Below are 59,486 nucleotides of genomic sequence, written 5' to 3'. Positions count from 1 at the left end.
AACCAGAAATTTGAGCACGGCTACGACAGAAACCCGGGCGCCTCATCCCAGACGTTCGGCAAACGGGCCTTGGGTATGACGCGATAAATACGACCAAGCACTAGTCTGATGGCCCGGGTCGTCCTCTTTCAGTTGGTAGTGCCAGCTTCTCCACGACTCTATATGTTGACGCTGGAGAGGTTAACGACAAACTGCCAGCTGAGAACGGCGAGCCCGAGGCGGTGATGGGGGATGATCCTCGTCTCATTTCAGGCAGCCGCGTTGCCCGCCTACTGGAGCACTTAAGAAACCAGGAATTTGAGCACGGCTACGACATAAACCCGGGCACCTCATCCCAGACGTTCGGCAAACGGACCTTGGGTATGACGCGATAAATACGACCAAGCACTCGTCTGATGGCCCGGGTCGTCCTCTTTCACTTGGTAGTGCCAGCTTCTCCACGACTTTATATGTTGACGCTGGAGAGGTTAACGACAAACTGCCAGCTGAGAACGGCGAGCCCGAGGCGGTGATGGGGGATGATCCTCGTCTCATTTCAGGCAGCCGCGTTGCCCGCCTACTGGAGCACTTAAGAAACCAGGAATTTGAGCACGGCTACGACATAAACCCGGGCGCCTCATCCCAGACGTTCGGCAAACGGGCCTTGGGTATGACGCGATAAATACGACCAAGCACTCGTCTGATGGCCCGGGTCGTCCTCTTTCAGTTGGTAGTGCCAGCTTCTCCACGACTTTATATGTTGACGCTGGAGAGGTTAACGACAAACTGCCAGCTGAGAACGGCGAGCCCGAGGCGGTGATGGGGGATGATCCTCGTCTCATTTCAGGCAGCCGCGTTGCCCGCCTACTGGAGCACTTAAGAAACCAGGAATTTGAGCACGGCTACGACATAAACCCGGGCGCCTCATCCCAGACGTTCGGCAAACGGGCCTCTGGTATGACGCGATATATACGACCAAGCACTCGTCTGATGGCCCGGGTCGTCCCCTTTCACTTGGTAGTGCCAGCTTCTCCACGACTTTATATGGTGACGCTGGAGAGGTTAACGACAAACTGCCAGCTGAGAACGGCGAGCCCGAGGCGGTGATGGGGGATGATCCTCGTCTCATTTCAGGCAGCCGCGTTGCCCGCCTACTGGAGCACTTAAGAAACCAGGAATTTGAGCACGGCTACGACATAAACCCGGGCACCTCATCCCAGACGTTCGGCAAACGGACCTTGGGTATGACGCGATAAATACGACCAAGCACTCGTCTGATGGCCCGGGTCGTCCTCTTTCACTTGGTAGTGCCAGCTTCTCCACGACTTTATATGTTGACGCTGGAGATCACACTTATACGGCTTGTCGCCTGTGACGCACCAGGCTTGTGTTCTGGCTGAATTGCTTAGGACAGAGATCGCACTTGTATGGCCTTTCCCTCATGTTTGTACACTTGCGAACCCACAGCTTTGTGCTCCCTCCGAATTCTGCGGAACAAAGATCGCACTTATACGGCTTTGCGCCTGTGACGCACCAGGCTTGTGTTCTGGCTCAATTGCTTAGGACAGAGATCGCACTTCTATGGCCTTTCCCCCATGTGTGTACGCTTCTGAACCCACAGCTTTGTGCTCTCTCCGAATTCTGCAGGACAAAGATCACACTTATACGGCTTGTCGCCTGTGACGCACCAGGCTTGTGTTCTGGCTGAATGGCTTAGGAGAGATCGCACTTGTATGGCCTTTCCCCCATGTGTGTACGCTTCTGAACCCACAGCTTTGTGCTCTCTCCGAATTCTGCGGGACAAAGATCGCACTTATACGGCTTCTCGCCTGTGACGCACCAAGCTTGTGTTCTGGCTGAATTGCTTAGGACAGAGATCGCACTTCTATGGCCTTTCCCCCATGTGTGTACGCTTGTGAACCCACAGCTTTGTGCTCTCTCCGAATTCTGCGGGACAAAGATCGCACTTATATGGCTTCTCGCCTGTGACGCACCAAGCTTGTGTTCTGGCTGAATTGCTTAGGACAGAGATCGCACTTCTATGGCCTTTCCCCCATGTGTGTACGCTTGTGAACCCACAGCTTTGTGCTCTCTCTTGAATTCTGCTGGCAAAGATCGCACTTATACGGCTTCTCGCCTGTGACGCACCAGGCTCGTGTTCTGGCTGAATTGCTTAGGACAGAGATCGCATTTGTATGGCCTTTCCCCCATGTGTGTACGCTTGTGAAGCCACAGCTTTGTGCTCTCTCTTGAATTCTGCTGGCAAAGATCGCACTTATACGCTGTGAGAGGCACTACAACAGAATGTGTTCAAATTTACTTTTAGTGTGTACATTTATTTAGTTTGGTCGTGAGACAAAAGGAAATTCTCGGGATTTTGGTATCAAGTTGGCATATGTAAGTGGTTGGAAATCTTTTTTTTATTTCTTTCCGTCGATTTCTTTGTTCACTTCACAAACAGACGAGACGTACGGCATAAGACAATGGATGCCTCAAGAGAAGCACAATGGTAGATAGCTGGGCTAGTTTGATGACTATCCCTGGTTTGATTAACGAAGTGCCAAAGGAGTATGAACAAGAGATGTAAGACAAGCACAAGCGCTTGTGTTTCCCTTAGCTCTCGTGTCCATGTTCCTTCCGCGCTTCAGTAGTCAACGATAAAGAAGATACCCATTCATCATGAGAGGAAGAAAAAGAGGGAAGGGAGCAATGTAAGAGCATGTTGCTCATGGAAATGAACCGTTCTCTGCAGTTCAGAGCCTGTGAGAGGATGGCGTTTTCATGTCTGTTTGTCTCCCCGGCACTGGGTTTGTGACACTTCAATGCATCACCACCAAATCCAGCTCCAATCCAACTATTTTTGAACCTCAGTTTGTTCATGCGTGCAAGTTTGGAAACATTCCACCAGAAAAAAAAGCAGAAATAAAATGGGATAGGATATAGACAGCTTCTGCATAGCCTTTTCTCCCTGCACATCATCATGTGTTCATGAAGGACATACAACAGCACAGAAGTGACACTTAATTGGACGGATTCTTTCGCATGTACATGGCATCTGTACTTGCACAGTTTCAAATCTCAAGTGTCTTGTGGAGACATGTGAAGCCACAGGTTCCTGCTCTGGCTGAACTAGCTCGTGCTCAGCCAGCAGCTATTTGGTTCGCTGGCTGGTGCCTGCTGGTCCTGTGACTGATCCCTGCATAACAGAAGTAGCATTTGTAGGGCTTCACACCCATGTACCTGCATGCAGTTGTAACGCTGGAGGTTTGGCACTACCTCAAGTTTGCAGAACAGGGAATGCTCCTGTATGGCTTCGAGTCTGTCTGTCTTGTGACTCTGTAGGTGTCTGCTCTGACTGAACTCCGCAGGACAGACATCGTACTTTTATGGCTTCTCGCCCGTGTATGCCCGCTTGTGCTGCCGTAGGTTCCTGCTCAGGCTGAAATTACCAGGGCAGACATCACACATGTATAGCATCTCGCCCGTGTGTGTCCGCTTACGCTGCCGTAGGTTCCTCCTCAGGCAGAGGTCAGCACGGCGGGCATCGCACTTGTATGGCTTCACACCCATGTGTGTCCGCTTGTGCTGCTGCAGGCTCCTTCTCTCACTGAACTCCGCTGGGCAAGCACCACACCTGTATGGTTTCTCGCCGGTGTGCGTTCGCTTGTGACGCTGGAGCTGTCCGTTCTGGCTGAACTCCGCCGGGCATGCATCGCACTGGTATGTCTTCTCGCCCGTATGTGTCCGCTTGTGCTGCTGTAAGTTCCCTCTCTGCCCGAATTCCGCAGGGCAAAGATTGCACTTGTATGTTTTCTCGCCCGTGTGCGTCAGTTTGTGATCCGACAGGCTCTTGCTCTGGCTGAACCCAGCAGGACAGAGATCGCACTTGTACGATTTCTCGCCCCTGTGTGTCCGCTTGTGACGCTGGAGGTGCCCGCTCTGGCTGAATTTCGCTGGGCAGACATCACACTTGTATGGCTTCTCGCCCGTGTGTGTCCGCTTGTGCTGCTGCAGGTTCCCTCTCTCACTGAACGCCGCTGGGCAGGCATCGCACTTGTATGGTTTCTCGCCGGTGTGTGTCCGCTTGTGACGCTGGAGATGCTCATTATGGCTGAACTTCGCTGGGCAGGCATCGCACTTGTATGGCTTCTCGCCCGTGTGTGTCAGCTTGTGCTGCTGTAAGTTCCCTCTCTGACCGAACTCCGCAGAAGAAACACTGCACTTGGATGTTTTCTTGCCTGTGTGCGTCAGTTTGTGATACGACAGGCTCTTGCTCTGGCTGAACCCAGCAGGACAGAGATCGCACTTGTACGGCTTCTCGCTCCTGTGTGTCCGCTTGTGACGCTGTAGGTGCCCGCTCTGGCTGAACTTCGCTGGGCAGACATCGCACTTGTATGGCTTCTCGCCCGTGTGTGTCTGCTTGTGGTGCTGTAGGTTCACTCTCTCACTGAACTCCGCTTGGCAGGCATCACACTTGTATGGTTTCTCGCCGGTGTGTGTCTGCTTGTGACGCTGGAGGCGTTCGTTATGGCTGAACTTTGCTGGGCAGGCATCGCACTTTTATGGCTTCTCGCCCGTGTGCGTCAGTTTGTGATCTGACAGGCTCTTGCTCTTGCTGAACCCAGCAGGACAGAGATCGCACTTATATGGTTTCTCGCCTTTGTGTGTCTGCTTGTGACGCTGTAGGTGCCCGCTCTGGCTGAACTTCGCTTGGCAGACATCGCACTTGTATGGCTTCTCGCCCGTGTGGGTCCGCTTGTGCTGATGTAGGTTCCCTCTCTCACTGAACGCTGCTGGGCAGGCATCGCACTTGTATGGTTTCTCGCTGGTGTGTGTCCGCTTGTGACGCTGGAGATGTTCGTTATGGCTGAACTTCGCTGGGCAGGCATCGCACTTATATGGCTTCTTGCTCGTGTGTGTCCACTTGTGGTTCTGAAAGCTCCTTCTCCGACTGAACTCCGCAGGGCAAACATTGAACTTCTGTGTTTTCTCGCCCATGTGCGTCAGTTTGTGATCCAACAGGCTCTTGCTCTGGCTGAACTCAGCGGGACAGAGATCGCACTTATTCGGTTTCTCACCCCTGTGTGTCCGCTTGTGACGCTGTAGGTGCCAGGTCCGGCTGAACTCTGCCGGGCAGGCATCACACTTGTATAGTTTTTCGCGAGTGTGTGCTCGCTTGCGAAGCCGCCGGTGCACAATACGGCTGAACTTCACAGAGCAGGTATCATTCTTGTACAACTGCTGGTTCATGTGCGTTTGCATGTGACACCGCAGACTCCTCCTCTGGTGGAACTGTGCAGGACAGTGGTCGGACTTGCATGACTCCTCATCAGTACGCTTTGACACGTGACTCGTGTCACTGCCAGACGGCAAGAATGCAGAGGGACAGATGTCGTACCTAAAACCCTCCTCTGCCATCTGATCCCCCGATGGAGTAGCTGGACACTTTTCAGACTCATTGTGACACTGTGCAAGCATGTGACGTCTCCGGCTGTCTTTCGACGTGCACGCAAGTGCACATGGCTTGCTCTGGTCTCGAGGTTGCTCCATGGGAGGACTGTCCATAGTGACTGGTGAAGTGTTGTCGAACTGCGCTTCAATGGTTATTGTGCTGATATTGAACTGTGCCTCTGAAGAAGTGCAACCAGAAGATGCTTGATCACAAGTGCCTCTGGGCTGGTCGTTAATGTGGAGCAAACCAGTGCTTCCTCTTGCTCCTGTAATTTCGGAAATTGGAGATTAGGTGGGCATACCAGCACAGGCGCACCTCTGATGGCACCGCCTTTGCCCTCATGCTGTTCGTGTTCGACTCAGGAAATGATCTCCCTTGCACACTATTGAGGGCCTAAGTTTAAAGCGAGTGCCCCCTCCTGTCCTCCAGGTATTTGCTGTGAAGCAAAGTGTCGTACTTTCAGGCAGAAGGCCCAGAGCTCGATACGGGACAGTCAGAGCCTTTTGTTTCCTTCCTTTCTTCGTTCTTAACAGGGTGCGCTCTTGACCGCGTAGCACGCAGTATGCCAATCATCATCGCGGATGATATTGCTCTGTCTCCGGATAAGCTAAGAAAGGGGGTGCGCACCGTTTTATGTATCAACATTCTTCCCAATCGGAAGACAAAACAATACGGTTCTGCAGGTTGGTTGGCCTAGAATGATTTATCCAGCAAAGAGCGCCACCTGTTAGTGCCCGAAAATCCGGGCCCTATTGATCAGGAACTTGCGAAAATCACTGCAGTGTCTGAAAAAAAAAGCAAAAGTTTGAATCCCTCCAGGAACCTGGAAAATATGTTCAGTTTATCGGAAGATCCATTTACTAAATTACTGTATTTGCTCGAATGTAAGTCGACCCCCTTTTTTCCAAAATCGACGATCGAGAGTAGGGGGGTCGACTTATAATCGTGATCTGCGCAACCACGTTGCTCTGCGGCCGACGCGCTGGTCACGTGCGTTCGCTTCCTCACATGGAGTGGGGGAGAGAAAGGGAAAGGGGTTAAAGGAATTTGAACGTGTGACAAACGACAGGAATAAAAGCAGTCAAAACGAAAGTTCCTTCTTCCTTCTCTCCCATGGTTAAAGGGCGTCGTTTCTACGCGCCATCATTGAAGCAACGTGCGATACTTTTTCCCGATGAATATATCTTTTACGTTTTCGTTACCACAGAAGTTTATTTCATTTTCATGAATATCGAAGGGGGTGGGGGGTGTCGACTAACATTCGAGCAAATACGTTATTTAAGCCATGCTCCTTGTTTTCACAAGCCACTGGCATCTGTACTCAGTGTTGTGTAATTTTTAGCAGGGACAGGTAACGGTAATGGTAACGGAAACAGAAACAGTATATGTATTACCGAAATTGGAGATAGTAACGATAACGGAAATGGAAACGCGTACCACTGTCCTCCATTAACGCAAACAGAAACGGAAAGGAAAATTATCGTTCGGTATTGAATTCAGGTAATGGCTAATACTGTTGTGCGACGACATTTCAGTGACTTTTCATTTCATTTTTATTACTTCATTCCGTGTAATGCCCTAAATATTGCACGACAGCATGGAACCAAAGCGCCATAATGGATGTCGAGGGTGCATCATTCGTGACATTACCTACCTGCACCCAATCAAGACATGAGACTTACACAACACAGACTCCACGCACTCTACTCTACCATAGCACTTGGATGACAGCATATGAGTTTTATATTTATTTACTTTTACTTTCTTCGTTTCACCGTGGCTACGGCAGTATTGTTTGCAACTGAGAGCATCCGCCTATGAATGCGACATTGGATAAACTTTACGCCCATCTTGGGTTGCTGGACTCAGAATGACAGAAGACCGACTGAAGACATGTCCTTACACTTCTTTAGAAACCTTGCAAGATGTGCGCATCTGAACGGCATAAAATTACTCGTGCAGTGTGTACGCGTGGCACACCGAAGCAGGACTTGGGCAAAACAGGGTATATACTGACAGAGCCGGACGGACTGTCCTCCCGCAGCTCTGCAACAGCCGTTCCATTACCAGGAACAGTAACGGCAACGAAATTAAAAGCTGGTATCAGAAGCGGATAACGGAAACGAAAATTACTGAACTTTAGTTCAGTTAGCAATGGTTTCAACCGTCATTGAAGAACACCCATATGACAGAGTGGGTATAAGTACCCTTGAGCACTTTGTACTTACCCTCTGATGCTGACAGACAGCTGTGTCCCATTTCGTCCTTCTCTGCCAAGAGTGCAACATTGTAAGGCTCTGTCTTCACTTGTACAATCTGATGTTCATTCGAACAGTTCACTTGATGTTCGTCTTTAATGTGACAAATCCCAAGTGTTGCTCCTGAAGCAAAACAAAACAGGAGAGAATAAGCCACATTACTAGGCTTCAAGTCATGTGACGGCCACCACCATAGCCTTTCTGAACCCAGTTTTAGGGCATCACTCTGGAGAAGGAATGCACCAAAGCGTGTTTAGTAAAATTTTGTCTAGCGCTGGTACTTTTCAATACTTTACTTTGTACTTTCAATACAGTAGCACCAGAAGATGTGGAGTGTGTTTGTTAGGGCTAAACATTGTGGGGGTACATGAAGGGAGCCACACTGTGCACCATGGATTATTTTGCACTTGATTCCTCTGGTTCCATCTACTGTTCCTTATCTTCTCATTCAGAAACATCCTTATGTGCAGTTGTTTATGCGGCCAAAGCCTGCAACAGTTGCAGTAATATGAAATTGTATAAAGGATCTCCAGGTCTATTTTGCCTAGTTTGAGAATCTTCCATACTAGAGAACACATGCTGGAAAACTGATACATAACGAACAAAAAACTGAAAAGCATTTCCGTTGCATGCCCCTTTTTGTCCATATCGTGCCATTCAATTTGGTGTTGGCCAAATCCCCTCAAGCATTTTCGGTTTACCTTCTGACGTTGGGTCGCATCTATGTCTCATTGGTTCCTGTCCTCCCAAAGGCACAACATTGTAAGCCTCTGTTTTCACTTCTATGTTTGGATCTTCCTGTGAAGATTCCTCTCGAGGTTCTTCTTTAATGTCACACATACCAACTGTTGCTCCTGAAAACAAAAAAGGAGAGAAGTAAGCCGCACTGCATGGATTCTAGTCATGTGACGGCCACCTCGGTACCTGTCCTGAACCCAGTGTATAAAATATACTCTTCAGCGATGAGGAAATTGGGTATGTTAAGGAGGGGTCTGAACAAAACCCCTGTTCAGCATAAGACTCATGGATCAATTGCGAGGCCAAGTCTTGTGTACGTGGCTGATGTCTGGGTCTCATATAGGATGATCAATGTGGGAAAAAATTGGGACTATTCCGTGCGTTGAGGTTTATACAGGTGTGATTCACGAATCATTTCATTTGGGGTTGATGAGAAAACGGAAGAACGAAAAAATATGCGGTCAACGACTCTCGTGCGGTAGTTAAGCTTGCCATCATCGAAAAATCAGGATGTATACCACACTGCAGTGTTCAAATTCTCTGTCTCTTCCAGGTTTTCCCAGACTATTTCAATTCAATCAAATTCCCTGAGAAAAACAAAAGGAAACTTGGTGCTTGCTCCAACGTTTTGATACAGATCCATCATAAAACGGACCATTTATAAAGTATTAGTGAGGTTTTCCTAGTTTTCTGCCTCAGAGGTTGTCGTACTGGCGATCTGCCTTCACGGTCACCTTGCTGCGGTATCGCCTCTCAACCACCAGACGGCGCTCGATCGCGATTCGCCGCGCATCATCACGGCACTACTCTGCGGTTTTCCCTGACTTCAGCTGCTTTTTGGCCAAATTCCCTGACAATTCCCTGTTTTCCAGGTTGGTAGACACCCTGAAAAATACTATTGTCGAATTTCAATTGCAATAACTTGAAATTTGCCTAGCCAACAGAACGTTTTTGTTACGGATAGACAGAACACTGCAAAAAACAAAAGGAAAGGGAAAGGAAAAGGCAAGGAAGGAAATCGCAATAATAATCTGATCAGTGTTAACAAAAGCAACCAAAGCAGCAGCTCCCCTTTCCTTGTATTTTTAAACGCTCGTCCTATCATGTGGGCAGGGGCATGTCCTCCTCTCATCGCATCTTGGCGGCCGATTTTGTGCACTCCCCATAGCATTAGAGACTGCGGCTTCCCGTGTATTAGACTAAGTTCGCCATGGGCTTCCTGATTCATTAAAAAGAAACGTTAGGTTGTCTAGGCTTGCAACTGAAATTCGACAAAAGTATTTTTTTTAGTAATTCAGAAGATTGCAATAGTGTATAACACGCACACGATTTACCAGTCTTTATTAGGGCATTAGAACACGGACAGTTGCCAACATGCTGAAGATTTGTAGTTTTTGGCAGTGATGGCCTGTAGTTAACTACATATAGGGGGACCACGAGTTGAAAGTTCCCCAGGACCTGGTATAACATCAGTGAACATAAATTATTCTTCAGGCTGCTCACCTCAGTCGATGACCAGTCTGTCAGAACATGCCTGACAAACATTATCGTCATCTTGAACCGATTGAGGAAGGCCTGCGGGAAGAGGGTGTCGTGGCAGCAAACCGAATAGTGATGCGTCGGGACGGTAAAGAAATCGCAACAGCACATTATTCTGTCCTTTCAACTACACAAGCTTCCTGCAACCATCAAGGCTGGTTACCGCAGGAGAAGCGCGCAATTACCTATCGTGCGCGTGTGGATTTCAAACGGGTTCAATCGTTGTGTTCTGTATAGGCGTGGCATGATGCACACTGCTGTGTTTTTCAATACCGATTCACTAATTGTAGCTCAAAACACTTTTCGCGAACGTTCCACTGACAACATTTATCAAGGCTGTATGTAACACTGCATCCATGAGACTCATGTTACATTTGTTTGTTTCTTGGTTTTCCCTTGCTGTTTGTTCTCTTCTACATTGCACGGGTGAGTGTTCTTGGCGTATGCAGGAACTGCAGGTCTTCTCTTGACTTTGCGTTTGACACTGTAGCTATTGTACTTAAAGTTTATCGTAGTGAATATGTGAGGATTGCATCGCTCCAGTTATGGCCCGTCAAGGGCAAACAGTATTTATAAATAATAAATAAATTCACTGGCGATTTAGCGGTTAATGCGACAAAAATACGTTAGCAAAATTAACAGTCTTTTTCTTGGCCATACTTCACTTCCGGGCATCCACTTCCGGTTGCCCACCTCTAGCCATTGCTTTATTTCTGATTTGGCACTTTCAATTACTATATGCAAGCCCATTTAATTGACCTTTAATTCCCCTCGGTTACTTTCAATTCTCCTTTAATTAATTTTGATATCGGCAGCTTAAACGAGGTAATCTTGAATTCCCTTAATTACATTTAAGTTTACTTGCCATAATTACTCTCAATTCCCTTTCAACTGCCTTTAATTGCCCTTCATTAGCTCTGTTAAAACCTCGGGTCACCTACAGTATTCTTCAGTTTCGCTTAATCTTATCCCTTAATTACATATATCTTACATTAATTACTTTTAAACAAAACTTTTGGTTTTAATTTCTCCTAATCACCTTCGATCACTCTGACCTGTTACTCTTAATTACTTTTGACTACCTCAATTTGAAATAATTTGCCTCCATTTGTATTTATCCCCTTGTATTCCCTTTGCATATCCACTTATTCCACTTTCTCAGTGCGGCTCCACCAACTCACACACGGACAGACACACATACATACAGCTTTTCCCATTTTGACACTCCCAATTCTAACGCATTTAAAGGGACTATGAAACGATTTGTTACTTCGTTTCGTTCGAAAGAAGACATTTTTCTGAGTCTAGAACCGAAATTTTACTTTCGTCGCGCGAGCGGATTTCTCGGGAGCGAATTTAAACGGAGCGGCGAAGGGAGGACAGCTGGCGCCGCGCCGTGACGAGCTGCCGAGCGGAGACACAACGGGTAACTTGACGCGACCACGGCCGGCTCAGCAACACGTCATCGTGACGTGTTGCCGAGCCGAGGAATCCCGCCAGGAGCATGCGCCGTAGGTTCCCGCGTATGCGTTCATCGGGAGTGGAAATCTCCATGACAGCAGCTTTCGCGCGATCGGCAGATTTTGGCAGTGGCGGCAGCCACAGCGCGAGCTCGCGGCATTACTTGCCATTGTGCAACACCGGTGACGTAACGGGGAACCGAAGAGCGGTCCGTACAGTTACACCATCGGCAGGGAAATATGCGCGGGAGAGGAGGAACGCTGAAGAGACATTTCCAGCGCGCGCTCCTCGCAGAGTGGAGCGATTTCGTCCGGAAAAAATTGTGGCATATTAGTTTCTCTGCGGGAAGAACAGTTTCCATCGAAAAAAAGTATGGGGGTCCGGGAAATTTCATAGTCCCTTTAATAAAGAAATAGTTGCGGTACAAGATTTAAAACTTTCGTCGCCACTTTTGGCCATCAAAGGAGCTGGTTGAGTGAGCGAGGTGGAACGGGAGACAGGAAAATTTGGTATTGGGCCCTTGCTCAAGTTGTTTCAAAAACGAGGTCATGCACCCAAAACTTAGACGTAAGCTGGGACCTGTTTTAAGGACGCTTCGTGCTATGTGACGAATCAATGTGGCAACGCAACCTACACAAAGAAAGCCTGCATATTTGTCGACGTGACGTTAACTAGTACTAAGAGTCGGCCTATCAGGATCGTGTCTCCAACGGTGATAGCCAACCAGGAACGGTTACACTGACTAGAACAGCACAGGTAAGCCGGTTCGAACCGATTAATATCAGTTCAAACCAGTATTTTGGTTGCACTGAACCCAAACCAAACCAATAACCTTGAACCAGAACTTGAACAGAACCCCAGAAAATAACGGTTCCGAGCTCCGATTCGAAGCTTAGATATCACGAGAAACGAAACATCTCTTCCCTATTCATGGGTTCTTTCAGGTGCTTGAAGACTTAGAAATGCAACAGTTCCAGTGTGGTAAGGAAAAGACGCTCGCACTTCACACGCAAGGTAGTTTCTCTGGAGGTCACATCATGGCGCCACCAGTTTGTCACACATTCCCTATAACACTAATGCTACCTGACACACTAAACACACGGCTGCTTTTAATCTCTCTTGACACACAGAATTGTCTCGCAGTGACTGTTCCATAGACATCAGCCACCTGACGCTGGGTTTCCTGATATTTCACATGCATCACCACCCAATCCAACACCAGTCCAACTCTTCGTCAACCTCAGTCCGTTCATGCGTGTGAGTTTCACAACATCCGACAAAAATGAAATGTGGGGTGCAAAATGCGTCTGTACAGCCTTCCCCCTCTGCGCATGACCACGTGCTTCTTCAGGCCTCCGCACTCAGGACAACAGAATTGATCCTTGGATGGCCTCTTTCTTGTGTACACAGTCTCCACCTTGTACTGTTGCTATTCCAGGCACCTCGTGGCTACTTTTTAAACCACACTGGCTGAACTAGCTCCTGCTCTGTTAGCAGCTTGTTCTATGACTTGTGTGTGTGTGTGTGTACAGTGGCTGAACTCTCCAGGACAGAAGTTGCAACTGTATGGCTTCATTTCCATAAAAGCCCCCTCGCAAAGGGGCAGATTTGTGATCTGCCTGAAGTTTGCGGAATATATAGAATGCTCCTGTATGGCTTGTCACTCGACGCTGTGGCTGATTTTTGCAGGATGAGGTCGCGCTTCTATGGCTGCTCACCCATGTGTGTCCGCTTGTGATGCTTAAGGTACCTGGTCTGGCTGAACTCTGCAGGGCAGACATCGCACTTGTACGGCTTCTCACCCGTGTGTGTCTGCTTGTGCTGCTGTAGGCAGTCATTCCGGCTGAACGCTGCAGCACAGACATTGCACTTGTATGGCTTCTCACCCGTGTGTGTCCGCTTATGAACCTTTAGACGCACACTGTGCCTGAACTCCGCAGGGCAGACATTGCACTTGTATGACTTCTCACCCGTGTGTGTCCGCTTATGAACCTTTAGACGCACACTGTGCCTGAACTCCGCAGGGCAGACATTGCACCTGTATGGCTTCTCACCCGTGTGTGTCCGCTTATGAACCTTTAGACGCACACTGTGCCTGAACTCCGCAGGGCAGACATCACACTTGTATGGCTTCTCACTCATATGTGTCTGCTTGTGATGCAGTAGGCCCCGGCTCCAGCTGAACTCTGCAGGACAGAGGTCGCACTTGTATGGCTTCTCGCCCGTGTGTTTCCGCTTGTGCTCCCGTAGATTCCAGAGCCGGTAGAACTCTGCAGGGCAGACATCACACTTGTGTGGCTTCTCGCCTGTGTGCCTCCGCTTGTGATCCCGTAGATGCGAGATCCGGCAGAACTCTGCAGGGCAGACATCACACTTGTGCGGCTTCTCGCCCGTGTGTGTCCACTTGTGATCCCGTAGATCCGAGATCCAGCGGAACTCTGCAGGGCAGACATCACACTTGTGTGGCTTCTCGCCCGTGTGCCTCCGCTTGTGATCCCGTAGATCCGAGACCCGGCAGGACTCTGCAGGGCAGACATCACACTTGTATGGCTTCTGGCCTGTGCGGGTCCTCTTGTGATGCTGCAGGTCTGTGCTCTGGAAGAACTCTGCAGGACAGATATCCCACTTGTATGGTAGAAATACAAACGAAATACGAAGTGAGAATTTTACGATTTTTTTTCCATAAACAGACCTTGACCATACATAATCATTCGCTCATAGAGTCCTGGACTTTGAAACCCACTTTGTCACCTTCTTTCCTCCATGCCAGTAGCCAATAGACCCTATGCAAAATGAAAGCGCCACCTGGTGCGGAGCTCCTTCTATCCACACGCCAAAACAAAACCACAAGCCAAAACCGCGAACCTGCACGGAATACAGAGGCGATAGGGGAAGTGCCCTGCTCTTCCAGGCAAGAACAGGATGTCTACTAACGAACACCAGAAGAAAAGAACTGTTTGGTGAGGACATCGACCCTACTTGCCTACTCTGTGGTAAAGCACCTGAAGACTTAAACCACATCCTCCAGGAATGCGACAAACTGCAAGGGGTCACACCGTTGACATTTGCGACAAGAAACACAGAAGATATCATGGCGATGCTGTATCGCGAAAACAAAACCGAAAGCGAGAATGCACTCCTAGCGCGAATACAGCGCCATCTAACAAATTGGGGAAAAATGAAGAAATCTGCCATGAAGATCCAAATGAACCAAGAATCACCGAATAACAAACAAATACGACTTCATTGTTAAATGTTATCCTCGCACCTGTGACTTCAAAAGAAGTCTGCCCTGTGACAAAAGGGATTAGGTGTAACTATACTCCATACTCCTATCCGCCATTATACGTACGGTCCGGAGAACCGGATTGTTTGTACGTGAAGTTAGAGCACTGCACGGGCCCGGACTTACCCAAAAGCCCGTGCACGGCCCGCGGGCCGGGCCGGGCTTTGTGTTTTTTATGCGGGCCTGGGCCGGGTACGGGCTTGACAACGCCGACGATGGTCGGGCATATACGCCAACATATTTGGCGAGATTGGACAGCTGAATTTTAATGTCGCTTTTTTTTTTCATTGGGCATGGTGTATCATGGTATTCTCATCTGAGAACTATCACTTTATTATATGTGATCATGCTTATTTCGTGTGGGTCTCGATTTAACACGTGCACTCACACACGTTTGGGGACGTTTGATGTGGCAGGCGCGCTGAGCAGGTTCGGCACGAGGGTCAGTTAGGTTCGGTGTTCTGACATATTTTGTTCGCGTGAGTGTTCGAGAAGGGGGATAAACACCGGTGCATGCGCAATAGAGCGGAAGTGAGTCTCTCTTGATCCGCAAGGTACATACATATCGCCGACGCGCCACCGCGCGCTGGCTTCCCAAGCAAGCAAGCAACCACCAGACTTGTGTGCAATGCGTTACTAGTAATTGCGTTACTTGTAATCAATTACTTTTTCGAGTAATCAGTTACTTTGCTGTCAGAGTAATTTTTCCAGTAATCAATTACTTTTCTGAGTAATCGCTTACTCAGTAATTGATTACTTTTCCAGCAGAGATTAACTTATATTTCAGATGTTCTGCCCCAAGTCAGGCCCCTCGTGCCGTCAGCTTTTGTTGGGCCGTTCTACTATATAGCAAGCGGAGGTCATTGTAATGACATTCTGGAATTTTAGGGTCTCTCTCCCTAATCTCTTCCTACATCAGTGTGGTGGTACCTGAAGCTTTGGAAGTTTAGTGAGTCATGGGGAAGTTCCACGCAGTGCTCTTCCACAATCGGGTCAACGCCGTCCTGGGCGATAAATACAGCAAAACGTACCCCCCCAGATCTACTCTTTCTACACGTTTCTTTTTTTGTTTTTTTCTGCTATTTAAGCTGTTCCGCCGTTGAACCCCCCCCTTCCTTTTTTTTTTTTTTTTTGAGGCACACAAGGAAGGATATAATTTGCGTGAATGCGGAGTAACGACTGGAGTAACGCGTTACTTTTCTACTCGTTACTCAACTACATTTGGAGTTGAGTAATTGGTAACGGTTTCCGTAGAAGTAACGGTAATCAATTACTTTTTTTGAGTAACGCGCACAACTCTGGCAAGCACCAAGCACACAGCGGCTTGCCGACAGAGAAACACAGCCTGTAAAACACAGAGCGTACATCCTCACTCTCCACCAATTAGATGGGTTCTTTCAATAGGCGGATTTGAAGGGAGACGAGAGCAGAGCATTCCTACCCTGCGGCATGTGCAACATGTCACCACATTGCGCAGAGAAACCTTACATGTAACATCAGAGTACCATTTGTGCTCTTTAGTAAATCTAAATACGCCTTCGAGCCTTGAGAACACATAGAGCAGAGGCGGGCTTGGACCGGGCCTGAGCATGGAAACAGTCGGGTGCGGGCTGGGCCCGGGCCCTGGCTCGGGCCGGGCTGGAAATCTATAGAAGACGTCGGGCCGGGTGCGGGCCATAGCAGCCGGGCCTGGGCCGGGCCTGAAAATTAGGCCCGTGCAGTGCTCCACGTGGAGTCCCTCCTGCTGAAATGCCTTTGCAGTGTTGTGTCGCTAGCTGCAGACGAGGTTACCGACATGCGACAGGGAAGAAGGTAGGTTTCAAACGCGAGGGGAGTGTTGCGGTAAATGTGACATCGTACGTCTGTTGCCTAATAGGTCTCGTACTACCTCGTCTCGTACTATCGGTGCCCAAACGACGAAAACCGTAGAAATGTGTGACTCGAGGCAGTGAAACTATGCTACGCAGATGTGCCATTTCAAGTTAAGAAATCAACATTCGTCTACTCCAAGCACTTCTTGCCATCAGACTTTCTTTCAAGCGTTGCAAATGGATATTGCCGTGCGTTACCACCCAAGCCATGCCTGCCCAACAAGCAGTTGCAGCACAAGTCAGCGGCAACAGTGCACCAGATCTCAATGATGCTTCCACACACGTGTGCTGCCGTATATCACCACCTTGCAGAGGACCAGAGACCATGGAGACGCCAGAACACCAAAGTGAAAACTGCAACTCTAGCGAAGACTCTCTAGACACTCTAACGAGGCAGCTGGCAGAGGACATCGAAATACAAAATTTGCAGTGCCAACTGCTGCAAGTAAATGAAAAAGTTAAGCAGGGACTTCAAGAGAAGCAGGAGGTTGAGCGTCAACTTATGGATGTTGAAAAAGACCACAGCAGCTGCATCAGAGCCATGGATGTGGATTCTCTATGTACATCTGATGAAAGGATGCAGTTTTATATTGGCTGGCCGAACCTAGAAACATTTGGTGTCCTTCATGACTACCTCGACCCAGGGTAGAATGGCTGTAATATTGCGAGGCAGAAGAAGCAAGGAAGGACTCCACCTCAGGCAGCATGTGGAAGGATGCGAAAGCTTTCAACAAGGAGTGAGTTATTCCTTATTCTGGTCAGGCTGCGCTTGGGGTTGCTGGTGCAAGACCTTGCAGACCGCTTTGGTGTCTTTCGGTCGCCAGTGTCCCGTACTTGCATATCCTGGCTTGACTTCATGTATGTGAAGTTAGCGAAGCTGCCACTGTGGCAGCCTCGCACTGTAGTTGATAGCACTATGCCTGGAATCTTCAAGGAACAGTATCCAGATACGAGAGTTATTCTGGGCGCAACAGAAATCCGCTGTGAAGTTGCAGGCTCGTTAGCCCTTCAATCTAGCACATATTCAACCTACAAGAGTGCGAACACCCTTAAAGGAGCATTAAAGTTTTATCTAACATGGCCAAAAACTGCTGTCATCTTGTAAAGCAGTATGTGAAAAGCATTTCCACAAAATATTTCTGTCCAAAGTTGTTTCACCACGGTACAATTAATTTGGAAAATCGCTGCCGCGGTGGCAGGCTGGAGCGCTCCAACTGCAGACCACATCCACTCTACTGTGACGTTGGTGGTAGAGAGCCCCTCATTCGTTCGTAGGAAAAACCGTCTGCTACGAACATTGCGAGCTGTTTCTTGTTGACTTCTATTCTTTAGATGATTTATATCACGTTTTCTAAAAAAAAACAAAAAAACAAAGCATATATGCAGCCTGAGAAAATAAGATTACGATCACAAGAGTAATATATCCGTGGTTTCTGCAGAAAGCAAGCGATGGCGGCGATATTGTGGCGCCACCTGTTAGCCACTGAACCAACTGCGCGGTGAAAACTGTCGGACAGGCTTCACACTGTCGGGAAGCATGGGGTTTTCGCTGTACAAGCGCAGTTAATTTCGGGCTGCACCACTCGTTCTTCCCGTGGTGTCTGCGGTCCCAAAAAATCGTGGTTGTGTCGTTGACAGCCTTCGAACCCTCCGTTTCGGACATCACGTAGCCGGAAAACGCATGGAGTCTCCGAAGCGGTAGCAGACGCTCCGGCCTGCGCGATGTTGCTCACCTCGATCATGTGATCCCAGGTCCAATAAGGAGCGTCTTCACCACTTGCGTCACATAGTGACGCACGTGGTGGCGCTCATCACGTGCCTATCGTGAAGGCGAAGGAGGGTGTTTCGTGCACGGGAGGTTCGGGGAGCTATTGCAGGCGTCCCAATTTCGCTACGGTTGCACTGATTGTGGGAAAACTGTTTTCGGCCGCCTAACATTCCATACTGACCAAAAACAGAAACAAAGTTGTGGGCCTCTAGACTGCTCCTTTAAGGAGCTCATTGGCATAGCTCCAAATGGGCTAGTGATCTTTGTATTAGAACTATTTACTGGATGCACGTCTGACAGGGAATGTGTCATAAGAAGCGGATTTCTTGGCCTGTTCTTTGAAGAAGGAGACTCTGTCATGGCAGATAAGGGTTTCACCATTGCTGATCTTCTGGAGCAAAAAAACGTGAGGCTGAACATTCTACCGTTCCCCCGAAACGAAGAGTTCTTTGCAGTACAAGTACAAGAAACAGAACAGATTGCCTCCTTACGAATTCATGTTGGACGCAGGATCCAGCGCGTGAAGACATTTCACATTTTCGATAGACCTGTACCCATGAGCCTTGGGCCAGTATCAAACCAAATGCGGACAGTTGCCCTCATCTTAACGAACTTTCAAAGCCCCTTAGTTGAAGACAGGAACTAGTGCACTGTGCAAATGTATGATAATGAGAAATCCATTGCAGAAATGTTTTTATTTTCTTTTGCCTCGTCAGTATATTGAAGTTGCATTTCAAAACTTTCACAGCATTACAAAACACATTTTGACACACTGGGCGTCACTGAGCTTGTTTCCTACTACATTCTGAGCGCCACTGTCGATGGAATGCAAAGACTGCTGTCAAACCATGGGAGCAGGTTAACAGATGACAGTGTCATAAACATACATCATGTTGGTGTAGGAAAAGATCTGTATAGAGTATAACATAAAAATATTGCATCATGTATAATATCACAGTTGACCATTATCATATCACAGCTTATGATGTGTCATTGCGCATTTTCCGATAAAATCATTGCACTTCAGATAAGGGACTAGTGGTGCGTGACTGACTGACAGACAATATACAGCGTGTTTCACCTAAGGTCACAGAAATTTTCACAACACAAGCAGGTAGTACTTTTGATGTACGACCAGTCTATAACTCAAGTAGCAGGAAAGTGATGCACGTTTTCTTTTATCGCACTCTTTAAAAATAATTTCATACCACTTTAGGTGAAACACCCTGTATGAGTAGAACTATGTGGACAATGACACTGACATTAAAACAATGTAGATGCATCCGTTTCTGAACACTTACTGCAGTTTTGGGTGTCCTTCCTCATCAATAGCCATGTACGGTATGTTGTCTTTGGCGAACTGCAGCTCGCTATCTTTTAGTGAATAGGGACATCTTATCTCGAGCACTCCGTTTGGTGTATACTCTGTGGGGTCACATACTATAAATCTGTCCTGGGAGGCTCCCAGCCGGGGACAGAATGACCAAGGCGCGTCATCGCATCAGTGTAGGCCTGTGCAGCAACATCTTCGTGTTTCCTGCCATATGCTATAGCTCGTACCTTTGACAAATCACTCTGGGCAATCAAATTACTAAGACCCTTTTCAGTCCACTCAATACAACGTAAAACCTATCCGGGTGTTTCTCTCCAGAGCCATTGCCGCCTCACTTGTGAGAATAATGCTCTTAAAGTCAGACAGAAACAATAGAGGTCAAGTACAAATCATGCTGCATAGCAATTTGTCAAGGGTTTTTCACGTAGCACCCTTTAATTCGCGAAATTTTCAAATCGCGAAAATCAAGGACACGCAAAAATAAAAGCTTTTACAGTGTCAGGCAAAGATGACCTTCTTGTCGTGTGTGCATGAGTAGACCCTGAAGTTTTAAGGTTAAACTTGACTTTTCCCCGAATTTGCACCCCGAATCGAGGTTCACCGGTTTAGGGTTAAACCCGATTTCTACCCGCAAAACTGCACCTAAGCTAGGCACCTCACGGCAATGACATACTAATTTTTCACAAAATGCACAGTTGATCTCGACGTCTCATACTCTGGATAGGCTGTACGACGAACGTTTATTCGACAATAGAGCCCGATTTATCCCCAAATTCAGTGTGATGGTAATTTTTCCGCCCGAATTTGCACGAATTTTCGACATCAAGTGATGGACCTGAATTTTACCCCCCGGAATTTGGAAAAAATAAAACCCGAAAATTTCAGGGTCAATGCATGAAATATACACGTGGTCTCATTAATTTCATACACGCAGAAAAACAATCGAGCAGCCACGCTACCTTGGTACTCTTGGTACCTGGTACTTGTCAAGAAGTGGCGGCAGCTGGAATTGAATGATGCTGTCACAAAACAGGCCCGTACGGGTGGCCACTGCTGGTTCATCCGTTGCAGTTTCCAGTGCAATGTTCATAGATCGCCAAACTTCGCGGTGTGCCGGCCTTCCTGACTGCTAATATGTCGGAGGTGAATCGTATGGGGCTGAACCAAACTTTGTCTCAGTAAATGGCAGCTTGGATCCTTCTTGAAGGGCAAAAGCAAAGAGCTGTCCTTGGCTCCCCAAACGCCCAGCAAGTCTTCTAAAGGCACTCTGCACACTATCTGCACTCTCTTCTTTCCGTCGTGGGTCAAATAGGCGAGAATATGTCGGTGTGTTCTTCCCACCTTCTCGAGGTTTCCGCCAGTTAACCTCCTGCACAATTCTCGCTTTCATTGCAGCGGCCGTCGCCAACATTGTGGAAGCTCTGTACATGCAAGTTGAGGGGGAGATTCATCGAAACCATTCATCTTTAGCAGGGACACTACCCGAAGGAGTGCCATGACATGATTGCAAGACGCAGCAGCACCTGCAGGGCACTGGCACAGGGTGTCTACCACGGTTCCAGTGCTTGGCTGCAGTACCAGATGGGTCACATATGGTCGTCCATTTTTGCTTTGGCTTCTGTAGCACATGGCACGCACATGTACCTTGGCCGACCTGTAAAGTAAATACTTCTAGTTTAGACAAGCATCAATATCACATTTCTTGTTTCCGTTTATTCGCTGCAAGTACCAACACTGTAAGCCAGTGTACCGAACTCATGTTATGGCCGCATTACGCGTTAGTGCTGGGAAGTTCCAGGTACTCCTGAGTAAGTGCGACAAAGCTAGTGGACAAAATCCTACAGTTCAGGACAGAAATAAGCCTGAGCTTACGACCTCACCTGAATGCGGTGCAGAGACCTAACCAAATGCGTACGTCGTCGTTTTGATTTACCGGGTAATACAGTACCTCGAGCTCAGGCTTATTTTCATCAAGCTGTACTGCACTCACCAGTTACACGCATTCAACTCTGTTGAAGAACGAGCGAGAATATTCGTTCGCACTATGCAATGTTTATGGTTTACGTTTGGGAAGCAAATGCACTCCGTACCACTATGCGCTTAAAAGTACGTTACGAGCGTCCTCACCTGATATCCACTGTGTTCCTCATGACAGTGCCGCAATCGACGTAAGATTCAACAGCGAAGTTGTATGATTTTTTTCGGCTGCCGCAGTGAACTTGATCCTCCAGCATAGTACTCCCTTATTGTGACCTCGGTTATTAAGGATATCGGATACAAGTTCTTCGTCCAGTTCCCATCACGAGAAAGGATGAGCCGAGTGTCTGACACGCTGTCATCAACGACAAAAGTGCGATGGGACAACACGAAAATAAACAGACGAAACCATACACACGATGAGGACAGAGGCACTAAACAAGCTAGCGTTGACTTGGAATGGGGCTCCGTATAGCATCCATAGGAGCAGTACGTAAAATGGCGGGTTGCTCCTGTCTATATCAATGGGTCACGCTATTATGCATAAGGTCTATTGGACTGTACAGAGTTACAGACATGTGCCTGGGTAACCCAGTCACCTGTTTGCAAGTCCGCATGGTCCTATTCGCTGCTAGGGCTGGAAAAGGAATGCACCGAAGCATGTTTAGTAAAATTTTGTCCAGCACTGTACTTTTCAATACAGTAGCACTAGAACATGTAGAGCATACTTGTTAGGGCTAAACGTTGTGGGAGCACATGAATGGAGACACACTGTGCACCATGAATTATTTTGCACTTGATTCCTCTGGTCTCATCTACTGTTCCTTACCTTCTCGCTCACAAACATCGTTATGTGCAGTTGTTTATGCAGTCAAAGTCTAGTTGCATTGCAGTCAATAGTTGCAGTAATGTGGAATTGTATAAAGGATAACCAGGTCTGTTTTGCCTAGTTTGATTATCTTCCATACATGCTGGAAAGCTCACATGTAACGAACAGAAAACTGAAAAGCGTATCCGTTGCATGTCACTTTTTGTCCATACGTATCATGCTATTAAGTTTGGTGTTGACTAAATGTCCTTGACCATTTTGTATTTACCTTCTGATGTTGGGTCACAGCACATCTGTTCCTCTTCTGCCAAGACTGGAACATTGTAAGCCTCTGTTTTCACTTCTATGATTGGATCTTCATTTGAAGATTCCTCTCGAGGTTCTTCCTTAATAGGACATGTCCCAGCTGTCACTCCTGAATGTAAAACAAAAAGGGGGAGAAGTAAGACATATTGCGAGGCTTCGAGTCACATGACAACCACCTAAGTACAGTGTGGGGGATTTGAGGAGACAAAACGGATTTAAATCAAATCCGAATGAGGTCCGAGTTTAAATTTATTCGAGTAAATCAAGTCACTTTAAATCCAGATTTATTTTCAGCACGCCAAGTGAAATCCCTTTTTTAAATGCGGATTTTTCAAACGCATCAGAAATCCAGAAGAACTAACATGGTTGAACACCTCTGGAATGGCTTCAGAATCGATGGCAGTTTTCGAAGCTCGGATTTTGCACATAATACTTAATTACTAACAAGAATTCCTAACAACTGCGTAACTAGGAAAGAGAGGCGAAACACATGGAAGACATCTACAGTAGAATCTCGATGATACGATCACGGATTATACGAATTTCGGGATGATACGAATTCTTTTCCGGTCCCGGCCGGAATGCCTATTCTTCCCATGTATTAGAGTTCGGATGATACGAACACGTTATCTTCCCTTTACGGATGATACGAATGAGCCGAGGATGCGACAGAGGTCGTTCCCCCGTGATGCGAGAGCGCGCGAGTCATGCTGCTGCGTCTTTCAAAAAGGGAGGGTGCCCAAGCAGCACAATGTACTGAATGTCGAGTGCAATAGGGGTGGACGGTATGTGTCTTATTAATGTTCTTTAGTTTCAGAATTCTTTTCAAGGCCTTCCACCTACCCGTCCACCCCTATTGCACTCGACTTTCAGTACATTGTGCTGCTTGGGGTGACATCGCTCTGGCGGAAAACAGCTACCAGAACCCCAGAACACGTGGAGGGAAAATATCAGGACAACTTGTGGCAACATTACGCGTCACCATTCCGCAAGTCAGTGACATAAAAGCGTTACAACCGACCTCTTTCATTCACAGTAATGGAAAATGAACAGTCACTGTCAATTTTCTTGCCTCAATTTTTATTTTGGTTTAATTCGTTTGATACGAATTTCGGATGATAAAAATTTTTTCCGCGACCCCGTGAGATTCGTATCATCGAGATTCTACTGTATTACAGTGGAGCCGCATGAGCACAAAAAATGCAACTTGGTCATTATCTATTTCCTTATATTGAGATGCAACGGTGATGTGAAATTTGATAAAGAATCTCCACGTTTATTTTCCATAACTTTCAGAATCTTCCATTGAACAGAACGTGTGCATGAAAGGTGATACCTGTCTGTCAGAAAACTAAAGTGCATTTCTGTTGTATCCCTCTTTTTGTCACGCTATTGAGTTTGGTGTTGACTAAATGTCCTCGACCATTTTGTATTTACCTTCTGATGTTGAATCACACTTGCGTCCCATTTGGTCCTGTCCAGTCAAGATCGTAACGTGATAAGGCTCCGTTTTGACTTCCACGATTGCATGTTCCTTTGAAGATTCCTCTCGAGGTTCTTCTTTAATGTCACACGTCCCAGCTGTCACTCCTGAAGTAAAACAAAAAAGGAGAGAAGTAAGCCACATTGCGAGGCTTCGGGTCACATGACGACCACCTCCGTACTTTTTCTGAACCTAGTTTAGCTATATTGCACCTAGAGGTGTGCGCTGTCGCTAATAACGAAAAGTCAGGACTACACCACAGCGAATGGAAGCATGGGAAAGGGTTGTTGGGGGAAAGGATTTGGGTTTCGGAAGGGTGAAGGGGCATACGCCTATAGAGGGCGTCACAAGCGAATCCCCTAGTGGGAGGAGTGGGTACTTTTCCCAGGGCTCATAGCACACTCTGCGGTGTTGCCTATATGCGGCCTGCTGCATCACGTCCACCGTAAGCACATCAATCTTCAGAACACAAAAGCAGTAAGCTATGGGCTGTACGTGGAGCTGTGTGCCATCATCCAGTTTGAGAACGACTACGACTGTAGAGCGCAGAGATGTGGCACGTGTGTAATATTAGAGCACCAGTCATGGCTGTTCTGCATGCCCAATAGTGTTATCGTGAAAGACAATGATGTATGACGTCTACATGTACAGCTGGAGGGTCCATGCTCCCGTGCAAAAATGGACATAGACGGAACATACGAAGTACTTCTCGGATCATTTGACTTAGCACCATCAGCAAAATGGTGATTACATATAACAGTGTTATTTGTTGGGCATCCACGGCGATCTATCTTCACTAAAAGCAACAATGAATGAAGTTTGCATAGCTTCCCGACAGTGGTTAACGTCACTGCAAGCGAACACGTTTCACTGCAACGTTTTTACTGTACGTTTAACGGCGCTTCAGACTTCTCTCCTTTTCACGAGGCTGCCAAGGAAACAAAGAAAATTCTGTTCCAGGCGGAGCGCTTCATAGGTGAACGCACATTTCACCACACAACAATTGTTCTTCATCTTGTTCGCTGCTGGAGGGATGCCGAGCTTTCAGTGCGAGGGTGGGGGGGTGGGTATGCTTGGTGAAGGTCCCACTTACGGAATTTTTCTTAGACACGGAAAGAATCGTGGCACAATGCTGACATATCTGCGCAGCTTTCCCGTTTTATTTGTACGTGTTATTACGTTAGAACACAGTACATTAGAATACAGATTCATATTGAATGGCATTTCGACATTAAGGTGCATAATCGACCGGCAAAGAAAAAAGACTAGCACCTTATCTCACGAAGCTCAGTGAATACCTAGCAACCAACGGTGAAAACCTTAGACGAGAAAAGCAGAATACCTCGCTCGATTGATTAGGGCACAAATGGTTCTTGATGATCCACATTGAGTTTGCGTGCCCGCACGCTTTTTTGCTCGTATATGCACGTAATATATGCATTGAACAGTCACTTTCAAATGATTTTGGACAAGTGCATGGAACGATCATCTGCATGACTGTTGTCCTGCAGCCCAAGTTTGACAGTACAGGATATAGTAATTCCCTGCGCCGGACTCTACGAGATTGTGTTGGTGGCCGAGCCAGTTTTAACGAAAGGGCCGACAGTGTCTCCGAAACAGCTACACCCTGCCAGGGCACGAACAATGTGAAACAGGAGCGAGTCCACATTTGAGTTGACTGACCTTCCTGGTGCCTTCCCCCAAACAGCTTCAACGAAATTGGTAACAGTGATTCGTGTCTTCTGCAAGGTCACTGACCCGTCGATCCATGAAGAACACGCAACAAGGGAACAATCCGATCTTGCTAGAACACTAGAACTCTTTTGTTGTACACCGTGTCGACCACAGAATATGGGCCGCAGGGTTTATCGCCTTCCCTACGGTCTCCTTTGTCACATAAATCAGTTGAGTCTTATTGCCCGCGGCTGATCTGCTGGTAAAATTTTCAAAATGTTCCTAAAAATGGGCCCTGCGGCTTATCTGCAAGCGCGGCTTATGCGAGTGAAATTACGGTACATCTGTGGAATATTACCGTGTCATGTTAACCCAAGAGCGTTCTATAAACAGGGTCTTAGTTTTTCGAGTTAAACCCGATTAACACCAATTATCCCCTTGCGAGAATCCCTATATGACTGGTTCCTGTTGAACCAGATTTCTCCCTGCCCCGAATTCCCATCACGTGTCAGATTGGCAAAATACAATGCGCGTTGCGAAGTGGCCTGGCGTCCTTGTCCCAAGGACAGGATGATAATTGTTGTCAGTAGAAAATTTATGGGAACTGTAGTGGACCACAGTTGAGTGAATCGCTATTGAAAAATGCAGCGTCATGCCGTGCACATTCAGAACACTACGATCGGACACATCCCAAACGCGCACAGTCATGATAGGGATGCGTGCTCGTCTCCTGCTGTCTCATTGGATGTCACTCTTTGCATCCTTTCTGGGATCCCACTCGTTGTTGCCAGACGGCTCTGTTTTCAGTGTGTTTTTCTTCTAAGTGGTAGCGTTGTAAGAATTAATTTGGTTTGAATTGCTCGGTTAGATTCCTACTGCAAAGAGTGCTTACACCCATGGTTTTGAAACTACCGTAATTTCACGCGTATAAGCTGCACCGCAGATAAGCCGCAGGACGCGTCTTTAGGGACGTTTTGAAAATTTTCTGGCAGATAAGCCACGGGCGTTACGAAACGACTGAATTGTGCAACTAAGGAGGCCATAGAGAAGGCCATAAACCCTGTGGTTCATACTCTGGGGTCGTCATGGTGTACAACGAAGGAGGTCAGCTCTAGAGTTCTACCAAGATCGGATTGTGCCCTTGTTGTGTGTTTTTCATGGCTTGATGGGTCAGTGGTCTTCCAGAAGACACGAATCATTGTCACCACTTTCGTTAAAGCTGCTTGGGGGAATCCACCAGGAAGATCAATCTATTCGAATGTGGACCCATCCCTGTTACGCACTGTTTGTGCATCGTCAGGGCAGCGCTGTTCCAGAGACACTGTTAGCCCTTTCGTTAAAACCGGCATGTGGGGAAGGTACCAGAAAAAAAAGTCAGCAGATAAGCCGCAGAGCGCTCATGGGGAAAAAATCGTAAAATTACGGTATAGTTCAAAACGACGGATAGCTCTGCATAAGCAGAATTTGCACTACCAGCCCCATGAGAATATGAAAGAAAAAAAAAAAAAAAAGATGCAAAGTTGAGAGTTCTCAAGGACTGTGGAAAATTCCCAGGTTTTCGAAACCTCGAAAAATTGCATTTTCAAATTCTAGGGCATTCGAGTGTTTGAAGGACTAGTGGAACCATGACAGTGGACGATTTTTTCCCTCCCGAATTCGCTTCAAGTATTTAACTAGAAAAAGTCACACACTATCTATAAAACATTCCCCACCTGAGTGTAAATTTTACACGGACTTTACAATAAGTATCACCTCCTGAAGCATACTCACCACAGTGCTGTTGATGTACCTGGCCCTGTTGTGGCAGGCATGCAACATCAGGTGGTTCCGATTTCACTCTCACGGGCTGATCGCGGAACTCCAGAGAGAACAGCATTTTCTTGGAGTTGTGATTCCAAAGGGCCTGGCACGTGATGACTCGAAGTCACAAGAATCTCTTGCCTCTTCTTTAATGTGGAGTGCTGTCCTCATCCCACGTAAATTTAAAAGAGAAAATTGGGTCCCGAGGTGAAACAAATACAGCGACAGTTTTCGTACGCTCACAGAACATGAAGTCCCTGAACAGTGTATTAATGAAAACGGCGACTCACCGTTTATTAAAGGGTCAGCCACGTTGAAACTGAAGAGGTGTTGGAGAGAAGTTCCTGACGAAATATTGCTTGGACTTCTTTTTCCTTCCGAAGAAACATGATACACGTATTTAACTATTTCCCAGATTCAAGATGTAACATTTGGAAGGCGTAAAGTGTGATGAACGAGGTTAATATTTTCCCCCTTTCCAACACTTACACACCAGGAAGCCATGGGCAGTTTTGTGCAGTATACAACATCTGCTTAGCTGGCAGGCAATTTTATAACAATGACTATGTAAATAGAATTCTCAATGTGTGTGTGCATGAAGACTCGCTCAATTAATTTATATATTCACAGTATATGACAAAGTACCATCCAAGTAGGAAGAGCACATACAGGGTGTCCCAGACTAGAATAAGCTAAACACATACGGAACATAATCTAACAACCACGACACTGCATGAAGGAAGCCGACTTGCGGAATGGGGACGCCAACAAAAGAATGCCCAGCCGATGTATTATGCTTCATCATTATACATCAAGCTAGGCGCCCATTTGGCAAAAGCGAGCATATAGTTGTCAAGACCCAGGTGCATGTCTAGTTTAGCGGCGCCACTCGATTTCAAACTTCCAATCTACATACCTGCATAGAATTTTGCATGGTGCATCGTAATCCAGAATAATCAAGCGGCGGTCGGTTCCACAAATTCCTCCAGAGATCAGTTTCCCCTGGAAAGTTTCGGCAGCGGCGACCATGTCATCTCCATGCGCCCATTGTTTACGTATGACAGCTTACGCACACCTCGCACTCTTCCCAGCATGCATTTCGCCTGTTCCCTCTCGCTCGTTGCCAAGAATGCACAATGAAAGCACTAGATCTCGACGGGTATCATTTGTGGTACTCCTACGCATCAGCCATAGAGCTTGGCTTCCCTCACTAAACGAAGTATAGTGAGGTTGGGTTAGGCCAGGTCAGTACATATTAAACGCGGGGGGGGTCCGGGGGGGGCGGTAGCCCCCCCCGCAGTTGTTCGAGACTGTGCTGACAGAAGACAGTGCCAATTTTGGCGCGGAGCAATTGCGTGAGGAGGAGGCCGACTGTCGTCCGATAGCGGAGTTGCTGTGCGTCTTAGCAACGAACAGGCGAAAGGCGTGCTGGGAAGAGTGCAAGGTGTGCGTAAGCTGTCATAGGTAAACAATGGGCGCATGGAGATGACATGGTCGCCGCTGCCGAAACTTTCCAGGGGAAACTGATCTCTGGAGGAATTTGTGGAACCGACCGCCGCTTGATTATTCTGGATTACGATGCACCATGCAAAATTCTATGCAGGTATGTAGATTGGAAGTTTGAAATCGAGTGGCGCCGCTAAACTAGACATGCACCGTATGTTTGTTTACGTGTTTGATTGCCGCCATGTAGGAAAGGAGGAGGAGGAAAGAATGGTGCCGATGTCCTTGCGTGGCGCTAACTGTAAGGAAGAATAATGATAGGTCCAAGAATAATAAAATTGCTCTGTATGGCGGTAAAAAAAGGAATGAAATATAATAATACGCCTGAGAACGATAAGATTGGTGTCTTTATAACTTATTTTGAAGAATTTAATTTCCGATAACATTAAAATGGCGTTAATTTTTATACACGCCAGAAAACAAAAACGTGTTGATCACCTAAGTTATTTTAATTGAATTGGTTCTTGGACGTTGGATGCAGCTAAAAGTCAAGCTTGGGTTCTTTAATATGTGTGCTATAAATAAATAAATAAGGATCTTATTAACCTGGAACAATGTTTCCATATTTTACGGCATTCAGAGCTCTGACGGCATTTTACAGTTAGCGCCATCCAACACCGTCGGCAGCAGCATTTCGCATCTCTATGCCGGGCCCTCAGTTGCGAAAAGTTTGAATGAAAATGGGAAACAAAGCGCAATGTTTTGATGCATTTAAAAGGTAGGCTGTGAATGTGACACGGTGAATATCGGAGCGAAAAGTTGACTTTCTACTGATTGAAACCCTAGAGACTGGTTGAGTTTGTTGTCGTGTGCAAATGAAGCAAACGAAGCGCGAAAAAACGAAACACTCTAACGGGCTCAGACGCGCAACCTAAAAAGTTTCGAATCATATGAAGCCGGAGCCAGACAGGCGCTTGCGCCCCGACAAGGTAAGACCTAAACCTTCGACAAAAGTTTCAAAGTTACGACACACAATAAAAAGTGTTCAATATAACGCTGTTTATGTTGCGCTATGTTACGTTAGTCAACGCTTTCATGAACACGCTACACGTGAAATATCATGTGGATGTTTGTGACTGTGAGGATGTTCTGGAATGTCTGGGAGGTTGTCAATGAAAAAAAATGGCTAAGAATCAAGCGAGCTGGTGAAGATGATGCATAATGTAAAACCCCGAGACCAGGGAACACGAGACTTCGTGTTGTGTCTGTCCTTTCGTGTTCCCTAGTCTCGGAACTTGTGTTCTTCTCTCAGGAGTCAGGGTCCCTTCGCCGCAATAATGCATTTTCTCTTTCTTTCTGTCTCTCTCCTGTCCTGACTTGTTGTGTCCCATGTGATGCTCTACTGAATGTCACAATGCCGCCATGTGACACGACATTCTCATGTAATTTGACATTAGTGCCAGAGTGTAATAAAAAAAAACTGCTGTTTGGCGGTATATTTTAAAAAGCGATAAAACCCCAGTGCAGGGGTGCTACGTGTGTGTGTCGCCCTTTTGTATCTTCAGCATTGGGGTTTTATCGCTTTTAAAATGCGGCAGTTAATCAGCCACTGTAACAATGACGGCAACAACGGTTTTTAAAAAAGTTTGTTATTAATATACGGTATGTACCGAGTGACATCGGCTGGGCACGTTGGCGTCACCATTCCACAAGTCGCCTTTATTCACGCAGTGTCGTAGTTCTTATAGGTTAAGTTAGTTTAGGTTTCGTTAGTGCAAGTTAGCTTGGTTTGCAACATGAGACAGTAATTGATGTTCCGAGGCTGGAACAACATCGAAAGGACAAATACGTACAAAGCCTAAAGTGCCTAAGAAATTAACGATGAAAGATGGATAAGCCATTGAAGAGGTTAGTCTGCTGTAGGACCCGAACCCATGGCACATCCAGAAGATGTGGGTTTGAGTCCTACAGCTAGCTAACCTTCTTAAGTGACTTTCATCTTTCATCGTTACTTTCCAAATCAGATAGCAAGTTAGTACACCTCTAGGTCATAGGTTCCGTTAGTTGAGGTAATTGAGTCTAGTTCCTCATATCATGGACTGTCCAGCGTACGTCTAGCCACAGCGGGTGTTGCAACATGCCCCACATGAGGAGGGTTCCATCTTTTTTGCTCATTTTCAAAATTGCTGTCAAGAGTGAACATATCGTCCCTCACCACTCCTGTGTCCCATAATAGCTGGGTCATTCCATGCCAAACGTCCCAGACATTGCGCTTGACCATCCCCGATTTCTTTCAAATAAATTGTGGTTGATTGTTCCCATGCAGCCAATGTACTCCCAGCTTATTTTTGCCGCAAAATTTTTTTTTTCGCGCCATGGCCGCCTCTTGAAGATTGCAATTTGATATGTAAGCTACCTGGCGAAAAAACATTCTAACAAAATAGCTTTTGCGCGAATTCCAACCAAATCTCTTCTGAGTGAAGAGAAAGCATAATACTTTCGTGCCAAGACCAGTTGAAGGTTGATGGACACTTTTTATCGAGAGTTTATGCCCCGAGAAAACTGAAAAATTTCGGGAACTTTTGGAATGTTTTACGAAACTCCGCAATGTTTTCAGAGCTATTTAAACTGTTCAGCTCTGCAGTGTAGGAGGTGTTAAAAATATTTTGAGGCGCGCAGACTTGGAAGAGTACTCAGAAAGAAATCATGGGATTCAGATTTTTTTTTTACCTCCAAAAGATACCACGGTGCAAAAGTACCGAGTTAAGTTACAAGTTACCAAAAAAAAAAGAACTTAGTTACTGTAACGAGTTACGTTGAACACTGCATATCATATTTCTTCAGAAGGGTAACATCTAAGCAAGATTTCGCCAAGAACTTCTCACTGACACCTCTTCCGTCTCAACTGGGAACCCATTCGGACATAGTCGACCCTCTGAGAAACAGTGAGTCGGAGCTTCCATCAGTACCCCGTTAATGGCAGTGATGGCCAGTAGCTAACAACATGTAGTTAAACTACCTGATTGTAGTTAAAAAGTAGTTATCAACTACTTGCAGAAATGTGGTGGCAACTACTAGTTAAACTGCTATTTTGAGTAGTTAAATACAGTAGTTAGGTTACTGAAAGCGCCAACTACTTCCGATTTTGCCGCAAGCTTTACGGCACGATTGTGCTTCCGACTTTTACCTCGAGCTACTTGTTTGACGAGAGCTTACGTGCAGAGCAATTGTGTCGTGCATGTGTACTAAATCTTCACTTTTAATGCTTGTCTAGTGAAGCCTCATTTGCTGCGAAATAATTCTGCAACTTAGTTTATCGCGCAGGCACAGAAAGAATCTCGCCGCAAGCTTTGCATTTGACGATGTAGCAATGGCTTCAGCCAAAATTTATCATTGCTCGTGATTCATATTTAGGTGTCCAAGAACACTACGAGGGATTGATGTTGATGGACAACATTAAGTAGTTATAGATGTAGTTAAACTACATTGCAGTAGCTAAAGAAGTAGTTTTAACTACTCCCCTGAACAGTGGCTGAACTACTAGTTAATCTACTTAATTGCAAAGTAGTTAGTGGCCATAACTGGTTGGTGGTTTTCATGTTCTGTGAGCGTACGAAAACCGCCGTTGTATTTGTTTCAATCCCGGACTCAATTTTCTCTTCCCTGTAATGTATACGGGATAAGGACAGCAATAAAGAGGAAGCAAGAGGTACTTGTGCCTACGAGCCATCACCTGCCAGCCCCTTTGGAATCAGGACTCCAAGAAATGCAGCTCTCCGCAGAGTTCAGCGGTCAGCCCGTGAGGGTGAAATCAGAACCACCTGATGTAGCATCATGCCTACCAGAAGAGGGCCAGGTACATCAACAGCACTGCAAAGAGTATCCATCAGGAGGTGATGCATATGGTAAAGTCCTGGTAAATTATACAGTCAAGTGGGGAATGCTTTATAGATAAAGTATGACTCTTTTGGGTTAAAGGCCTGAAACGAATTCGAGATGCAAAAAAAAAAAAAAAAAATGTCCGCTCTCACGGTTCCCACTGGTCCTTGAAACCCTTCAACGGTCTAGAATTTGAAAATGCAATTTTGAAGGTTTAGAAAACCCTGGCTTTCTCACCCTTTTATTCTCGCGGAGCTGGTTGGGCAAATTCCACTTATCTGCGGTTTTGAACTATGCATAGTTTCAAACCCACAGGCGCTAGCACTTCTTGCAATAGGAATCTAACCATTCAAAACAAAACAATTCAAAATAAATTAATTCGCACAACGCTACCGTGTAGAAGTAAACCACACTGAAAACACACAGCCATGACTGGTGCACTCATATTATACGCGTGCCACATCTCTGCACTCTACGGTCGTAGCCGTTACCAAACGGGATGATGGCACGCTGCTCCACGTACAGCCCATAGCTTACTGCTTTTGTGTTCTGAAGATTGATGTGCTTACGGTAGACGTGATGCAGCAGGCCGCATACAGGCAATACCGCAGAGTGTGCTACGAGCCCTGGGAAAAGTGCCCACCCCTCCCGCTAGGGGATTTGCTTGTGGAGCCCCCTATAGGTGCTGCACGAGGCCCATGACCGTCCCAAGTCCAAAACCCTTTCATCCAACAGCCCTTACCCACGCTTCATCTCATGCACTATTGGCCATGGCGGCGCCCCTACATTTCGTCACTGGCGACAGGGCACACTACTAGCTGGAATATAGTTGAACTGGGTTGATGAAAGGTACGGAGGGGGTCATCATGTGAGAGAACTGATGTTCTGAGGCTGGAACAACATAGAAGGGACAATCACATACAAGGCCTCAAGTTGCCTAAGAAATTAACGATGAAAGGTGAAAGTTACTGAAAAGGTCAGCCGCCTGTAGGACTCGAACCCACATCTTCTGGATTACCGTGACTGAGACGTCATCATGTGACTTTAAGATTTGCAGTGTCGCTTACTTCTCTCTTTTCTTGTTTTACTACAGGAGTGACAGCTGGGACGTGTGACATTAAAGAAGAACCTCGAGAGGAATCCTCGAAGGAACATCCGGTTACGGAAGTGAAAACGGAGCCTTACAATGTTGCAATCTCGACAGAACAGGACCAAATGGGACACAACTGTCATTCAACATCAGAAGGTAAATACAAAATGGTCGAGGACTTTCAATCAACATCAAACTTAATAGCGTGACAAAAAGAGGGATACAACAGAAATGCATTTTAGTTTTCTCTCTGACAGACACGCATCGACTTTCTAGCACACTCCCTGTTCTATGAAGGATTCTCAAAGTGGGCAAAGTAGACGCGGAGATTCTTGATCCAATTTCGTATCACTATTTAACCTCAATATAAGGAAATAGAAAATGACCAAGTTGCTGTTTCCACAAAAAGGGCAGATGTTTTCTGGAGAAAGCAACATGCTCCTGTATGGGCCTCGATTAGTCTTGTTCTGTTTGTTGTACCCGATCCCCCAGGGGTACACGACCCAAATCACGCACGTGTATTTGCTTTCAAGATCTGGCTCTGACGACTTTTGATTTGACTGCTACATAACCCAGAAAAGTTGTAGGTAATGCGATAATCGCAGCTCTGAATTATGTAAGCTCTCGGCACATTTCCGGGTTGTCGCCCGGGGGTTCGCGAAAAGTGGGGGGCGTCGCCCCTCAAGTTTTTGGTTAGCAGTTTTATAGGAAGAAAATGTCATAAAGATCAAGCCTGAAAAAGAGTTCGGCCTCATCCACAGATCGTCAAAAATGCCATTTTGTCCACCACAAAGAAAAGAAACACAGCGGCTGGAATGGGCCAAAGAACATGCAAAGTTATCTGAACATGAACACACACATACACAAAAAATCGAAAATACGTTTTCGGTTTCCCTCCGAATCACGTAATTTTGTTTCAGTTTTCATTTCGTTCCGGTTCGCCCAGAAATGAAGCTTTCTTTTTGTTTTCGGTTCAGGTTTCAGTTTTCCTCGGTTTTTGTAACCCAGATTCTTAGCTCAGTAACTTAGGAAGAAGCCCTTCAGCGGAGTTGCGTCAGCTCAGGTAGCAGATCTTGAGTGGCTTCTTCGAGACACTTAAGAAAGCCTCGATCGATTACAACCATATGAGCCCAGCCAGCTGAGATGTTGAATGTTCATCTTCCCAGTCGTTCTAAGCCTCCATCACCAGGATGGTTGTGTGCCAGAGTAAGGGCCGTGCACACCTGGGCTGCCAAGCAGCATTTACACTACAGAGACTGGTACATTCTAAGGGGAAAAAAAGGAGTCAAATGGGGAGTAATTGCAGCTTCTAGTCCCCAAGACGGCAATTACAGTGGAACCTCGTTAGCGCGTACACGCATAAGCCGTTGTTCCGGTTTAGAAGTAGTCATTCGGGTTCCCCGACCGAACACCCATTGAAGTCAATGCATTTCATGACCGCTTTACAGGTAGCATTTCTTGATGCCTGTGTCGCTTATCGCGTACCATTTTCGTTGGCCTGTTCATACGAAACCGGTCCTTGCGAACGCGGGGGAAAAAAAGTCTGTCGGCTTCTAGAACACGCGGCGATTGTTTCCGTAATCTTCCCCATATCTCCCCTTTCTTATCTGTAATCTCCTTCTTTCTGGGAGAAAGAATGGGGGTCATGACCTGGTAAGGTCATGCAGGACCACATGTCAGCTTGGGATCTTTCTTTCTTGGGACGCTGCCAGTAAGCGTGTTGTGCGCATAGCTCGGCGTTTCGGGCCTTCGAAGCTCACGATCACAATCATCTGATAAGGCGTGAGTCGGGCCCTGCTACAAACTCACGTGAAGGTCGACATGGCGTATCGGTGAGCTCGATCATGCCGCATATTAGTGCGCTCATCGGATAACATCACACCTGTAAACAGAGTAGGTGTGATGTTATCTCGTTCCTGCTGCAATATCGTACAATGGCCAAGCCTCGCGGTTTGAGCGTAAAGGCACGTAAAGGAGAAGGTCGCGACATCAGCCGAGTTGACGGACGACGACATTATCGCCGCTGTTGCTCCCGAAACGGCGTCCAACTCTGATGGTGACGACGTGCCGTGCCGAGGCCAGCGCGTCGCTCAACAAAAATCACGGATTTCTGCGTTTAAGCGTGAAGTAAAGATTGTGGCTTTTGTAACGGCGTGAATTGGTGGCTTCTATAACGGCCTGCGTTTTTCGGGTTTCTCGTGACGATAAGTGACATAATTAGTAATTTTCGGTTATGACGTGGTACCGCTTTGCACGTACTTTTCCCGCGTCCTCGCCAGGTACGCGCTAACGAGGTTCCACTGTACTCCATATTGCACGCACACACCAACACATTAGCCATGTGCACCTCCGTACACATCCATAGACAGCCTGAAACAGCACATGTTTGCACAGTGTCGCAGCGAGTCTGAAAAGTGTCCCATTACTTCTCCACCAGAATGATAAGATGGAAGAGAAGGGTCTGACATATGACATCTGTCCCCCTGCAGTCTTACCATCTGGGAGTGACGAGAGCCACGTGTCAAAGCGTACTGATGAGGAGCCAAGCAAGTCCGATCTCTGCCAGGGCACGAGTCTGGGGTGTCACAGGCGAACATATATAAACGAGAAACCGCACAAGTGTGACCTCTGCCTGGCAGAGTTCAGCTGGATTGCGCACCTGCGACTTCACAAGCGAGCGCACACTGGCATGAAGCCACACAAGTGCGACGGCAGCCCGTCAGAGTTCAGCCAGAGCTACCAGCTACAGCATCACAAGGAGAGAAACTCGGGCGAGAAGCCATACAAGTGCCATCTCTGTCCTGCAAAGTACAGCCATAGTAGGAGCCTGAGATATCACAAGCAAACACACACGGGCAAAAAGCCACACAAGTGCGACGTCTGCCCTGCGGAGTTCATCCGGAACGATCAACTGCTGCTTCACAAGCGAACGCACACGGACGAGAAGCCATACAAGTGCGATGTCTGCCCTGCAGAGTTCAGGCACAGTTCGAGCCTGTCATATCACAGGCGGACGCACACGGGCGAGAAGCCCTACAAGTGTGATGTCTGTCCAGCAGTGTTCAGACAGAGTGGGAACCTAAAGCAGCACAAGATGGTACACACGGGTGAGAAGCCATACAAGTGCGATGTCTGCCCTGCAGTGTTCAGCCAGGGCAGGAACCTACAGCGGCACAAGAGGGTACACACGGGTGAGAAGCCATACAAGTGTGATGTCTGTCCAGCGGTGTTCACCCAGAGCGGGAACCTAAAGGAGCACAAGAGGGTACACACGAGTGAGAAGCCATACAAGTGTGATGTCTGTCCTGCAGAGTTCAGCCAGAGAAGGAGTCTACAGCTGCACAAGAGCATACACACTGACAAGAAGTCATTCAAGTGTGATGTCTGCCCTGCGGAGTTCAGTCAGAGAGGGCAGTTACAGCAGCACACATGGATGCACGCAGGCAAAAAGCCGCACAAGTGCGATGTCAGCCCTGCGGAGTTCAGCAGGGCCGGGAATCTACAGCAGCACATGCGGACGCACACGAGTGAGAAGCAGTACAAGTGCGACCTCTGTCCTGCAGAGTACAGGAACAGCTCGCGCCTGTCATATCACAGGTGGACGCACACGGGCGAGAAGCCATACAAGTGTGATGTCTGTCCAGCAGTGTTCAGCCAGAGGGGGAACCTAAAGACGCACAAGAGGGTACACATGGGTGTGAAGCCATACAAGTGTGATGTCTGTCCAGCGGTGTTCACCCAGAACAGGAACCTAAAGCTGCACAAGAGGGTACACACAGGTGAGACGCCATACAAGTGTGATGTCTGTCCTGCGGAGTTCAACCAGGGCAGGAGCCTAAAGCAGCACAAGAGGGTACACAAGGGCGAGAAGCCATACAAGTGTGATGTCTGTCAAGCGGTGTTCAGCCAGAGCGGGAACCTAACGCAGCACAAGAGGGTACACATGGGTGAGACGCCATACAAGTGCGATGTCAGCCCTGCGGAGTTCAGCGGGCAGGAGCCTAAAGCAGCACAAGAGGGTACACAAGGGCGAGAAGCCATACAAGTGTGATGTCTGTCCAGCGGAGTTCAGCCAGAGCGGGAACCTAAAGCAGCACAAGAGGGTACACACGGGTGAGACGCCATACAAGTGTGATGTCTGCCCTGCAGTGTTCAGCCAGGGCTGGAGCCTAAAGCAGCACAAGAGGGTACACATGGGTGAGAAGCCATTCAAGTGCGATGTCAGCCCTGCGGAGTTCAGCGGGCAGGAGCCTAAAGCAGCACAAGAGGGTACACAAGGGCGAGAAGCCATACAAGTGTGATGTCTGTCCAGCGAAGTTCAGCCAGAGCGGGAGTCTACAGCTGCACAGGAGGGTACACACGGGTGAGAAGCCATTCAAGTGCGATGTCTGCCCTGCAGTGTTCAGCCAGGGCTGGAGCCTAAAGCAGCACAAGAGGGTACACATGGGTGAGAAGCCATTCAAGTGCGATGTCTGTCCTGCAGTGTTCAGCCAGGCCGGGAGCCTAAAGCAGCACAATAGGGTACACACGGGTGAGAAGCCATGCAAGTGTGATGTCTGCCCTGCGGAGTTCAGTCAGAGAGGGCACTTACAACAGCACATGCGGACCCACACAGGCGAGAAGCCATACAAGTGCGATCTCTGTCCTGCAAAGTTCACCCGCAACACGACACTGAGAAAGCACAAGCAGAAGCACACGGGCAAGGAGCCATAGAAGTGCAATTTCTGTCCTGCAGAGTTAAACCTGGAGTAAGCACCTGCAGGTCTGTAATTGGATACACCGAGGCAAAAAGCGATACAAGTGCGATGTTTGCCCTGCAGTGTTCAGCTAGAGAGGGACGCTACAGCTTTACAATCCGACACCTACGGGCACGAAGCCATGCAAGTGCGATGGGAGTTCAGCCGGAGCGGCAGCTTACAGCAGCACAAGCAGACATACACAGATGAGAAGCCGTACAAGTGCGATCTCCGTCCTGCACAGTTGAGGCACAGCCCGGGCCTGTCGAATAACAGGCAGACACACACGGGCGAGAAGACAAGTGCGATGTCCACCCAGCAGTGTTCAGCCAGAGCAGGAACCTACAGCTTTGCAGGCAGTCACAAACGGTTGAAAAGCCATACAAGTGCGATCTTCTGTGCTGCAGTGTTTAGCCATAGTGTGAGCCTGTTGAATCCATCGGTTGTCATTTTGGGCTGCAGAATTCACAACCACAACGATCTGATAAGTGAGGCGTGAGGCCAGCCGCGGGCTATGAACTGTCGCAGGGGTCCACATAGCCTACTCACCATCGTGCTACTTGTTAGCGCACTCACAGGATAACATCATACTTGCCACAAAAGCCTGAGTAAATTTTATTATTGCCCATATCTGGTCACAAGCGTAACGTCATCTGATGGGCTTGCTAATATGTGGCATGATCGAGCTCAGTAATGCGCCACGTGGGCCTTCATATCAGTCGCACACGGCTGCACTCATGGCTTATTAGATGATTGCAATCGTGAGTTCGGCAGCCTAAAATACTAGGATACACACAGGCGAGAAGCAGTACAAGTATGATCTCTGTCCTGCCGAGTTCAACAAGAGCAGGAAGCTGTGGAATCAGAGCAATAGGTGGAGACACGAGGGCGTGAAGCCGTACAAGTGCGATATCTGTCCTGCGGACCTCAGCCAGAGCAAGGGTCTGTCGTATTACGTGTGAAAACACGTGCGCAAAAAGTCCTACAAGCGTGAACTCTGTCCTGCAAGGATGAGCCATGGCACAAACCCACAGCACTGCATGCGGGCTAGAAGCTATACACCAGTGCTATATCTGCCGTGCAGAGTTCGGCCAGGTGACGAACCTGAACAATCGTAACTGGACGCACATGGCTGAGAAGCCGAATAGGTGAGCCTCCTCTGCTGCAGGGTGTGCTTAAAGAATGGATTGTGTCGTCACAAGCAGATGCGTTCGACTGAGGACCTCTATAAGTCTGATGTGTGTGTGTCCTGCAGAATTCAGCCACAGTGTGTGCCTGGGACATCACATGTAGACTCGAACAGGTGCAAGGCCATACTGGAGCATTCTCTGTGCTGCAGCCTTGAAGGACAGCACAAACCTGCAGTGTTACCAGAGGGTGTGCATGGGTGTGAAGCCATATAAACGCAACATCTGTCGTGCAGAGTTCATTCACTTGATGAACAGACACAGGCCAGAGAACAAAACAGCTGCAGGAAACCGGGGCCTGTGGCTTCGCACGTAGCCACGAGAGACAATGAAACCATGAAAGTACAGAGGCCATGTACCCGTACATGTGAAAGAGTTTGTTCAGTTAAGTGTCAGTTCTGTTGTGTCGCATATGTCCTCGTGTCCAGGAAAAAAAGCTCTCGGAAAACCCCAACTCAAGATCATTGTTTTCATTGATGTCGATCAAGTGAACAAGTGAAACAAATACGAGACAATAATTATTTCGTGCAATCATTTTCTAAGACAGGCGAGAAATATTTAAATCTTCTCCACAGAGGAAATCAACGGACACAACTTATACATCCTGCATACATAGTTCCCAACTCGGAGAATACTTTTATTTATACCAATCGAGTGAAAACCTGAAACAAAGTCTAAACTACAATTAATTCGGGCAGTCAACTTCTAAGCAAGCAGCATGAATACACCACAGAGTCAGTTAAGAAACTTGTCTTATCTAGTTAACAAACAGGATGAACAGATTCGAATAGTAAATTCAGAGAGGAAAGACGCCGACCAATAAACCTCCCATGCACTCCCATCAAGTCTATGCCTATAAGGAAGGGGGAGATTGTCGCATGGTGATAGAACAATTTAAAGCACACGTTTTTTCATACAGGTCATATATTTTTGTAAATCAGTTGCGATAATTCTTGTGGCGTCATGGGCAGGATATTAATAGCATTCTAAACCTGACAGCATAACAGGTTTTCAAACGATAAAATGAGTACAGATATGCTTTAATGAAGTGTAGGATCACACTAGAAAACAGAACAAAAAAGGGGTCGTCATTGAAGAGATGGATGGACTTTTCGTGGGAGGATGTGATAAAAAAACTACTTTGAAAATGAAGACCTTGAAGTGATTCCACTGTATTGCATTCCATTGCATTGCATTTCGATACGTCATAGACATGGTTGTATTCGGAGATATGGTAGAAATTACAGAATTGAAAGTGCAAGAATTTGTATGCCGAATCAACAATAGTAAAACGATCTGCACTGCAAGATTGGAAGGACCACTAGTATTCATGGTGGAAGTTTTGAGGTCAGCTGATGGAGAATTGAAGTACTGGACATCAAGTGCAATCGTAATCATTGCAAAGGGGCATTGCATTCATCAATAAAGCAGTGAGATCAAATTATCATATACAAGTGGTCTATATCGCACGACTCATTGTAGATATGCTAAAAATACATCTAGCTATTGACATGGAAAGTACATAAAAAGCCTTATCACGTGATATGTTCCACTACCACGGCTATGCATTTAGTTTCTGTCAGCTCTTGCAATAATATCGAGTGAGCAGAAGTTCAATATTGTTGTACAAGGTCTAACGTATCAACACTTATTGAAACTCAACGACCATACCAGCTGCGGTGGACCAGTGGACAATTTTCATCTCATACCCTCTTGTACGTCATTCAAGAATCTTTCTACAAACAAAGTAAACATCAATAGGAGATTGCGCAACCGTGCACAAGTTCGTGGCAACCAAATGAAAGTTAGTGATGCAATACATGTATCGCGAAATCGTATCGATTGCATTAATCAACGCTGGATTCAGGCGACCCATAATAAGACACCACTATATGGTGTATTCTCAATTTATCAATCGAGACAAGCGAAAACACACAGCGGTCACACCGTCTGCTATGAAATGAGAATCGTGGCATTTTGACTGTCATGAACGCACATTTTCTTATCATGTGTACAGCTTTTGTCTGTGGATCACATGTGCCTGAAGTGGGCATTCGTGAGTGAGCATGGAATGGCAGGGAAAAGCGTTACGTAGTATTCCGTAAATTAGGCTGCATTCGTGGATGCTGAATGAAATAATTTCAGCTGGTATAAGCATTGGTCATATACAGATTCTGCAGGACTAACACGGGCTTCCTGTTATTATGAAAGTCAAAACAACACTTGTAGGTGGTGCTTTATTTCTACACTGACTATAGTTACTCTTCTCATCTGTCACCTAGTCCCCTGACTGTGTACTTCGTTTGAGGTTTAACGTTTCGATTGTTTATTGCGTCGTTCGAACAGAGTCCACTTTCAGGAACTTGCATGAATTGGGCTCGTCATGAAGGACATGCTGTGGTTCCTGTTTCTTTGTGTTTTCTTCGCATTCGTGTGAAATCCACTGTCTGTTGAATATAGTGAGGATGGGAGTTGCAAGCATCTGAGAATGAAGGATCCCTTTCGACATTAGAAAAGACTGTTCACTTTTGGGAGGGCAAATCCAGCTGAAAAAGACAATCCTTGTTATTCATTTTCTGCTTATAAAAACACAAGTGACTCCTGGCCAGGATGTCGAAGCGTAAAAAGTGTTTTCGGTTCGCAGAAAACGGTTCGGTTCTTGTTGAGCTCCTGAGTAAAAACAAATAACCTCTGGGCCTTCCGTGTCAAAGTCCGACACTTTACCTCGCAGGAAGTGCCAGAGTAAGGGGGCAAGCCACTTTAAACATGGGGCATCAGTAGTGCACAAGGTGGACTATTTGCGCAGTCGGAGGCGAGCAGCGTGACAGGGAATGCAGCGCGATCAAGTTTTTCAAAAAATCGTCAATCAGAGATGCGCCTGTACCGGTATGCCCTCCTAATTTCCGATTTCCGAAATTCCAGGAGCAAGAGCAAGCACTGGTTTGCTCCACGTAAAGGACCAGCCCAGAGGCATTTGTGATCAGGACTCTTCGTGTTGTACTTCTTCAGAGGCACAGTTCAAGATCAGCACAATGACTGTTGAACCACAGTTCGACAACGCTCTACTGGTCAATACGGAAGGTCGACCCACTGAGGGACTTTCAGACCAGAGCGAGCCATGTGCACTTGCATACACATTGAAAGACAGCCTGAAACAGCACGTGTTTGCACAGTGTCACAGTGAGTCTGAAATGTGTGCCGTTACTTCTCCACCGAATGATCAGATGGGAGATGAGAGTCTTACGTATGACATCTGTCCCCCTGCATACGCACCGACTGGGAGTGATGAAAGCCACGTGTCAAAGCGTACTAACAAGAAGTCACGTAACCCCGATCTCTGCTCTGGACAGTCCCACCTGAGGAGGAGCCTGCGGTGCCAGAAGCGAGCACAGACAGGAGACAAGCCGGATAAGAGTGGTATCTGCCCCGCGAAGCTCAGCCAGATTACGTACCGGCGGCTTCACAAGCGGACACAGACAAGCGAGAAGTTGTACAAGTGCAATGTGTGCCCTGTGGAGTTCAGTCTGAGAGGGAAACTGCAGCAGCACAAACGGATACACACAGGCGAGAAGCCATACAAGTGCAATTTCTGCCCAGCAGAGTTTAGGCAGAGCACTAACCTACGGCAGCACAAGCGGATACACACAGGCGAGAAGCCATACAAGTGCAATGTCTGCCCTGCTAAGTTCAGCCAGAGCAGTAACCTAAGGCGACACAAGCGGACACACACGGGCGAGAAGCCGCACAAGTGCTGTGTTTGCCATGCTAAGTTCGGTGAAATTACGACCCTACAGCATCACGGACGGACACACACAGGCGAGAAGCCATACAAGTGCGATGTCTGCCCAGCAGAGTTTACGCAGAGCGGTAACCTACGGCAGCACAAGCGGATACACACAGGCGAGAAGCCATACAAGTGCGATGTCTGCCCTGCAAGGTTCAGCCACAGCAGTAACCTAAGGCAACACAAGCGGACACACACGGGCGAGAAGCCGCACAAGTGCTGTGTTTGCCATGCTAAGTTCGGTCAAATTAAGACCCTACAGCATCACGAACGGACACACACAGGCGAGAAGCCATACAAGTGTGATGTCTGTCCAGCAGAGTTCATCACAAGTGGAAATCTACAGAACCACAAGCGGATACACACTGGCGAGAAGCCATACAAGTGCGATGTCTGCCCAGCACAGTTTAGGCAGAGCACTAACCTACGGCAGCACAAGCGGATACACACAGGCGAGAAGCCATGCAAGTGCGATGTCTGCCCTGCTAAGTTCAGCCACAGCAGTAACCTGAGGCAACACAAGCGGACACACACTGGCGAGAAGCCGCACAAGTGCTGTGTTTGCCATGCTGAGTTTGGTCAAGTTTCAACTCTACAGCGTCACAAACAGACACACACACGAGAGAAGCCATACAAGTACAAGCGGAGTTCTGTAGCACGGGTCTGATGTATCACAAGCGGAAACACACAGGCAAGAAGCACCACGAGTAGACTCAAAGAGGTGCAGAGCCATACAGGAACATTTTCTGTTCTGCAAAGTTGCGGCAGAGCGCAAACGTGCAGCACTACAAGCGGGCGTACATGGGTGTGTGGCCCTACAAGTGCAGCCTTTGTCCTGCAGTGTTGAGCCGCAGAATGAACAAATGAACAGACACCAGCCGGAGAACAAAGTAGCTGCTAGCAGAGCAGGACTTAATTCAACCAGAGCAGGAACCCGTAGCTTCACATGTAGCCACAAGACACTTGTTTTTATAGTTGTTGTTATTAAAGCCGTGCAGGTACTGGGGCCACATAGCCACACACATGGAAGAGTGCGTCGAATCGTCAAATGTCTTGTGTCGAATGTCCTCAACTGAGAGACCTGAAGAAGGCATTTGGTAATACACAGACGGGGATGATTCTACAAATGCTGTCTGTATCCCACAGCGTTTCACTTCTGCTGGGATGTTTTGAAACTCCCATGCATGAGAATGAGTTGAATTGGAGCTGGGTTGTGCGTTTGGAATATCAGGAAACCCAGCGCCGGGGAAGCAAACGCACGTGAAAAAGACATCCTCACTCAGTGATCCTCTGAACTGTCAACCAAGGTTTATTTCCATGAGCAAAATGCCCTTACATCGTTCCCCTTTCCCTTTCTTTTTATTCCTCTCCTGATGAATGCGTATCTTCTTCGTGGTTGACTAATAAGGCGCCAAAGGAACATGTACAACAGACGTAAGATAACGCAAGCGCTGGTACTGTCTTACATCTCTCGTCTATATTTTCTTTTGGCGCTTCCTTGTCATCCGGTGATAGTCACTAACTAACCCTACTCTCAACCATCATGCTTAGCTTGTTCGAGTGTTTTATTTCATACCGTTTGTTTTGCGGGCCAAACAAATGAACATATAACTCGACCCAAAGAAGTAAAAAATAGGTCACAACCGCTTTAGTGTGCCAACTTCTAACCAAGATCCCATTAGTTCCCTTTTTTGCGTCACGACCAAACTAAATAATAAATGCGTGCACTCTCTGTGTAGTTATACTTCAGCTCTGTTGGGCAACATGGCATAGTGGCACGACGATATATAACGTACAGGGTGTGTGCAGAAATACGTAACCCGCGTTTAGGCACTTAGCTTGTTGTTTGCCTAATTAACAAACTTCCGGTGGCGCACGATGGCGCATTTATGCTTGCGAAATCTGCAGAAAAATCGTGGCAGCCATACTCAAAGTAAAAAATAAACTGAGCAATGAAAATGTCGGCCTCCGTGCATCAGAATAGGGCAACATGGTGGACGCAGGAGAGTTGTGTTTAGGTACCGCTAGAGGAGCTGTCGGTACAGAAATGGAAACGATGTCCCACATGGATGCTCATCGGTAGTGCGCCTGGCGGTGCCTGTGCATAACTCGTAAGACCGCCATGCGCTACCATGCACTGTCATAATTGTCCTATTTCTAGTGCATGGAAGCCGATGTTTTCACGCTCTGTTTATTTTTTTTACGCTGAGTATGGCTTGCAGGATTTTTGTTTGTAGCTTTCGCATGCATAAATAGGCCATCGTACGTCACGGGAAGTTCGTCGGGTAAGTAGACAAGTTACATGTAAAAATGCGGGTTACGTTTTTCTGCACACACCCTGTACAACTGTGATTGTGCTATTCCTGCATTTCTGTGATCCCCCTCCCCCGGGCATGTCGTGATGCCGATGGCACTACGGATCTTCTACATGTAGGAGGCGCCGTCTATCTCCAAGGTGACGTCGAGAGCGCCCAACAAAGAACATATGTCATAACGACGTCTGTAGGATATCCCACCTTGGACAATGGGATATCCTTGGGAGCAGCCTGAATATCCCATAGATATGAATGAGACGTACAGGAGACGAGGATATGGGCACTGTTTGGACGTCGCAGGTATATCCCTGCGACGTCACCTCGGGATATTGGAACAAATGTGGGACGTGCACCGTCATGACCATCCTATTCTATTGCATGGAAGCCGTTGTTTTCGCGCGCTGTTTATTTTTTTTATGCTAAGTATGGCCTCCAGGATTTTTTTTTTAGCCTTCGCACTCATAAATACGCCATCGTACGCCACGGGAAGTTCCAGAGGTAACTAGACAATGAGTTGCATGTAAAAATGCGCGTTACATTTTTCTGCAACACTCTGTACAACTGTGATTGTGCTACTCCCGCATTACTGTAATCTCTGGGCGCGGACATGTGATGCCGATGGCACTACGGACCTTCCACTTGTAGGAGGCGCCGTCTTTCTCCAAGGTGACATCGAGCCTGATGGCTGGATTGTAACTAACTCTATACTGATTGTTCTTATGAATTCGTGGAACTCAAGGATATCTCTTACCCTCGTCATAAAGTGATAACTGATTGACGCTGTGGAAGTCTGCGTAGCGGAAGAGAATGGAAATTTACGTAGTGAGGCTGGAACACAGAAGAATTCCCAAGCAAGCAATGGCCGATGGCCGACGGTTGGCAAAAGGTCGGATGACAGTTGGCCAACGACTCTTTTGGACATCCAACGTTGGCGCAGCGTTGCATAGTGATAGGCAGAGCGAGGATTGGAAAGCCGTCGGCCAGGGTACAGATCCGTATCAAGAAACGAGCTCGTTGGCCAAGCACTTGCCAAAGCTTTGACTAATCTCGCCTGGGCGAGAGGGAAACGTAGAATGGTCTAGCGCTGCGTAAGTTCGACTTTCGATGGACCAAGGGAATTTCTCAAAACTAAAGCAGTGAGAAACAGAAGCATTACCTTCATGGCTAGTTAATACGACAAGCAATTCATCATTTCAGTGTCGTTTGTGTACGCGCCAAATTAAACTTAGACACGCCTCACCCTTCATTTTGACTCACACGCGAGCAGGTCTCTCGAATTTGCGGAAGCTCGCGAGACAAGTTATGTTCTGTATGGTTTATGTGAAGAGTACTGCGCGTTATTGAAGAGCTATGTTTCGGACCGAGGTAACATTGTACGAGTTGGCACTGCGTCATCTGATCCATTCATTTCTGTCTCTGGCGTACCTCAGGGTAGTAACTTAGGACCGCTCCTGTTCTTAGTGTTTGTTAATGACCTTGTAAATGTTGTTAAGCGGTCTCGTGTACTCTTATTTGCGGACGATGTAAAAATATTTCGTTCCGTCTCAACTATGCAGGATAGTTTATTGCTGCAAGAGGATGCAGTAGAGATTAAGAACTGGTGTAAAGTTAACGCATTGTGTCTGAACGTGTCCAAGACTAAAATCGTATCGTTTACACGGAAGAAGACCCGAGCAGCACAATTTAATTATGTTCTTGATAACTTGTCTATAGAGAGGGTTGAGGTTATCCGTGATCTTGGTATCTTTTTCGATAGTGCATTGAAGTTCAATCACCATGTTTCGTATGTGTACTCTGCCAGTATGAGGTCTCTGGGGTTTATTTCTCGTATCTCTAAGGTATTCAAGAATATGCATTCACTTCTTAGTCTGTATTATAGCCTTGTGAGAAGCAAATTGGAGTTTCCTTCTGTAGTTTGGAACAGCTTATCGAAATCATCGTCGGACCATTTGGAAACTATATAAAAGAGACTTGTTAGAATTGTTTACGACAGATTTGTGAGTCGGACGTGGTACTTCAGCTATAACAATATTCTATCTAAGCTGAGCATGATGCCCCTAAGTAACAGACGACAGCTGCGTGATATGATATTTTTTCACAAGCTCGTTCATGGAACAATGGATGCTCCTGGACTTTTGTCTGAAGTTTGCTTTTACGTCCCTCCAAGGCTAACTAGGTTTCCTTCTACATTTTACCCTGGTTTCCCTTATATATCCTCTCCGATTGTTCGAATGCAGTGTTTTTACAATGACTTACAAAATAATGATGTTGATATTTTTTCTAATTTTAAGGTTTTTAGAACTGCTGTCTATTCTTGTTTGTGCGTCTAATGTTGCTTAGCGCTTTTCTGTTTTATCTGTTGTATTTACTGTATTGGTGTTCTGTCAATTAGAGCGCACCACCGTGTAGGCTTCAGCTGTTGGTGGGCACTGACAATAAATAAATAAATAAATAAATATCAGAGATGATACAGCGTCAGCAGCTGGCGCTGCGGGGTGGCACGTGTGTTGTTATCGCTATCGCACGAATGCACTCGTAATGCCCCATGATCACGCTTTATAATAACGCCAACGTGTGACTGCAGTCACCAGTGTCACCGTTTTTTTCTAGAAGCGTCTTAGCCTGCGGTAACCAGCGATCCTCGGCTGAGTAAGTACAGTATCGCACCGGCGCTGCAATTAGTTTCCTGTGAGTACGAGATGACGGACGCCATAGCAGCCACCGCTGATTACGCGTGCGACTGAAATGGGAGCACACTTTATCAGATGATTGTGATCGTGAGTTAGCGTGAATCAAAATGCCGAGCTCTGTGGGTTACCCACTGAATTAAGTGATTGCACGCTTTCCCTGATGGCAAATGAGGTGTCATACTTGGTTTTTACCATATGCTTTTCGAGGCGCTGTCAAGATTGCTAGCAAGAATAACACACGCACACAGACATCCGAACAAACAAGGACACGTCCGAAGAAGCACAATTTACTGAAAGTCGAGTGTAATAGTGGTGGACGGGTAGGTGGAAGACCTTGAACAGACTCGTGAAACTAAAGAACATTGATAAGAGGCATATCGGCCACCCCCATTGCGCTTGACATCTTGACAGCATTTCTGGCGCTTGCGATGGCCCGATACGTCGCGCCTGATAACGATAACAATTCCCCCTTTCTTTCTAGGGTTTTCTTTCAATCCCTCATCGACGCCCCCTGCACCTTCTGCCGATTCATATGATATTCCTAACCGATCATCGTCATTTGTCACTGAGGCTGGTGACGTCGAACACTCCTGGGTATACCAAGGTTAGGCGTCCAGTTCAAAGTCAAGGCGTGCGAGGTTAGGCCACTTCATCTTCAGCTGCATGGTAAGTTGATGCTCGCTGTTGTTCTTCCTGAAGGTGTTGTACGTCTTAAAGGGGGTTGCGGCAATCTTGAGGTGGGCTGTTGACGGTAGTTTTTGCTATAATTTCGCGGCTTGTTTTGTACGTTGAAAACTAGCGAAGTGAAAAGAACCGACCCTGTTTCAAACTTTACAAATGCCGTAACAACTTAGCGTTCCCGATGTTGCATATTTGGGATAACGGGGCAAACGGTAAAGAAACATTAGGATTGCTTAAAGCCTTGGTCTTTTTCAGGATGGCTGGTTTATCTTCTGTGTGTGTCACCACATGGATCTGCGCTGGATGTGTTGTCTGTGTACTTTGGAGGCACTACGGTGACGTCGCTGGAGTTACCCTGCCTATGGTGGACAGCCGTTGACGGACGGGCAGAGATTCCTTTCTTAGCCAAATACGGCCAAGTTCCTCGCACCTTCTGTAAGAAACTGTTTAATCTCCGTTAGCGAATATTGGTTCCAGTGGTTGCGCCCCGAGTTCCAGTGGTTGCGCCCCGAGTTCCAGTGGTTGCGCCCCGAGTTCCAGTGGTTGCGCCCCGAGTTCCAGTGGTTGCGCCCCGAGTTCCAGTGGTTGCGCCCCGAGTTCCAGTGGTTGCGCCCCGAGTTCCAGTGGTTGCGCCCCGAGTTCCAGTGGTTGCGCCCCGAGTTCCAGTGGTTGCGCCCCGAGTTCCAGTGGTTGCGCCCCGAGTTCCAGTGGTTGCGCCCCGAGTTCCAGTGGTTGCGCCCCGAGTTCCAGTGGTTGCGCCCCGAGTTCCAGTGGTTGCGCCCCGAGTTCCAGTGGTTGCGCCCCGAGTTCCAGTGGTTGCGCCCCGAGTTCCAGTGGTTGCGCCCCGAGTTCCAGTGGTTGCGCCCCGAGTTCCAGTGGTTGCGCCCCGAGTTCCAGTGGTTGCGCCCCGAGTTCCAGTGGTTGCGCCCCGAGTTCCAGTGGTTGCGCCCCGAGTTCCAGTGGTTGCGCCCCGAGTTCAAGAGTTCTCCCCCCCCCCCTCGAAGCAGCCGATTGGGCACGAGTCACTTCCGACAACCTCAAGCTAAAAGGTCGGGGAGTTCTCTCGCTTTGATCGTGTCGATGTCCATCGTGTCGGCTTGATGTTCGTAGCTTCGCACCTTCGTAGCGGCGGGCGCCATAGCATCGCCGGCTCTTGCAAGCAGGTACAAACAAGGAAGTTATGGCGTACGCGCAACTATTCCTCCTAGGGTAGGAACCGTAACCATAGAAGATACGTAGCATCAAGGAGGGCTCTCCAGCAGATATATATTGGATCGTCAACGTATAATCAAAGTACGAACAGTTACTGACTGCTCTTTTTTCGGATATGCAACGCACAAAGACTGTACAGCTACAACGGCGGCTATGTCCTCTTCGACATTGAGCACAGCGACGCCAAAAACTTATGTGGTGACACCAATTTTACGGACGGTTTCGCAGACGCGTATTACATTAGGAAGTTTGCAAAAGTGATTTGGGGAGTGCAGTTCGCTTTGAAGATCTGTGAATACTCTCATATATATGAGACTGTGCTGTGGTACCATAAAGGTCAGAACGTACATATATGTTCAGCATCTTGCTCTCTACCCCAACGAGATCACGTTTCATCACTGTATATTTATGTCCACACAGACTATCGAAGCAACCGGCAACAAACATGTTACAGTAAATTACAAAAGTAATCACATGTTACTTTTACTGACATTACTCATAACTTTTACAAAACTATCGTGTGTGTGTCCTGTGCTGGCACTTGGCAGAAAGAGAGTTGCCGACTGGCGAGTTAAAAGATGTAGATGAGGATGATGACTATGAGTACAACACCGCGTTGCCAGTGTCCGCATCGACACAGAGCATCTTCCGCATGGCTGAAGACGTGTTTCCTCATAAGAGGGGGTAGCCCAAAGACTGCCACTTCGAGAGTCCGTTGCTTCTATGCTGCAAGAAGAACTTTCTTTGCAATAAGAGAGAGTGACAATACCTGTGATGAACAGAATAAAATGTCTTGTTGTTACAACATCGTGCTCTTTGACAATTATTTTCCACATTCTCAATAGCGGTGCGATTAACTTCGCAGTAATGACTCTGTAATGTAGTTACTGTTTCGTAGTAATTCTAATATAATTTCATTACATTTCAAGTGCAGTAACGAGTAATGTAATATATGTATAATTAAATTCTAGCTGGAGTAATGAGTAATGTAATTTAATTACATTTTAGAAGTAATTTACTCAGGTATGTTCCTGATGTATAGCAGAGAGCCGTCCCAATGAAGAATACGCCATTGCCGAATTCCGTAAACTCTTGTTCCAAGCTGTACCAGCAAAGGCTGTACAGCTACTTCCAATTCTCAGTTTCTCCTGCCTTCCTTTAGCCAGGTTTAACAGTAAAATGCAGAGCTATGTGCCTCATTACAAGCGGACTTTCCAGGGAAAAAAGAATGCGATTCGTAATGTTTCAACGTTACTGTCCAGAATTAACATCGTGCATTGTGCATAACCATTGTGCAGCCATTATTGCGTTTTATTTCGCTCACAGAAAAATGGGGGATGTCCATTCCTTTAATGATTTTTTGGACACATTGAGTGCGAAACTCGGGATTGCAGCATGTTAGCTCTACAAAGCATGCCATGAACAGCATATTGCACCATGTACAACGAAACAAGCGAGAAGAAATAATGTTTCAACGCATTCATCCACACATATATGTTTTTAACACATATAAAGTTTACTGTTCACAGTGCTGAATTCTTTATGCCAGGGTAGCTGAACTGTACAGGGCTAACGTTTGGGGTCTGTCTTCTTTTCCAGCAAGTACACTTCTCCTGTTTACTGTTGGTGCTGACACTAACAACCGAAATGAGAACATTTTTTACAAGAAGTCAAATCGAACGCTCGCAATATAGAAGGAGTAAAAAAAAATGAAGGAAAATTTCCTTTTGGAATGTGCCACATGGTCACGCGGTACGTGTTACTAGCTGTGGAATGAAATGTTGAGATGGCTGTCCGCTTATACGCGTTTTCTTCTTGTTATATCACGGCGCATATCAGACCTACTCGGTATGTTGATTGGTTCATATTTCCTGTGGGAAGACACTGTCGGAGACCCTGTGTCGTAACGCCACACATTGAGTAACCAGAACACATGGACACAGGAGTAATGCCGATGATGAGCTGTGCTCACATCAAAAGCTTCCACGGAAACCCACAGAAAATCACGGAGGATGATTAAACGCAGTCTTGACAATGTATACACTGGAACAGTTTTCACACCTTTAAGGCTACGGTTTCACGGTAGCCATCTTGAATGTACTTACGGGCTTCCTACGACGGGGCGCCACCTTCGCGGTTTCCGTGGATGACCCCGTTACGCGTGGAGCAGCTGGGGACTGCATCGTTTGACCTTGGGTCTCTCCTCTATGCTATTGTACCCGGTGTTTATGCGTGTGTAGAAGGGACGATTGTCTCGTAAGTCTTTTGAAACTGTTGTGCAAGACGGCGAGTTGATTTTCGTGCTTTCGTGTTTTGAGTAGAGCGCGTAGAGTGTGACGAAGACTATGCAAAATATAATATATTTGAGATACATAACAATATATATCTCAAATGCAAAATGGTCAACCAACAGTCATAAAAAATTGACTAAATAATTGCAGTCAACTGTGCAGTCAGCAGTGCCGATCGGTAACAGTTGTTTGGTAACAGGTGCCCCAAGAACCCACCACATTAATGAGATTATCTGGACAGTTGATGTCCCTCAACACGGAGCGTATCCTTTGTTCCTTAACCATCCCGAATGCGTTCGAAACATCCATAGACAATAACAGCCCAGAGTTGTCTTCCATCCACGCTTTCCTTAATTTGCCAATAATTTGATGTAATGCTAACGTACCTGATTGTCCATGGGAAAATCCAAACTGTCCACCTCTGAAGAATTTTGCTGTAGTTAAGACCCTGTATAGCCTGCTAAGAAGTAATTTTTCCAAAATTTTCCCCATAAGGAAAGGAATACAGATCGGCCTATAAGTAGTAGTTACTGGACACAGACTGTCCGCAACGCTACAAGGCTTCTGGACACGTTTAATTAGCAATTAGAGCTAATTGGGACCCCCCACATTAATCAGGACCCTCCAGGGAGTCATCACACTAATTGGGGAGCATCTAGGACGTGTCCAGACCACCCTGTGCGTTGCGGACAATCTGTGTCCATAAAAATAAAAAAATAGGTAGAAAATAAAATAAAAAGATGGAAATAGAGTGGAGAGAAACAATTTATTCGAAAATCAACGATGCCGCGGCGAAGAACCCGCTCCGCAACACCCGAGTGACCAGCGCCCGCCATGTTGCTTGTTGACGACTGGTAGTTGCAGAGATCGACGACAGGTGGCCACTTAGTTGCAAGGCATCACACCAGATGGCGCCACCATCATAGCTCTAGACGAGAAAGACAGACAACAAGATACTAGCGACAGGTAAAAATGGCAGCACTGCTGAACAAGTCTAGGCATGCGAGAGAAAAGGTCTAACCGCTACTGCTAAAACAGCACGGAGAAAACAGTACACATCGGGGAAAAAGGCTTACGGGGACGATCGCTTAGGCCTAACCACAACACTACGCAGCTAACACAAGGCGGGAACCACAGATCGCTAAACATGCGTCAACAGGCTTGCTCACCGCAAAACAAGACTAAACATACGAGGAAAAAGGCTTACGGGGGGGCGATCGCTTAGGCCTAACCTCAACACTACGCAGCTAACACAAGGCGGGAACCACACATCGCTAAACATGCGTCAACAGGCTTGGACACCGCAAAACAAGTCTAAACATGCGAGAAAAGGCTTAGCACGAGCGCGGTCACCGCTAAACACGGCAAACATACGAGAAAAGGAGCGCGTCAAATCACTCACCTTTTCCCCCGCGGCAACTTCCAGGCAGAAACTGAGCCAGCGCGGAGAACATACGTCTGCTCTCTACGAGAGCCAGCCAGAAAATGAGCGAGCGCGCGGAGCGCACGTCCGTCTTCCGCGACGCTCCGAGAGAAACTGAGTGAGGCGACGCGCGCGCGCCCTCTGCTCCACCCGTCCGCGCATGCGCGCGCGCGCGCTCCTAGCGCCCCCTGCGCCGGCCACGGGTGTTTTTGGTTTCGGCTCTCTGCTGCGCGCGCGCTCCTAGCGGCGACGGGTGGCTTTTCAGTTTCGCTTTCATTCTCCGTTCTTTGCGCGAGCGCGTTTATCTGTATAAAGGCAGCGCGCACCGCGCTCGCGTCATCACTACGTGAAGATGTTCAGCTACCACTCTTTACAAAATTGTTCCCGCACCCACGCTTCTTGGGAAGAAGTGGAGAAGGAATGTTTCAACGGCGAAAGTCCCCGCAACGAGCTCGTCATCACTGCTTTTCGCTACGTGATAGACATGGTAGGCTTTGGCAATATAGGAGAGATCTCGCCGGGGCCGCTGCAGGAGATGGTGCGTCGGATCTAGAGCACTGCACGGGCCCGGGCCCCCGACCCGGCCCGGGCCCGACCCGGCCCGCGGGCCGGGCTGGGCTTGTTATTGGCTGTGTGCTCCGGGCCGGGCCGAGCCCGGGCCGACAAAATACGCCAGCACCGCGGGCCGGGCCGGGCCCGGGCCGTTAAAATACGCCACCACCGCGGGACGGGCCGGGCCCGGGCCGACAAATATGTTCCCGAGAGTCAGGCCCGGCCGGGCCACGCAGCTAATTCCACACATTGGAGATGCATTAGTTCATGATGTGATGTGATGTGATGTGAATAAAGAAAAAAATGGGTATGTAAGTTTCGACGAAGTCAAACTGTCTACCCCAGTACACTTAATACAGAAAGTTCAATCATGCGCTTGCGTCATTCCTGTGCATCTTTTGCAAAGACAAGCAAAGGGTACTGCATTATGCATATGATTCGACCCTCTAGAACATTCTCCAAGCCACTTTACATTGCTCCTCACTCCTCACATATTTCACAATCACTTTGGCAAAGCTTGGTGAGAGGGATAGGGACTGGGAGAAGCAGTTTGTCGACAGCAAGCTCTATCTCCGCAAAATCTTGACAGTGTAACGATAACGCCCCGTGCGTTCTGGATTTAATTTGGTCTCGTGCGGTTACGGTGTTAAACCGCCATCACTTGTATGTTTGTCTTCTCTTCTTATAAATTTACTTATAAATTTGTTTGATAATCGCCAGAAACGCGTACGTCGCGGCTGGAAATACTAGGCCGGGATGTACTCGCCGGGTCACCGGGCCGGGCCGGGCCGGGCTCTAGTCACTGGGTCACCGGGCCGGGTCGGGCCGGGCCGCATAAAAATATGAAGGTCCGGGCCCGGGTCGGGCCGGGCCATTTTTCGATGCGCCCGGGCCGGGTCGGGCCCGGAAAAGTCGGCCCGTGCAGTGCTCTAGTCGGATCTACGCCCGTTACAAGAACGTCTGCATAACGGTTCCTGACGGACCCCTGGGACTGATGAACGAATTTGTGAGCTTGGCCAACGCAGAATTCAACTACATCGCTGCAGACATCGTGGACCTTCTCGCTCGTGCCATCGCTCATATTAAGCACGCCCTGCGGAAGCAGCGACATTTGCAAGCAGTCTACATCGCCAACCTTGTCATTGATTTATTGAAATACCGATTGGTTATTGACATGCAACGCATTAAACAGTCCGAATAACTTTGACGAGACTCTGTGTGTTCTTTCACTGAAACATCTTTATTGAATACATACAAAAGAGTTGGTCAATAGATGCCCGCACCCTCCCTCCCTTGTCTGATCATCTCGTAATGCTGCGTTCGTGAGATCAGACGAGCCAGAAAAGGGGTATCTTCATCGCGGCGCCGTCATTGCGCGGGTCACTGCGTCAGCACGATGACGGAATGGTCATTCTTTTCGTACACCCATTCCGCTACCACACTGCCACGATGACCCGTACTTCTCCTGTCTGCGAGAGAGAGAGAGAAGCATGTCTCGACTAGAACTTTTATTCTCGATTACATGCACGTGCAGCTCTTTGTTCCACGGTTACTCGATGCCTGACGTCGACGGTCTCGGGCTCTCTTCCAGGTTTTCCGGTGCTGCACAAGGAGGGAGTACTATCGTAATGCGATACGCGTCAAAACACCCGTAAAGCTTACCGTATTCGCAGCTCCCATAAGGGAAGGAGTGTACGGCATCCACGAGATAGCGTTTGTCGTCGTAGGGGACCAAGCTCTTCTTGAGTCTCGAAATGGTGTACATCGTTTGCTTTATACTCTGGATGGTGCACTGCTTCTGAGAGACCGCCTTTTCATTGAACAGAGAATCTCGGTACACTTCGTGCAATAAATGTTTCCGCACCACGTCTTTCTTAACTCCTTTGGCTCTCGCGATCTGTTTGTGTGTCCCAGCCAAGAGAATGCTGTACATTTTCGCTCGGATGGCTACGACTTCCTGAATAACTCCGCCCCCCGTCTCGTCTTTGAAGTACCCCATCTGGTTCGCGTGCTCGTCATTGAAAAGTGGGTGGTCCGGCGGATAGGAAGACAGATCTAACTCACTCTCAATCTTCATCAGCTGCTCTTCCAGGCTTTCACACGTGAGAGAAAAAATTATGCTGTCCGTGTCGCTATAGATCAATTGCACTGGACATGTCAAGCGAGAAAAGAGCGACTCGTAGATGAAGCTGTACATTCGGACTTTGGATATTTCAAGAATGGCAAAGCCCACGTAAAGGGGGTGCGTGCATTTGATGCGGCGTTGCTTCATCTCGTACAAGATGCACTTATCACTCAGAATGTGAAAATGCTGACTGTCGACGGAGCTAGCTTTTCGGAGCGCGCTTTCTTTGTCGTAGGCTAGGGCATACTTTTTCATCCGCCTCACATTTTGTATCGACTTACCGAACGTGCTGTTCGACATGGTTTTGTATAGAAGTCGCTCGAATTTCGTGGTCGCGGCATTCCTCAACGCGACGTTTCTCTGCACGAAGGTTCGCAAAAAGTTGTCTTGGCGGAACGAGAGGATGCTGTGAACACGTTTTATTTTCATGCCCAACCTCACGTACAGTGCGAGCAATGTATAGTGAACGACGTAGCGTTCTTTGTCGTAGCACGTCAGCAAGAGTTTCTTTGTGGGAGGGGCGTTCAGCGCTAACGCGTCTTTCAAGTGTCGCTGGTAGGGGGAGAGTTCGTTCTCGTTCACACACCTGTGTTCGGGTGCCAGGGGAAAATCCCTGGTGAGTGCGTGCAGTTCTTCAGGATATGACAAGTCTACTACGTAGACGTAACCCACTTCCGAATCGTGAGGAATGTTGAGAAAATCGATCTCGCTCCACCTCGAAGGATCCACCCACTCAAAACCACCTGTCGGGAGATGGAAAGTCATCGCGTACGGGTACAAACTGTTCACGTCGAGGTACTGGATAAAAGTCTTTTCTTGCTGGGGATCGTAATCGTCACACCCCTCGTGATTAGCCCGACAGTATCTGTGGAAGCTGTTACTAATGCCTCCCCTGATTCCCTTCTCGATCGTTTCGTACATCTCGCGATCGCTCATGAGCTCGAGTTTGACTTTGGTGAGCTTCAGAGCGCTGCTCCACGCGTAACTGGCGAGGGACACTGTGCGTAGGATATCTAACCCATCCGTCTCTAGCGCAATCTTCCTGAAATACAGTACGACGTCGCAGAGCTGACAGGCGTCGAGCGTGACGTAGAGACGCGTGTAACCGCCGAGGTTCTTACATTCGAACAATTCGAAAATCTCGAGGGCGTACTGATAGTCCTCGTCCGTGATCTCTTGGTCGTTCAGGTCGCTTTTGAAAGCTTCCTTTGGCGGTAGTGCGGGCAAATTGTACGCTTCGAAACTGTCGACGAAGGTGTACGGGTAAATGCCCTTCCTGAGGAGGCGTCGGAAACGGTCACCAAACATTTGACGGGTACAATGAAACGCGCTTTCACCACCGCTGGCGAGCAGGGTTTCCACCAGGTTCGACAAGGAGAGGTTGAAAAACTGCGTGGTATCGCGGAAATGGAGATCGCCAATGTTGAACCCTCTTATCTTTTCCGAGCTCGAAGCTAAGATCCACGGTTCTCCCATATTTAGAACGTGCATATGGCGGAGAAGGGAGCTCAAATCGTACTGCAGGTTGTGCACGCACACGACGAGTTCTTTGGTGTTACGACACGTAAGGTTACACGTATCACACAGCGTCGCAACAAAATTCGAGGAACCGGGGTCTACGAAACGGGTGTGGTCGTGATGCGATACCTTCCGCGTATGTCGGTTAAATTCGATTCCACAAAATTCGCAGTGCGTAGCGCTCGCGTGCCGAAAGTGGTCTTCCATACTCATGACCAACGGCGCGGGACAACTGTTCAACCTATCGATTTGATCACTAAATCGCTTGAGCGAGAGCAAGCATTTCTCTGCCGCGTTGGGTCCCAAATAGCCATCTACGTCCATTATTTTCCCATCACAACTTCTCACTAGCACAATGCTGTACGAGCTCATCCTGTGCACACTCGAGGCGTCCTTCACGAGCGCGTCCTTTTCCAGTATGCTCTCCGTGTCCAACACCGCGAAATAGGGGTAGGGATGCATGTACTGTATCTTGTTGAAGGAGACACACTCCCCCGCTTTTGGCATTTCGAGAATCACTTCGTTTACGTCTCGACACAGACGTTCGTGTTGCTGCAATGCCTCTCTCGTTCCGTAACCGGACGTGCATTTCTCGCAATAAAAGTAGTCACTTCGTCCCATGAAAGTGCTAAATTTTCGGATCCCATAGAAATGCTCCCTAACCTCGAGCAGGTGGACTTTATCCTTATAGAGCGTGCAGGGAACCCGTCCGGTAGATATCGAACTCGTCTGCTCGTCGAACACGTAGATGTAGACGGAGATTTTGTTTTTTCTCTCCCACAGGGTAATGTCTTCGTAAGTGACTG

General features: G+C 47.5%; 4 protein-coding genes across 9 annotated transcripts; 2 read left to right on the top strand and 2 right to left on the bottom strand.

Annotated features, from left to right (window-relative positions):
• Positions 1-2,987: 2,987 nt before the first annotated feature.
• LOC135376559 (zinc finger protein 888-like) lies at positions 2,988-4,539 on the bottom strand (the record flags this gene model as incomplete). The annotated part of the gene is made up of 2 exons (XM_064609089.1): positions 2,988-3,175; positions 3,256-4,539. A coding segment is annotated over one exon (1,176 nt), but the record flags the coding sequence as incomplete, so codon positions are not given.
• Positions 4,453-29,314, bottom strand: LOC135376560 (zinc finger protein 664-like). Of its 4 annotated transcripts, none has more exons than XM_064609090.1 (8): positions 28,671-29,218; positions 28,045-28,128; positions 27,725-27,915; positions 24,235-24,387; positions 22,760-22,906; positions 8,391-8,543; positions 7,660-7,812; positions 4,453-5,696 (listed from the first exon to the last, which is right to left on the bottom strand). In XM_064609090.1, exons 3-8 carry the CDS (start codon positions 27,828-27,830, stop codon positions 4,540-4,542), a joined length of 1,869 nt encoding a protein of 622 aa, XP_064465160.1. In that variant the 5' UTR covers positions 27,831-27,915; positions 28,045-28,128; positions 28,671-29,218; the 3' UTR covers positions 4,453-4,539. The 4 variants fall into 4 exon arrangements, with proteins under 4 accessions (XP_064465160.1, XP_064465161.1, XP_064465162.1 ...); XM_064609091.1 differs by lacking the exon at positions 28,671-29,218 and adding an exon at positions 28,400-28,625; XM_064609092.1 differs by lacking the exon at positions 28,671-29,218 and adding an exon at positions 28,424-28,625.
• Positions 29,315-29,892: 578 nt separating this feature from the next.
• LOC135376564 (zinc finger protein 883-like) lies at positions 29,893-45,303 on the top strand. 3 transcript variants are annotated; one of them, XM_064609100.1, is made up of 5 exons: positions 29,893-30,186; positions 32,042-32,142; positions 32,882-33,102; positions 34,170-34,322; positions 43,012-45,303. In XM_064609100.1, the coding sequence occupies exons 3-5, from the start codon at positions 32,964-32,966 to the stop codon at positions 44,538-44,540; spliced, it is 1,821 nt and encodes a 606-aa protein (XP_064465170.1). In that variant the 5' UTR covers positions 29,893-30,186; positions 32,042-32,142; positions 32,882-32,963; the 3' UTR covers positions 44,541-45,303. The 3 variants fall into 3 exon arrangements, with proteins under 3 accessions (XP_064465170.1, XP_064465168.1, XP_064465169.1); XM_064609098.1 differs by lacking the exon at positions 43,012-45,303 and adding an exon at positions 36,656-38,220; XM_064609099.1 differs by lacking the exon at positions 43,012-45,303 and adding an exon at positions 36,656-38,220 and having other exon boundaries at positions 29,919-29,975.
• LOC135376565 (zinc finger protein 233-like) lies at positions 38,374-40,484 on the top strand. Its single transcript, XM_064609101.1, has one exon. The coding sequence runs from the start codon at positions 38,385-38,387 to the stop codon at positions 38,877-38,879; it is 495 nt and encodes a 164-aa protein (XP_064465171.1). The 5' UTR covers positions 38,374-38,384; the 3' UTR covers positions 38,880-40,484.
• Positions 45,304-59,486: the final 14,183 nt, after the last annotated feature.

Source organism: Ornithodoros turicata, unplaced genomic scaffold, assembly GCF_037126465.1.
Source record: "Ornithodoros turicata isolate Travis unplaced genomic scaffold, ASM3712646v1 ctg00001150.1, whole genome shotgun sequence".
Classification (NCBI taxonomy): Eukaryota; Metazoa; Arthropoda; class Arachnida; order Ixodida; family Argasidae; genus Ornithodoros; species Ornithodoros turicata.
Note: the sequence above shows the minus strand (reverse complement) of the source record. Positions and strands in the feature narration are given on the sequence as shown.

What these genes read in the sequence shown, in the direction of transcription:
- LOC135376564 (XM_064609098.1), top strand. Translation starts at nt 32,964, where the DNA reads ATGCAGCTCTCCGCAGAGTTCAGCGGTCAGCCCGTGAGGGTGAAATCA. An exon ending in ATCAGGAGGTGATGCATATG is followed by an intron (nt 33,103 to 34,169) that starts GTAAAGTCCTGG and finishes GTTTTACTACAG; the next exon opens with GAGTGACAGCTGGGACGTGT. An exon ending in CTGTCATTCAACATCAGAAG is followed by an intron (nt 34,323 to 36,655) that starts GTAAATACAAAA and finishes GTCCCCCTGCAG; the next exon opens with TCTTACCATCTGGGAGTGAC.
- LOC135376560 (XM_064609090.1), bottom strand. Translation starts at nt 27,830, where the DNA reads ATGCTGTTCTCTCTGGAGTTCCGCGATCAGCCCGTGAGAGTGAAATCG. An exon ending in GGTACATCAACAGCACTGTG is followed by an intron (nt 24,388 to 27,724) that starts GTGAGTATGCTT and finishes GTTTTACTTCAG; the next exon opens with GAGTGACAGCTGGGACGTGT. An exon ending in CTGTGACCCAACATCAGAAG is followed by an intron (nt 8,544 to 22,759) that starts GTAAATACAAAA and finishes TTTTGTTTTCAG; the next exon opens with GAGCAACAGTTGGTATGTGT.
- LOC135376565 (XM_064609101.1), top strand. Translation starts at nt 38,385, where the DNA reads ATGTCAGCCCTGCGGAGTTCAGCGGGCAGGAGCCTAAAGCAGCACAAG.